Source organism: Jaculus jaculus, chromosome 1 (assembly GCF_020740685.1).
Source record: "Jaculus jaculus isolate mJacJac1 chromosome 1, mJacJac1.mat.Y.cur, whole genome shotgun sequence".
Taxonomy (NCBI): domain Eukaryota; kingdom Metazoa; phylum Chordata; class Mammalia; order Rodentia; family Dipodidae; genus Jaculus; species Jaculus jaculus.
The window spans coordinates 315,790,484-315,862,021 of NC_059102.1; the positions used below are offsets into that span (position 1 = coordinate 315,790,484).

A 71,538-nucleotide genomic window follows, 5' to 3' on the forward strand; every position below is an offset into this window, starting at 1 on the left:
TTAAAAAAGAGAAAGAAAAAGAGAAAGAGAAAGGAGAAAACTAAAACAGTTACATAGTCCCATCCAGTAAATTCTCACACTTTCTACTAAGTGGTAATAACTTGCCTGACTAGATGGCTAGCTCTCCCTTAGTGCCTTGGATATATGAAAAGACTGGTGTGGTAGTTTGAATAGATGGCCCCCAATATATTCAGGGTTTTTTTATTGTTTGTAGTTTGCATCTGCAGCCACCTGGATGGAGGCAGTGTCACTGGGTAGATCTTAAGGTGTGGTGGTGGGTTTCAGGTTTCAATCTAAAGATATGCAAAGTGTGCCTAGCTGGAGTTCCTGAAGTGTGCTGTGTGGCTTTTGGCTTTTTGGCTTATGCTTCTCTCTCTCTCTCTCTCTCTCTCTCTCTCTCTCTCTGCTTGGTCCTGTGAAGGCAGGCCAGCTTCTGCCATTATGGAACTTCCCCTGGATCTGTGAGCTTCAATAAATATCCCTTCCTCCATAACTCTGTCTGGTCTGAAAGTTCATCTCAGTGAACCTGAAGCTGTCTGCTACAACTAGGATAGAATTCATTTATGCCATAAACCACCAGATGATGGAAGAAGAACAGAGCCACTGAGTGCTTGGAAAGTCACAATCTGGAATCACGGGTTTGTGACCTACATTATCATTCAGGGTCTTTCATTTGGTTTAATGCTCTGCTGTTGCCATCCACTTATTTATTCATTTTTATTACTTTACTTATTTATTTATGAGCTGAAGCAGGGTCTTCCAGTGGAGTTCTAGGCTGGTCTGGGACTCCTAGACTCAAGCAATCTTTCTGCCTCAGCCTCTCACTTAATTCCAGACCTAGGTCTGAAATTCTTAATAATGCTTTAAAACAAGGGATCCTATTGTCATCTTACAAATATGTAGCCAGTGTTGAACCCCTTCAAACTGGGGGTGGGAGACAAGGACAATAGTAGTTACCACACTCACATTTGTACAACCCGGTCAAGTTTCAAAATCCTTTCAGATACCTCTCATTTGACCCTTACAATCTGCCTACTAAAGAGATTTAAAAAAAAAAAAAATAGGAATACCCGTGGGTTGTCCAAGGACACAGACTCAGAGAATTTTAGAATAAATTCTATCAACTGTCTGGTGCATCTTTCCTATTCCTCTTTTCACAAATAAAAAAAGCTCATGTCCAGGGAAATTATAAGGCTTGCCCAATGTCACACATGAGGGTAATACGGGGAAGCAGGCTTCTTGTGTCTGCTCTACTATTAGCTGACTATCCCACGCTATCTCTGGGGAAGTGCTGAACCATGCGCTCCCTAAGGCTGGCATCTAATGGTGCAGATTTTAGCAAGATCAGAGTAGGTACTCAATGAATGTCTATGTCTAGTTCCGTTTTTATTCAAATACTTCATATTTCTATATGCATTGTCTTGTTTGAGCTTCCCAACAAGCTGACATAAATAAGTCAAATAGCTTTTTGGCCACGCTCACTTACAAGCGCGCTACACATGCTCACGGAGGAACGTGTCTTGTGGGCCCCACAGGGACTCGAGGCACGCTGTGAGGCCTTCATCCTCTCATGTCAACTCCTCGTTCCTCCTCACCAGGTGGTGTTCCTCCCAAAGCAGGGAGACAGCAGATGTCAAGCCCTCGCTCTGAGCAGCACTGGAAGAGAAACTGGGGCAGTGGGAAAGAAGTCAGAGAGATGCTTAGATTCTGATAGTTACATAGAGAAATGGGAGCAAAGTCACACGTGAATTAGAGGTGAAAGAGACATTGGAGTTTGTGTGGTCCAATGTTTAACAAAACCGAGGTCAGTGGCAAGTGACAAGAAAGAACCCAGGGGCTGGAAAACTACCTCAGTCAGTAAAGAGCTTGCTTCATAAACAAGAACCCAAGTTCGATCCTCAGTACCCATGTAAAAATGCCAGGTGTAGCCGGGTGTGGTGGGGCACCCCTTTAATCCCAGCACTCAGGAGGCAGAGGTAGGAGGATCGCCACAAGTTCGAGGCCACCCTGAGACTACATAGTGAATTCCAGGTCAGCCTGAGCTAGAGTGAGACCCTACCTAGAAAAGCTAAAAAAATAAAATAAAATAAAAAATAAAAGCCACACGCGGTGGCTTGTGCCTGTAATTCTAGCACGGGGAAGTCAGAGACAGGCAGCTCCCCTGGAGCTCTCTGGGAGAGAGTCTAGTTTAATCAGTGCGCTCCAGGCCAATGACAGACCTTGTCTCAAAAAGAAAAGGTGGACAGCACCCCATGCACACACACACACACACACACACACACACACACACACACGCGCGCGCGCGCACACGCACACACACAAATATACACACATCTGCATACAGATAAAAGCCAACACCCAGAAGTTTTTTGCTTCTAGGTCCAGTACTCAACTACTACAGGCATTATTCAGTAGTCTGCTGTCCAAATTCTTTGCTTGGTGCCTTAAATTGCCACCCTGTCTCCTCAAAGTATCAGAAAGCCTGAACATCAACTATTTACAACAACCAAGGAGCATGTGAGTTGTTGGCATGACTTGAGACAAGGCAGCAGGTGGGACACAGGACACAAAGAGGACTTAGGTCATCATGAATGTGATGGTCTGCCCCCAACAACCTCGAGGAAGCTAAGAAGTGCCTTCACTGAGGATGCTTGAGCGTTTGCACAATGCCAAACCTGTAAAATAGCCACAGAGAAACAATAAATGAAGAAGAGAAGAGAAGACAAGAGGAGAGGGGAGGGGTGGGGAGGGGAGGGGAAGGGTGGAATGGGAAGGGGTGAGGAGGGGAGGGCAGGGGAGGGGAGGGGAGGGGAGGAGAGGAGAGGAGAGGAGAGGAGAGGAGAGGAGAGGAGAGGAGAGGAGAGGAGAGGAGAGGAGAGGAGAGGAGAGGAGAGGAGAGGAGAGGAGAGAAGAGAAGAGAAGAGAAGAGAAGAGAAGAGAAGAGAAGAGAAGAGAAGAGAAGAGAAGAGAAGAGAAGAGAAGAGAAGAGAAGAGAAGAGAAGAGGAGGGGAAAAAAACAGGTGCACAAATTTCCTAATTCCATTTTCCTCACATTTTCACAGGGGATATTGATAACCCAAACTGGATTATTGCAAAACCTCTTTAATAATCCATAATTGCAAACTAACACCACAGTGAAATAGCATCATCACACACCCCAAATGACAAGAATGTGGAACTCTGCGACAGCATCAGGAGTAAGAGAGGACATGGAGTAATGGAAACGCGGACTGAGCTGTCCCTGCTCGGTGCACAGTGATTCGGTAGGAAGAGTCGAACCTCTGCTTCCACTCAGTGGAAATCACGCCCTTAAGTTTAGACCCTACATTTGGAAGAATTGCTGCCATGTGAACAAGGGACACTTGAAGAATGTCCACAGAAACGTGCTAATTAACTGAAACCTAGAAACAACTGAAGTGCCTTCAAAAAGGAACAAATTGTGATTTATTCATTCATATAGTGGAATTTAACACAAGACTATAGTCGTATATGTGAGGGTGTATAGACTGTCAATTTTGAATGAAAAAAAAGCAAATAATAAGAATTTATGCAGTGTGCTCCATTTATCTAAAGACAAAACCAAGGGCTGAGAGATAGATCAGTGATTATGACACTTGCCTGCAAAGCCTAAGGATTCTGGTTCAATCCCCCAGTACCCACATAAAACCAGATGCACAAGTTGGCACATGCATCTGGAGTTCTTTTGCAGTGGCCGGAAGCCCTGGCACAACCATTGTTTCTTAATCTCTCTTCCTTCCCCCTCCCTCTCCCTCTCCCTCTCCCTCTCCCCCTCTCTCTCTCTCTCTCTCTCTCTCTGTGTGTGTGTGTGTGTGTGTGCCTCTTTCTCTCTCTCTCATAAATAAAATAATCAAAATGAAGATGTAATCAAACCAAGCTAAGGCATATTCTTTAGGAATGACAGCGCGATTGTTAAAATACAAAGAAAAGACATAACCAGAAAGTCAACACAAGGCAATCTTACACCAAAGAGAACAAGGCCTTTCAAAAAGCCACCTAAACGGTGGAGCTGGTGGTACATGCCTGTAATATCCGCTTCTCAGGAGGCTGAGATAGAAGGATAAGAAGTTTGTAGCCAGTCTTAGCTATATAGTAAAACCCATCAAGAGAGAGAGTAAAATCCATCAAAGTGGGGGAGAGATGGGCTGCGGAGATGGCTCAGCAGTTAAAGGCACTGTCATGCAAACCTTGTCAGAAAAGTTCATTTCCCCAGTATCCATATAAAGCCAGATGCACTAAGTGAAACATGCATCTGGAGTTCACTTACAATGGCAATAGGCCCTGAGGGGTCTCTCTCTCTCTTTCTTCATAAATAAATAAATAAATAAATAAATAAATAAATAAATGAAATTTTAAAAATAAGAAATAGGCCAGGTGTGGTGGCACATGCCTTTAGTCCCAGCACTCAGTAGGCAGAGGTAGGAGGATTGCCATGAGTTCAAGGCCACCCTGAGAATACAGAGTGAATTCCAGGTCAGCCTGGCCTACAGTGAAATCCTACCTCAAAAACCAAAATAAATAAATAAATAAAATAAAAATAAAAGAATCCATTAATGGACAACCAACCAGTCAAATCCCCATTGATTCTCAGACAGAAACTGAACAACTCTAAGTATGCAAGGTCTTTTTTCTTTCTAAACTGCTTAAAATGTGAATGTGTGGTATAAGTGCACATATGTATGCATGTTCATATGTGTCTGAGCCCACGTGTGTGATGTACCCATGTCTGCACATTGGATATCTTCCATAATCACCCTCTACCTTATCTATTGAGACAGGAGACAGGGTCTCCCACTGAACCCAGAGCTCACTGAGATTAGGTTAGTCTAGCTGGCCAGTTTGCCTCAGGGATTTGCCTGTCTCAACCTCAAAAGCCCAGGATTACAGGCTGGTGCCACCATTGCTGGCATTTACATGGGTGCTGGGGATCCAAACTCAAGCCCTTGTATTGTACAGTAAGTAATTTACCAGCTGAGCCACCACCCCAACCACCAAGATCCCTTTTCAGGCCAGCTGCTTCTGCTAGAGTGGATTTCTGCCTCATAAAATTATATAATTTCTGCTGGCAAATAGCTTGTTTTTTCTATTCTTTAAAGAAGAAGAGGTTTTTAGACCTATTACTATAGCACATAGGAAGTGGGAGTTATGTGCAATGGAAACAGGATGGAGTGAAATAACAACGCAGTAGTCCCAACACCCCCCCAAACCACCCCGCCCCACCCCAGTTAGTAAGAGGTGCCAATGGCTAGAAGCTTGTTTATATCTAGGACAAGAAGAAAACTGAAAAACCCCAGCCTCAACAAGCTTAGTCTTAAAAAATGTCACAGTAAAGCCCATTACTTTATACACCAATTAAAAAAAAAAAAAACTCATGCCTTTAACCCCAGCACTTGGGAAGCAGAGGTAGGAGGATCATCTTGAGTTCAAGGCCACCCTGAGACTACATAGTGAATTCCAGGTCAGCCTGGGCCACAGTGAGACACTACCTCAGGGAAAAAATAAAAAGGGAAACATGTAGAAAGAGAGCAAGTTATGTAAACACAACATTTCAGGTGAGAACCTCAAGTTTTTTATTACAGTTTGATATTGTTAGCTGGCTTAAAAGAATACAGCAGACTGCTCAAAACTCAAAGCAAAGTGCCCAGCAGGGTCATTCTTAAAAATCCCCCAAATCCCCTTAGCCTTGATGCCACAGATATTTGTGTACAATACCATTGTTTTGTTAGGTTAACTCTTCATTGATGTGAAAAGTACCCCTGGAAGCCCGACATGGTGGCGCACATCTTTAGTCACAGAACTCAGGAGGCAGAGGTAGGAGGATGGCTGTGAGTTCGAGGCCACCCTGAGACTCCATGTGAATTTCAGGTCAGCCTGGGTTAGAGTGAGACCCTATCCCAAAAAAAACAAAAGAAAGAAAGAAGAAAGAAGGGAGGGAGGGAAGAAGGAAGGAAGGAAGGAAAGAAGGAAGGAAGGAAGGAAGGAAGGAAGGAAGGAAGGAAGGAAGGAAGGAAGGAAGGAAGGAAGGAAGGGAGGGAGGGAAGTACCCTGGGAACTCCTACCATAAGTTATGGCCAAATATGATTCCAGAAACTCAATACTAATTTTAAAAAAATCACAATGAAAATAAATACTAAGGCTAAGCTTATACACTAGTTTCCTCAATGTACATTTTTTTTAATGTAGATAATACCCTCTTCAAAATGCTCATATAGGTATGGGTGACTGTAGTGTCTGCATCAGTCACAAATGATCACTCCTTTATGTGGTTCTGCAAGGAAACAAATACTGTATTTGCAAGTAGGGGGATGGGTAATGCGTGCTCCAGGGCCTCTTGCCACTGCAAATAAACTCCTGGGACTTGTGTCACTTTGTGCATTTGGCTTTAAATGGGGATTGGGGAATTGAATGTGGACTGGCAAGTTTGTCAAGCAAGTGCCTTTAACTACTGAGCCATTTTCCCAGCCCTGAGAAAAAAAAGAAAATCTTGATGGTTTATCTGCTGCTGAGTGAAGGTTATGTCTCAGCCATAGATGCAATCAGTAATATGTGAAAAACTTTATTTTTCTTTTTTTGGTTTTTCAAGGTAGGGTCTCACTCTAGCCCGAACTGACCTGGAATTTACTATGTCATCTCAGAGTGGCCTCGAACATGGCAATCCTTCTACCTCTACCCCCCAAGTACTGGGATTAAATGTGTGAGCCACCACACTCAGCCTTGAAAAACATTTTTTTAACTTTTTAAAAAATATTTTGGGCTAGAGAGATGGCTTAGCAATTAAGGCGTTTGCCTGCAAAGCCAAAGGACCTTGGTTCGATTCCCCAGTTCCCATGTAAGCCAGATGCACAAGATGACACACGCATCTGGAATTCATTTGCAGTGGCTGGAGGCCCTGGTGTACCCATTCTCTCTCTCTCTCTCTCTCGCTCTCGCTCTCGCTCTCGCTCTCGCTCTCGCTCTCGCTCTCGCTCCCGCTCCCACTCCTGCTCTCACTTTCTCTCTGCCTCTCCCTCCCTCCCTCTCTCTGCCTCTTTCTCATGCTTCAATGAATAAATAATTTTTTTTTTTTTTGAGGTAGGGTCTCACTCTGGTCCAGGCTGACCTAGAATTAACTCTGTAGTCTCAGGGTGGCCTTGAACTCACGGCCATCCTCCTACCTCTGCCTCCCAAGTGCTGGGATTAAAGGCGTGCGCCACCACGCCCGGCTAAATAAATATTTTTAAAATATTTTTATTTTTATTTCTTTGACAGACAGAGAGAGAGAGATGAAGAGAATGGACACAACAGGGCCTCCAGCCACAGCAAATGAACTCCAGACGCATGCGCCACCTTGTGCAGCTGGCTTACATGGGTCCTGAGGAATTGAACCTAGGTCCTTTAGCTTTGCAAGCAAGTGCCTTAACCCCTAGGCCATCTCTCCTGCCCCTCTTATATGTTTTTAACAAAGAATTAGAATAAATAGACTAAGGATACGTTATAAACTATTACATTTATTCAGGAAAGGAAGGAGAATCCGCGAACCAAGGGGACCCCTGATACTCAGGCGTGGAGAGATGAACAGCCAAGGAGCCAGGAAAGGGTTGGGAGGGGTGCTCTTTATTAAGTCTATTTATCTGGGGTCAAGGGGCTATCTCCGGAAGAAGTTGACACACCTGGGTACAGTGGGAGAGCCAATTGGCCTGGGCTCAGAGAAGAGGTCCACACATACATTCCTGGGTAAGAGAGAGAGAGAGAGCTGATTGGATGAGAATGGAGTAGACGCTGCATCCCAGCTCTGCTGGGGGATGACTGTGTGATGTAAGATTTCTCTCTTGTAAGCCTTTCCCCAAACTGCCTAACAAGCTACCTGACTCCCTGTCAGTCTCACACATCCCAGGCTGGTCTCAAGCTCACTATATAGCCCAGAATGACCTTGAACTACTGAGTGCTTGGATGACAGGTATATGCCACCACACCTGGTTTATGTGGTGGTGGAACTCAAACCTCGGCTTTCATGCATGTTAGGCAAGCACTCTACCAAGTGAGCTATGTCCCCAGCCCAAGAACATCCTCGTTTGTCTATTAAATGCTAATTCCAGACTGGAATAGTGATGGCGAAGGTAAAATTGAAGTCTCCTACCAGTATTTACTTGAGAGAGAACCAAAGGCTGGGCTTGGAGTAAATGTTATAAAGCAAACCCTAGTGACCATTCTGCTCTCTTCAGTCCACTTCACGTGACCCACAGCTGTCTGCTAGTATTTCGGCGTAGTCATTAGTCTGCAAAGGATGATGGGTCCCAATGATGCTAAAATTTTTTAAAAATCTATTTTATTTATTTGAGAGACAGAGGGAGAGAGAATGGGTGTGTCAGGGCCTCCAGCCACTGCAAACAACTCCAGATGTATGCGCCCCTTGTACATCTGGCTTACGTGAGTCCTGGAGAATTGAAATGGGATCCTTTGGCTTTGCAGGCAAACACCTTAACCACTAAGCCGTCTCTCTAGCCCAATGCTAAGATTTTTAGTCACAATTTTTTTTAAAAAAGTTACCAATATTTCTAGCTCTGTGATGTATTGCCCCTCCTATAGTCCTGGAGCGGTGGTGGGGGAACTTCAGGGCTAAAGAGATGGCTTAGCGGTTAAGGTGCTTGCATTTGAAGCCTAAGGACCCAGGTTCAATTCCTCAGTACCCACTTAAGCCAGATGTACAAGGTGGCACATGGTTTGTAGTGACTGCAGGCCCTGACTTCAATCTCTGTCTCTGTCTCTCTCTCTCCCTCATAAATAAAAATTTAAAAAACTTAAAAAATCTTCACCACTTAGGATAAGAATGGAGGTTTTTTCTTTTTTAATTTTTAAAAATGTTATTATCTATTTATTTGCAAGCAGAGAAAGATAGGGAGATAGAGAGAATATTGTTAGACTATCTCTTCTGCCACCAGGATGTGAACATTGGACCACAGTTACACGATCACTGAGTCTTTTCACTCACTTAGTTCTAACTCCAGGAAATCTCCTGACAACTTCATAAAGTCTAGTGATTTCTGCACTCATTTCTTAGCTGCTTTACTCTCTAAAGGGAAAGGGGAAGCTCTTCCTGGCCAAAGGGCTCTTGAGCCCACTCTTCCAAGGAAGTTTTTCCATGGAGCTCAAGTGGCTATTTTTTTAAAAAGGAAACATTCCCTAACAGCCACACATGGTTTGGGTCTTTATTAAAAAGTCCCAGCCACCTGACAGAAAGCTGGAAAAGCTACACTGCATTGCAGCCCTATGGGAGAAAGACGTCACCAGTGGAAATAAACAGCAGTTAACATTACAAGACCTAAGATTGGCCAGCCAGGCCAAATGTGCCAACTGGTGCAAGAATGGCATGTCTATTCTGGGGGAAGCCAACCACTCTAAAAAGTGGACTGGAGACCCACTCCATGGGAGGGAATACATACCTGGTACTGAAAACCTAGTCAAAAGCCTATGGTGGGGAGTTCATGAGCCCTAGGGGAGTAATGCCTGCTGTTGTCTGGTAAATGCATATATTATGTTCACCAAATTGTCCTGTAAGCACTTCTCTTAATGTTCATAACCATATAATAATGCTACTCTCACTTTTGGTTAGAGAAGCGTCTCTTTTCAGATGATGGTGACCACCGGGAAGACTCTAAAGTCACCACAATGCTGAGAAGTGACAATGAAGTGTTCAGTATTGAGACATTTCTATCACAACCTTTCAAGGTTCAGTGTCCATTGTGGAAGAGGTGGTAGAAAGAATGTAAGAGCCAAAGGAAGGGTCAGGACTGCTTACAGTGTGATCTTCCAGAGACAAAGTGGCCTGCAGATCCATGACCTCACGAGGCCTGGTACGACCTACACAAGACCTGCATAACAGAAGGAAAAGATGATGACATCAAAATCCAAGAGAGACGAATTGAGAGGGGGAGGGGATATGATGGACGGTGGATTTATAAGAGGGAAAGTGAGAGAGGGGAGGGAATTATCATGGTTTATTCTCCATAATTATGAAAGCTGACAATAAAGAAAATTTTTAAAAAGGTCCCAGAGCTCTATATATTCCTTCATAACATTCACCACATGTGAAATTATATGTTTGCTATCACTCACTTAAGAACTAACATCAACCAGGCGTGGTGGCCTTTAATCCCAGCACTTGGGGGAGGCAGAGATGGGAAGATTGCTGAGAGTTCAAAGCCACCCTGAAACGACATAGTGAACTCTGAATTCCAGGTCATCCTGGGCTACAAGACCCTACCTTGAAAAAACAAAAACAACAACAAAAAACACCATATCATCAGTGTCCAGCATAGCCCCTTGCGCATAGAAAATTCTCAACAAGTGTTTATTGAATGACTTGAATGAGAGAAAGGTACTGAGAATGGATAATAAGGCAGCTGCCAGCGACATCTACTGTATAGTCATGATGGTTGTGACGCTGACAGTGATTGCCAGGTGGACTCAAAAAAAGAAAAATAACAGCTGGGCATGGTGGCGCATGCCTTGAATCTCAGCACTCGGGAGGCATAGGTAGGAGGATCACCATGTGTTCAAGGCCACCCTGAGACTCCATAGTGAATTCCAGGAGAGCCTCAGCTAGAGTGAAACCCTACTTTGAAAACCAAAAAAAAAAAAAAAAAAAGAAATTTATAATTATCTACATGTGATATTTTACTTCCATTCCATATGATTACACTAATAATAATTGTAAATACTGGGCTAGAGGGATGACTCAGTGGTTAAGGTGTTTGCCTGCAAAGCCAAAAAACACAGATTTGATTCCCCAGGACCCATGTTAGCCAGATGCACAAGGTGGTGCAAGCATGTGGAGCTCTTGTTTGCAGTGACTGGAGGCCCTGGCATGCCTATTCTCTCTCTGTCTCTCTCTTTCTTCACTCTTTCTCTGTCAAATAAGTAAATAAATAAAACTAAAATATTTTTTAAAAATAATTGTAAATATTGAAGTGTGTTGAGGTATCTTACCTGGAATTTTCTAAACACAGATGTCCTAAATTTCCTCTGTTCTACTGGTTGTTTTGGCAAGAAGTTTCTGGCCAAAGATAATTTGTACAGTCCAATGCAGCTTTGATTTCTGAGGATTTAGTGACAAGGTCTCAGCAGATTTCTTTTTTTATTTTTATTTATTTATTTGAGAGGGAGACAGACACAGAGAAAAAATGGGTGTGCCATGGGCTAGGGAGATGGCTTAGTGGTTAAGGCACTTGCCTGCAAAGCTGAAGGACCCAGGTTCAATTCCCTAGGACCCACGTAAGCCAAATGCACTAGGTGGAACATATGTCTGGAGTATGTGTGCAGTGGATAGAGAACCTGGTGCACCTGTTCTCTCTCTCTCTCTCTCTCTCTGCCTCTTTCTCTCTGTCTCTCACAAATAAATAAATAAAATTTAAAAACAAAATGGGTGTGCCAGGCCTCCAGCCACTGCATACAAACTCCAGACACACAAGCCACCTTGTGCTTATGTGGGTCCTGGGGAATTGAACCTGGGTCCTTTGGCTTCCTAAGCCATCTCTCCAATCCACACCAGCTTTCTTGTTTGCAATGTTTGCCTTGTTGCATTCACTGAACTTTTGCACAAACTTCACACATAAGGCCATCTCACAGCACAAAATTTAAGGGTCTCATGAATCTTACAATCTGATATTGATGTACAATTGTTTAGTATGCACAGCAAACACTTAATCATGTATTACAGTCACAAAGTTAACATCTTTTTTAATATATATATTGACAACTTCTATACTTACAGAAAACAAACCATGTATTTCCCTCCTCTCCCTCACTTTCCCCTTCATAACTCTGCTCTCCATCATATTCCCTCCCTCTCTCCATTAGTCTCTCTTTTAATTAGATGTCATCATCTTTTTATCCTTTTATGAGGGTCTTGTATGGGTGTTGCTAGGCACTGTGAGGTCATGATTATCAAGACTAAATTTTGTCCAAACAGTTGTATGTAAGGAGTGGTACCCTTCCTTTGGCTCTTACATTCTTTCCACTGCCTCTTCCACAATGGACCCTGAGCCTTGGTGGGTGTGAGATGTTTCAGTGCTGGATTCTTTTCTGTCCCTTCTTCTCAGCACTATGTTGCCTTTTGGGTAATCCCAGTGGTCATTGCCATCTGAAAAGAGAAGCTTCTCTAACCAGAAGTGAGATTAGCATTAATATATGAGTATGAACATTAAGTGTAGTGCCTTCAGAGCAATTTGGTTAGAGTAATATATGCATTTATCCAGACAAGAGCAGGCTTTATACCCTTAAGGCTCATGACATCCCCTGACATAGGCTTTTGATTAGATTTTCAGTGCTAAGCACATATTCCCTCCCATAGAGTAGGCCCTCAGTCCAATTAGAGAGCGGTTGGTTTCCCCAGAGCAGACATGCCACTATTGCACTTGTTTAGTCATTTGGCCTGTCTGGCCAAACTTGAGGCTTCCAGTGTCCACTGTTTTCACCACCGATGGCTTCTGTCTCCCATAGGGCTGCATCAGTGCAGCTTTTTCCAGTTATCAGTTGGCTGGGCTACAGGGAGAAGGTTTTTTGCTCAGCACCAGCTTGATTTCTCAGTGACTTTGCTGCTCAGGGATGCGAAGTCTTCAGCAATAGGGTCTTACCATCTCTTTCCTGACAATAGCCTGTAATGTTTTGGAGGTAACAGGGACCTCCCTGGCCAACAACTCACTGGAAGGTATCCCATCCCTGGCACTGTAAATTTTCTAGTAACAATCTATGGCTTTTGGATATGCCATTATTCAACAAAGTAGATTTTCATATGTCTTATTCAGAATATCTTGATTTTTGATGGACCCTCCCCCCACCCTTCTTTTATACAATCTCTTCCCCTGACCTAGCTTAGGCCTTTCCACACCCTGTAATCTGTTCTTCTACTTACATATATACAGTACCATCCCCAAAGTCCTTCTCTCTCCTCCCTCCCTTATAGCCTTTTTCTAGCTTATGGGCCTCTTTTTAAAAATTATTTATATTACTGTGTTTGCCTATGTGTGAGTGCTGATGTACCCTGCCAAGGCACATGTGAGAGTCAGAGGGCACCCCAAATGTTCCTTGACCTTCCACCTTGTTTGAGACTAGGTTTCTTTGCTGTTCACTCTTTGCTGTTCAGGCTAGCTGGCCTACAAACTTTTCAGATCCTCCCATCTCTGCTTCCCACCTCTCCACAGAAGGGCTGGGATTACAGAAATTCACAACTGCACCCACTTTTACGTGGCTGTTGGCACCTGACCTCAGGTTCCCAGGCTTGCACAGCAAACACTGAGAAATCTCCTCAGGCCTGAGCTTCCATTTCTTAATATTTGGACTCATTTGTTTGTTTGTTTTTTGTGTGTGTGGGGGGGGACAGGATCTCCCTTTGGAAACCAAGCTAGTAGCCTCAGATTTACAGTGCTCTTCCTGCCTCCGCCTCCCAAATGCTGGGATTACAAGTATGCACCAACAACCCAGCTGACAATATTTTTTTGTTTTGTTTTGGTTTTGCTTTTTGTTGTTGTTTTGTTTTCCGAGGTAGGGTCTCACTCTAGCTCAGGCTGACCTGGAATTCACTATATAGTCTCAGGGTGGCCTTGAACTCACAGTGATCCTCCTACCTCTGCCTCCTGAGTGCTGGGATTAAAGGTGTGTGCCACCACGCCCAGCTTCCAGCTAACAATTTTGATGTCTTGTATCATCTTACTGAGTAAGATGTGTTTGGACTCCCTTAACTTCATGAGTGTACAAGCTTTCTTGTAGGCTCTTGCTACTCCATGTGATGTCACCTGGTGCTAGGCATTGGTTGTGCTCTCCCCAAAACTCAAATGCTGATGCCCAACATAAATTGATGGCATTTGAAGGGTTAATTGGGGTTAAATGAAGTGAGTAAAGTAGGGCTTACGATAGTAATCGTTGACCTGATGAGAAGGGATATGAGCTCGATCTGTCTCCCCTCTCCCCTCGCCATGTGAAGAAGACACTGAAAACACAGCAGAGTGCAAGCCAGGAGAGAGCCCCCCCCCCCCCAAGCCAAGCATGCCAGCCAGCGCCTTGACCTTGGCTTGTTCGCTACCAGAACTGTGAGAAGCAAATGTCTGCGCTTTAAGCTGTCCATTTTAAGGTGTAGCAATTTGTAAACAGCAGTCCAAGGTAAGACACTCAGACACTGGGGGATAAGAGCCCGGGCCCTACCCCACACCTACATGTTTAAGGGATACTGAAGTAACAAATCTGCGTATTTGTTATAAACACAGGGAAGGTTTGAAAAGCTGTTTGGGGGACCTGCTTCAAAACCACCAGTATATCTTGACTCCCAAAATCAATTCCCTGGTGTCTGATTATTTAACAACCTCCAAACCTGAGGTACTAGATTTCATACCAGTCCTTGAAAAGGAAATCTTCAAGGTCAGCTTTACCGGCTCTCCTTTTGGCTATATGCCATCTTTGCAACTGGGGGTACTGTGCCAAGACGCAGCGCAGTGGCAGAAGCTGGGCAGTCCTTCAACAGGCTTTCCTCGGGACAGCTGACTCTCCCAGTCTATCCTACTCCAAAATCACAGGTTACGACAGCAAAGAAAACTAACAGTAACAGGAACTGGAAAGGTCCAAAAACCACCGCTGAGTTACACCATCTTGTCTCCTGACACTACTTCTGAAACTTTTTGCCATTTGTGGTATTAGACCACCAGACATTTTCAACCTACCCAGTGACGGTTTCAGGGATCCAGGGGAAACCACACATATTTTCATTTTTTTACCCTAAATCATACTACTAGGGTAGCATTTTGTAACCAGATCTAGTTCTAGAGCTGGGTATGGTTCTACTTGGTGGTTGGTTGGTTGGTTGGTTGGTTGGTTGGTTTGTTTGTTTGTTTGTTTGAATAGGCTTCAGTTTTTGAGTCTTGGTTCATGGGGAAATTGAAATTGCCGAGAATTTTCCATCCCTCTGGTCTCCTTACATGCAAAGTCTCTCCCCATTATCAACACCCCATCAGAATGGTACACTTGTCACAGCTGATCAACTGGAAGGGTGCACACTATCCCAGTGCCCATGGTCTATAGTAGGGCTCACTCCTGGGGATAAGCCCTCTGAGAGTCTAGACATATGCATGAACACAAATTCCCACCATCACAGTAATGTGCACGGGACTTTCACTGGCTCAAGCAGCAAGCAGCATGGGCTGCTCTGCCCAAAGTAAGAATGGACAAGACACAACCAAAATCACCTTGTTATTCAATCAGAGATTCTCTTACAGGGCATCAGAGTACAGGCAGCTTTCTGTATAGAGACATCAATATAGTATATCTGGGGTCTGGAGAGATGGTTTAGTGGTTAAGGTGCATGCCTGTGAAGCCTAGGGATCCAGGTTCAATTCTCCAGGTCCCACATAAGCCAGATGCACATGGTGATGCATGCATCTGGAGTTCCTTTGCAGTGGCTAGAGGCCCCGGCACACCCATTCTCCCCCTGCTATCTAATAAACAAATAGGGATGGAGAAATAGCTTAGTGGTTAAGGCACTTGCCTGCAAAGCCAAAGAACCCAGGGTCGATTCTCCAGGTCCCACGTAAGCCAGATACACATGGTGGTGCATTCATCTAGAGTTCGTTGGCAGTGGCTAGAGGCCCTGGCATGCCCATTCTCTCTCTCTCCCTCCCACCTCTCTCTCCCTCTCTCTGTCTCAAATAAATAAATAAAAATAAATCTTTCTAAAATAAATAAATAAATAAAAATGAATCTTCTTGGAAAAAAATAGCATATCTGGGCTGGAGAGGTGGCTTAGTGGTTAACACACTTGCCTGCAAAGCCTAAGGACCCAGGTTCAATTCTCTAGTGCCCACATAAGCCAGATGCACAAGGTAGCAATGCGTCTGGAGTTTGTTTGCAGTGGCTAGAAGCCCTGAAGCAACCATTCCCTCTTATCTGCCTCTCTCTCATAAATAAACAAATATTTTAAAAAATAGTATATTTTAAAAGCCGGGCATGGTAGCACATGCCTCTAATCCCAGCACTCAGGAGGCAGAGGTAGGAGAATTGCTGTGAGTTTGAGGCCAGCCTGGAATTACAGTGTAAGTTCCAGGTCAGCCTGTGCTAAAGTGAGACCCTAGCTTGAAAATACCAAAAAAAAAAAAAAAAAAAAAGTACACCCAGGGCTGGAGAGATGGCTTAGTGGTTAAGCGCTTGCCTGTGAAGCCTAAGGTTAGAGGCTTGATTCCCCAGGACCCACGTTAGCCAGATGCACAAGGGGGCACACGCATCTGGAGTTCGTCTGCAGTGGCTAAACAGCCCTGGCGCGCCCATTCGCCTCTCTCTCTCTGCCTCTTTCTCTGTCTGTCACTCTCAAATAAATAAAAATAAACAACAAAATAAAGGCATGTGCTACAAAAAAAAAAAAAAGTACATCCAGCCAGGTGTGATGGCACATGCCTTTAATCTCAGCACTCAGGAAGCAGGTGTAGATTGCTTTGAGTTCAAGGCCAGCCTGAGGATGGCTTGGACTTTGAGGCCAGACTGGAACTACAAAATGAGTTCTACGTCAGCCTGAGCTAGAGTGAGACCCTGCCTCACAAAATAAAATAAGGAACTAGGCGTGGTGGCACACACCTTTAATCCCAGCACTTGGGAAGCAGAGGCAGGAGAATCACTGTGATTTGAAGGCCATCCTGAGACTACATACTGAATTCCAGGTCAGCCTGGGCTAGAGTGAGACCCTACCTCGAAAAACCAAAAAATTAAAATAAAATAAGGTATGATATATTTGTATCACTCACTTTTTCCCTATTAAATAAAATTAGGGGCTATTTTAAGTAGCTGGCTCTCAGTTCTGTAGAGTCATTCAACCATCCTCAAAAATGAATAAGGAATCATGGGGCTAGAGAGATGGCTTAGCAGTTAACCACTTGCCTGTGAAGTCTAAGGACCCCGGTTTGAGGCTCAATTCCCCAGGACCCATGTTAGCCAGATATACAAGTGGGTGCACGTGTCTGGAGTTCGTTTGTAGTGGCTGGAGGCCCTGGCGCACCCATTCTCTCTCTATCTGCCTCTTTCTCTCTCTCTGTCTGTCGCTCTCAAATAAATAAATAAAATTAAACCACAAAAAAAAAATTTTTAAATGAATAAGGAATCAGTAGTAACTAGCTATAGCATCTTTTCATCACTTCACCCAGAGCCCCAGCCCCGTTATGTTCAGTTGCATGTCGAAGTCAAAGGCTGGAGACCATCAGCTGTGAGCAGCAATGACAAGTCCTAAGCATGATCGTCATGATCCACCCATCTGCGAAATTCCTGCTCAGCTCACACCTCCAAATGCCCTTTGTTACATAACAGAGGATTGAAATCACCACGTCTACTGCCAGCAAACTTTAAAGAGGTCTCATGGCCCAAACCTTGAGCTTGGTCTTAAATCTGTTAGCTCCTGGGGCCAGCTTTAAGGGAAGAGGATGCGAAATAGACTCCTCAAAGAACCACAAAGATGAGCTCAGTGAGGGCAAGCTGGTAACCAGCCCTCACTAGACAGCCAGGGCACTTAGTACCTAGAGGAAACATCATGGTCACTAAACAAAAACTCCTACTAAGAGGTATCTATTTATTATATATTTCTAAAAACACGCTGTGGTAGAAATTTGGTCACAGTAAGTCAAAAGTTGATTGTGAGGTGAACTGAAAACAACAAATGAATATATTTTTCCATGAGCTGAGCTACAAAAAGGATGCTATCTCAGGTGTTTTTGTTTTCACGTGAGAATAGCAAGCCCAACTTTTTTTTATAAATAATTTTGATTTTTTTTAATTGCTTGAGAGAAAAAATAGGTACAATAGAGCCTCCTGCCACTGCAGATAAATCCCAGGCATATGTGCCACTTTATGTGGGTTCTGGGGAATCAAACCCAGGCCAGCAGGATTTTTGTAACCACTTTTCACTACTGAACCATCTCTCTAGCCTGAGTACAATTTTTTTTATTTATTTATTTGAGAGCGACAGACACAGAGAGAAAGACAGATAGAGGGAGAGAGAGAGAATGGGCGCGCCAGGGCTTCCAGCCTCTGCAAACGAACTCCAGACACGTGCGCCCCCTTGTGCATCTGGCTAACGTGGGACCTGGGGAACCGAGCCTCGAACCGGGATCCTTAGGCTTCACAGGCAAGTGCTTAACCGCTAAGCCATCTCTCCAGCCCCTGAGTACAATTTTAAAAGAAATTATATGATACTATATGTGGCCCGATTGTGGTTAATTCAATCCATTATTCATTTTTTAAAAGTAAGAATGAACAAGACACAACCAAAATCAACTTGTTATTCAATCAGAGATTCTCTTACAGGACATCAGAGTACAGGCAGCTTTCTGTGTAGAGACATCAACATAGTGTATCTGGGGGCTGGAGAGGTGGCTTAGTGGTTAAGACACATGCCTGCGAAGCCTAAGGACCCAGGTTCGATTCTCCAGGTCCCACGTATGCCAGATGCACTGGTGGTGCATGCATCTGGAGTTCGTCTGCAGTGACTAGAGGCCCTGGCACACCATTCTCACTCTCTGTCTCTAATAAACAAATAAAATAAATCTTTTTTTAAAAAAACTGTCAAACACCAACTCTTGTGTGAGGAACTGGTGTAGATGCCAGGAATGCTTGGGAGAATGCAGCATGATCAAGACATGTTACTCACTCAGGTATTAAACTCCATCACTATCTTCTTAAAAACGTTTTATTGACAACTTCCATACACAATAGACAACATACCATGACCATAATCTTCTCCCACCACCCTCACTTTTTCCTTTCCCAAATTCCCCCTTCCACTGAATCCCTTCTTCTTTCCAATTAGTGTCTCTCAAGAGGCAGAGGTAGGAAGGATAGCCATGAGTTCGAGGCCACCCTGATACTACATAGTAAATTCCAAGTCAGCCTGGACTAGAGCGAGACCCCTACCTTGAAAAACCACATACATACCAAAAAAAAATTTTTATGTATTTATTTACAAGCAGAGAGAGATAAAAGAGAGACAGAGAAAAATGGGTGTGGCCAAGCTTCCAGTCGCTGCAAAAGAACTCCAGACACCGGCAGCACTTTGTGCATCTAGCTTAATGTGGGTACTGAGGAATCGAACCTGGGTTAGGCTTTGCAGGCAAACACCTTAACCGCTAAGCCATCTCTCTAGCCCTTTCTTCTATTTTGACATCTTCCTTACTCTCTCTCTCTCCCTCCCTCCCTCCCTCTCTCTCTCTTTCTCTCTCTCTGTCTCTCTCAGATCAGCCAGGGATCATGTACACACTGCTGAACACACTACGGAGCCTCTCACCAGATTATCTGATCTGTTATCTCTTATAGGCTGGGTCTGCCTCCAAGACAAAGAAAGACTGGATCTCTCTTTTCATCCACAGAGCCTGGCAAAGTAATGGAGCTGGGGAAAGAATTAGATCCAGGGGCCACTCCACACAGGAAAGCTTGGGTTTGTTTCTCACCTTGGACACCAAGAGCCAAGCACAGGGGAGCCCACCTGGAATCCCAGCACGTAGGAGACAGAGGCAAGAGGGTCACCAACGTGAGGCCACCTGGGCTGTATAGCGAGTTCAAGACTGTGGATTCCAAGCTAATTCGCAACAGGGTCACCTTTGCACAGGCCAAGTCTGAAGACAGAAAACTAGGCACTTTGGATGGAGCTACTAGAAAACCAGGAACTCATAAGCTTCTCCAAAGATTTCCTGATGAAATAATCATGAGCCAAACAACTTGTGACTTGTCATACGATGAAAAAAAACTAACATTTTTTCAATTTATTGACCTTAAATAAAAGCTGTAAGTACAGTCAGGATAGTGTTCTGATCCTCCCCTGATCCTCCTTTAAATCATATTTTGTGTTGCATGCTCATTTTTTTTTGGGGGGGGGGGGTTAGGAAACGTTAGATAGTAGTGATACAAGATCAGCCTAGGTTATTTCTTATTTCTAGGTTATATTGTAAGATCCTTCTGTCTGTTTTGTTTTGTTTGTGTTTTTCAAGGTAGGGTCTCACTCTAGTGCAGGCTAACCTGGAATTCACTCTGTAGTCTGAGGCTGGCCTTGAACTCATGGCAATCCTACCTCTACCTCCCAAGTGCTGGGATGAAAGGTGGGAGCAACACATGGCTTATGAGACCCTTCTTTAAAAAAAAAAAGGTAGGCTGGAGAGATTGCTCAGTGGTTTAAGACACTTGTTTGCAAAACCTAACAGCCTGGGTTCAATTCCCCAGTACCCACATAAAGCTGAATACACAAAGTGGCGCATGTGTCTGAAGTTCATTTGCAGTGGCAGGGGCCCTGGTGTGCCTATATTCACTCTCTCTCCCATAAATAAATATACATATATTTTTAAAAGAAAAAGTCACATAGGGGTTAGAGAGATGGCTCAGCTATTAAGGCGCTTGATTGCCTGCAGAGCCTAACAGCCTGGATTTGATTCCCCAGTACCCATGTAAGCCAGATGCACAACATGGTACATGTATCTGGAGTTCACTTATAGTAGGTAGAGGCCCTAGCATACCCTCTCTCTCTCTCTCTCTTTCTCTCTGTGTGTGTGTGTGTCTGTATTTCCCTGCTTGCAAATAAATAAATAAATTTTTTTAAGGGCTGGAGAGATGGCTTAGCTGTTAAGTCACTTGTCTGCAAAGCCTAAGGACCCATGTTCGACTCATAAGCCAGACACACAAGGTACAAAACATGCAAAGTCACACATGTGCACACGGTGCTGTATGGATCTGGAGTTTGATTGCAATGGTTGGAGGCTCTGGTGCGTCAATTCTCTCTCTGTCTCTCACTCTCTCATTAAAAAGGGGAGAAAAAGAAGAAGACAGCTTTCCTATCCCTCGCCTAGAGGCCAAGAAAACACAAGCTTACTAAGTAAAACATAGGCTGAAAGTAATCTTTCTTTGCTCCTTATCCTGACAACCACCCCAGGGAGCAGATAAGTCGTCAAAGTTCTCTCTCCTCAGAATCGGGGTTCAGGGCAGACAATTTCCTATTTCATTTTCCGCAACCTGGGGCCTACAGAGCAAAGTGGGGGCTCATACTGCCCTCTGCTGCCCACTCACTTGCCGGCAAAGCATGGTGCAGGGCCACTCCCCCACCCTCTGTAGCTCCCACTCCTGGGAAGAAAGAAAAGCAACAGAATGCCCCGCAAAAGTCAAATGTCTTTATTTTATATAAAAAAATTTTGTACAGTTTTAGTTCCTATGTTTACGAAAAAAATCCTAAAGTTGCCATAATGTTTAATCCACTGCAAACTGTAAAAACAAGCTTTTTATATATTAAAAAAATTTACATTTTACAATTTTCTACATGCATGCACAAGGTCTCAGCTCTGTAACCAAAAAAAAAAAAAATAAAGAAGAGGAAGAAGAAAGAAAGAAAGAAGAAAAATAAAAAAGAGAAGGAAAAATGAAAGAAAGAAAAAAGACAAAATCTAGATCAACAGTGGAAAATCTACACTGACAATCTCACTGGGAAGGGGCTCGAAAAGCCCCTTCCTTTTGCGCACAGAACAAATCACAACAAACACACACCAGAGCAAACTCCATCAGCAGATGTTGCCGCTTAGGGAGGGCACAGGGAAGAGAGGACAGACTGGCAGACAGTACAAAGGGATAACGGAGCTCACCTGGGCCCAACAGAGACCAAACCCACAAACCCTGGGAAGTGGACGTTTGGAATGAGAACCTCCCAGGCACCCTGATCACGCACTCGCCAGTTTATCAGGGCTTGCAATGCAAATGCTGAAATGGAGGGAAATGGGCAGAAAAAGGCTGAAGGGACATAAATAAAAATCAACACAGAGAGCACAAACACGAGTTCAGGGGAAAGGGGCAGTGGCAGAGTGGCGAGGTAGGTGAAGGACGGAGGCACCGTGTCCTGGTATGGAGGGAAAGCGGGACAAGCAACCCAGGGTCATGGAAAGGAAGGCTGAGTAGGTGCGGTGGAATTGAGCTAGGATGCCACACAGTCGGAGTGACGAGTGAGCTGGGGCGGTCCCAGCACAGCATCCCCTATGGTGATGGGCCTGGCGTGGGTGTGCAATGGATGAGCACATCCCCGCAGAGGGAAAACAAGAAGCCACTGCGCGGTGGGTCAGGCTTGGTAGGGGGGAAACTGCTCAGAGGGTCTGAGTCAGCTGCCCACCCCTAGCAGTTCACAGCATGAAGACAACTTCCCATACTGGAGAAGCAAAAGAAAGAGACACACACACACACACACACACACACACACACACACAGCCTTACACTTGACAATTCATCCTGATGTTTTAAAAAAGAATAACAACCTAAGTAGACGAAGATACCACAGTTCTGACACAAAGGACCACACACTACCATTCTTCGTCACAGCCCTTAGTGCTTAGACAGAGTCGGGGGAGGGGTGTTTTGTTTTGTTTTAGGAAAAAGGAATGAAAAAAAAAATCACAGTGATTAAAAAACATGGCAGGTTCTTAAAATAAACACTCCTGTGCCCTTCACTTAGGGCAACAACTACTGATCCCAAATCCGCTCCTTCTGCCCACCCCACCCACTCCTTAAAGCACACCTCATCCCATTCTTGCCCACAAAGGCAATGACTCCAATCACCATCCAGGCCCCGCTTTCCAGGATAGTGAGGTATTTATGTGACCCAAAAGAGACTCCTCCAAAACCTGATTTTTTGAAAAGGAAATATTTTGCCATGACCGCTAGGACAGGATGTAGTTCACAGGTTCTCTAGGAACCCTGCCCCAGCCCTAGGCTACCCTTGAGGCCCTAAATCAGCCCTGAAGCCCGTTCCTATGGAGACAAGGTAAACAAAGATAGATGACCCCCTTATTAAGTGGTGAGTGGACAGAAGTACCTTTCCAGAAAGGACAGTAGAAACCCAATCCCTAGGCTCCATCAACCCCAGGACTCCCACATCATTGAGGAAGCTCCGTCTGTGGGTGAGATGGATTAATGGGTATCTTCCCGCACCCAGTGCTTTGCTTTTCCAGGGAGTAAAAGGCCCGTGCAGAGACACTGGGAGTCAGAGAACTGGCCCAGTGTGCCCTACTCCATGCCAGCCACCAGAACCACCCCCGTGGATCCTGGCAGGATGTCTGTGGGTGTTACTTCTAGTTTCTGTAGTAAAAACTACATAAAGGTGTCTGAGTTAAAGGCTCAAATTTGCTCTGAAAATACATATTAAAGGGTCAGTGAATTCTGCTCAAAATGAGCTTTAAATTACTAAGAATTAAGATTTGGTATAAAGGCTCTGGAAGCTAAAATGGGGTGAGGAGCTAAATACCCACAAAAGGCAGTAATGTGATCCCTCACCCCAATATAGAGCCCAGAAAACCAGGCAAGGAGGAGAAGAGGGGACCCTGGAAGGCCAAGAGAAAGAGACACCCCTGAGGCAAAGAACTGGACTTAAGGCAGGGGAAGAGGAGGAGCTGCGGGCCCCTCCCCCTCAAGGAGACGAGGCCACAGGTCTCTGGAGCTGGAAGTCAACAGGCCAAGAAAAAAGCATCTTAAGACTGCCGGGGGTAGTCAGGGCCCGCGTGCTGCGAAGTGTGTACAGGAGTCTACATGCCGTCCTTCACAAGGAAGGGTGGGAATGGGGGGCGGGGCAGGTTCAGAGGGCAGGGGCCAATGACAAGGTTCTCACCAACCTCATGGGTCTATTATGCTGTGCCCATCAAGAGCTGACCAGGAAAAGACACTCTGGGCCTCCCCCACCCCCCAACACCCCCACCCCCCCCCACACACACACACGGTCCTGGTAAGGTGGTGGTCAGAGGGTTTCCATCTCAGCTTGCCTATGGTCACAGGAACATACACGTCAGAAACAGCAGTGGAGACTTCTGGGTAATGGGCAGGTTTTCCCTTGCTCTGTACCTGTGTCCACTGGAAGGGCAGCTTTAGTGGCTGGAAGCAAGTGACGCTGCAGGGAGATCCCTAACTCTGGGGCCGCTGTGGCAGGAGCATCCTCCCCAGGAACTTAGCTTTGTTCCGGGTGGGGAGAGGGGGAAGGGGGTGTTAGCTGCTGTCCTGGAGGAATGTGACACCATGGCTCTCTGGGTCAGATTTGTGTCCCCCTTACCCCACCCCTACCTCCAAGAATCCCTGTCAGGGGCCACCGAGGAGAAATGCTACCAGAAGTTGAGTTTGTGAGCAGGAACTGGGGGGGGGGGGTACAATCAGGAGGCCACGTGCCCTTTCAGAAGGGAGGACCGTCCAAAGCCCGGGGAAGGGGAGGGAGAGGCACTGTTTCCTGCAGGGCCTGTAGTGATATAAAACTGGGGGTAAAGAGAGTCCCCAGACACTGTAGACAGCAGGTCGGTCTCTCCAGGTTCCCATGGGGTAAAAACAGGGAAGAGGGATGGGGACCAGGCAAGGGATAAGTTAATTCAAGTAAAAAAACAAGAGCGAGAGGGGAAGGGTGGCAGGCATGTCTGGGCTGAGGTCCAAGCCCCTCCCACCCTGCGCACGGCCCCACCCCACCGCTGGGCCAGTCACACCGAGGTCTCCGACTGCAGCCTCATGACAAACTTGTGCGACTTGGGATCCACAAATTCCTCAGAGAGTTTGAAGAACGGCACCTTCTTGGTGCTCACCACCAGACTGAAGTCCTGGCGCTTTAAGAGAAAAACGATGCCATCTTTAAGCCCATTGGTCACCGGCTCCTCGCTCACTAGTGTCCACTGTTTGGCCAGCCAACGTTCTTTGTGGTACTGGATGGTAGGCCCCGCTGCCAAGTACCGCTCCAGGAAGGCCTGAGGAGGAAGAAGGCACTACCTAGGAATCTTTCTCACCCATGTACCCAACCGTCCTTCATGCCCTGGGTCACAGCTTGCAAAGACAGCTAATATGTCTGGGAGCTCACTCTCACGCACATGAACCGGAGTCTCTGAATACTGAGCAGACCTGGGCCTGAGATCATCTGCTCCAGATCCTTGCTGTATAGATGAAGAAGATGACACCACGGATGTCACACAGCTCCAGAGGCAGGAACAGAACTCAGCTCTACTCCCAGGCCCGCACTCTGTTCCTCATACCAGGCTGTGACCTGAGCAAGCCAAGCCCTCTTCCATCCCTCCTGCTTCCCATGTAGTCACATGACTAGGGCCATGCAGGTTATGCTAGAAGGGAGAAGTGGCAGGAGAGCTAGTTTGTTTGTTTTTCAAGGTAGGATCTCGCTCTAGACCAGGCTGACCTGGAATTCACTATGTAATCTCAGGGTGGCCTTGAACTCATAGAGATCCTCCTACCTCTGCCTCCCAAATGCTGGGATTAAAGGCGTGCGCCACCCGCCCAGCTTAAAGTAGGACATTTTTATTTTCCTTTTTTAATGGTGCTGGGAATTGAACCCAGAGAGCTGGGCATGCTAACGAAGTATTCTGCCACTGAGCTACATCCCCAGGCCCAAAATAAGGCCTCTTTAGTGACACTTCACCACGGATGCCTCAGAGAAAGCCACTCCAGAAACTGAGAGAAGTGGGCAGTGGTTAAGTGAGCACAGGACAAATATCACCTACTGGGTGTGAAGAGGGTCAAAAAGGGTGAAGGATGAGGAAACTACAGATACCTTATAAAGATGTGAAGTAGGTCTAAGGCTCAGCTATCCCTCAAATAGTTTGGCAGCCTTCCTTTGCCCCATCTATTTATGAACTCCACTCCACACAGACAGACTCAATGAGGTGGGAATGAGAAGAGATCAGAGCCGGGCGTGGTGGCACACGCCTTTAATCTCAGGAGGCAGAGGTAGGAGGATCGCCGTGAGTTCAAGGCTACCCTGAGACTATATAGTGAATTCCAAGTCAGCCTGAGCTACAGTGAGACCCTACCTCGAAAAACCAAAAAAAAAAAAAAAGAAAGAAAGACAAAAAATGAATGAGAAAAGAAATTACAAGGAGAAGATGGAGATGAGAGAAAGAGGAGGGAGAGTGGGGAGCGAATGAAGGAAAGCGAAGAGGGAGAAGAGGAGCTTGTAGCTGGAGACAGGAAGGGCCCAGGGAGCGGCAGACCCACCTTGGGCGTCATGTCATGCGTGATGCAGAACTCTAGGTGCTGCAGGATGCTCTCCATGGTGTGGTAAGGCTGCTGTTTGGTGGTTCGAAGGTACTTCTGCATGGCACGGGCCATGGAGGCGAAGATGGCTTGGGCTGCCTCACGGGGGTCCATCACCTCCCTAGGGTTCTTCTGTTCCTCTTCTTGTAACCGCTTAATGTGAGTGAAGGCCTCCTCCACTGCCACCACGAGCCTGGGGGACAGAAGGAGTTTGGACCCAGGGCTCACCTCCCCCTCCTCCTCCCCGCCCACTGACTGTGACTGTCAGTCCAGGTGAAGTCGGGCCTTGTGACTGAAGCAAGAGAAGCCCGTCTCTAGACAAAGGCTGGGCTTCTGAGGGTAGGGAGGCTGAGGAGCAGGTGTGCTTTCTCCCACAGGAAACAAGGAACAGCTGAAGGTTTCAGTGAATCCAGATCAGAGAGTCAACTAGAAAGAGGCAAGCCACCCGTCAGACCCTAGGGAAAGCCTTCCTCAACACTTCAGCATGTCAAAAGCGCATAGCTCTGAGGACATCCCACTGACATTTCTGGTCAGCCATGACAACACAGGCAACCTTAACTGCCACCTGAAGGGGGCAGGAGGACAGAGGAGGTAACTAAAACTGGCATCCAGGGAGCTAGAGAGAAAGCTCAGTCAGTAAAGCATTTGGTGTGCAAGCACAAAGACCTGAGTTTGGATCTCCAGCAGAATGTAAAAGCTGGGCATGGTGGTATGCACCTGCAATCCCAGTGCTGGAAGATTTCTAGTCTCTCCAGCTAGCTAGTTTAGCCAAACCAATAAGCTCGAGGTTCAGTGAGAGACCCTGCCTCAAAAAAGAAAAAAAGGGGGGGGGCTGGAGAGATGGCTTAGCGGTTAAGCACTTCCCTGTGAAGCCTAAGGACCCCGGTTCGAGGCTAGATTCCCCAGGACCCACATTAGCCAGATGCACAGGGGAGCGCACACATCTGGAGTTTCTTTGCAGTGGCTGGGGGCCCTGGCACGCCCATTCTCTCTCTCTCTATCTACCTACCTACATGCCTTTCTCTGTGTATCTGTCACCCTTAAATAAATAAATAAATAATGAACAAAAAAAAAAAATTTAAAGCCCGGCATGGTAGCGCACACCTTTAATCCCAGCACTTGTGGGAGGCAGAGGTAGGAGGATCACCATGAGTTTGAGGCCACCCTGAGACTACATAGTGAACTCCAAGTCAGCCTGGGCTAGAACAAGACCCTACCTTGAAAAAAATAAATAAATAAATAGTAAGGTAAATGGGCTGGGGAGGTAGCTAAGCATAAAAGGCACTTACTTGCAAAGCCTGCTGGCCTGGGTTCAATTCCCCAGTACCCATGTAAAAAGCTCGATGCACAAAGTGGCACATGTATCTGGAATATGTCTGCAGTGGCTAGAGGCCCTGGGGCACCCATTCTGCCCCACCACCTCTGCTTGCAAATAAATGTTTACAGACTGGAGAGATGGCTCAATACTTAAGGGCACTTGCCTGCAAAGCCTAATGACCTGGGTTCAATTTCCCAGTACCCACGTAAAAGCTAGATGCACAAAGTGGCACAGGCATCTGGAGTTCATATTCAAGAAGCCCTGGCATGCCCTCTCTTTCTCTCTCTCTCTTTCTCTGTCTCTCTCTCACACACACAAACATAACTAAACTGTTTTTAAAAATAACAAAAATAATAACATGAGCAACTGAGGAAGACACTCAACATCAACTTTTGGTTTCCACACAAATAAATGTGCGCACACACACACATGCATGTGCACTCACATACACATGTGGGCCCACACACATACAAACATGCATACACATCACATACATACATACATACACACCAAAAAAAATGATATCTAGAATATGCAAAGAATTCACTACAAAGCAAGGTAAGAACTCTTTATAAAAATGGGCAAAAAGAGCTGGGCGTGGTGGCGCACGCCTTTAATCCCAGCACTTGGGAGGCAGAGGTAGGAGGATTGCCGAGAGTTTGAGTCCACCTGAAACTACATAGTGAGTTCCAGGTCAGTCTGGACTAGAATGAGACCCCCTCAAAAAAAAAAAAAAAAAAAAAAAACTGGCTAAAAGGTTCTCCCAGTTCTCCTGGTCCTGAGGAGATAAACCCCCCCTCCCACTTCAGCCAAGTCATAGCGGAATCCACAGAGGGATGGGGAGACGAGCAAGAGTGCTGCTTCCATGCTGAACCTGATAATCAGCACCACAGTGTGGGAGACAGACCTTGAGGACACTCGACACCCACCAAGGCACAGGTTCAGAGGCTCCTAAGAGCTCATCACTGAAGGAGACTTAAAACTCATCCACCATGGCTCATGGAATTTTGTGGAAGAGGGGGCAGAAGATTGTAAGAGCCACAGGTTGAGACATCATGCCCAGAGGCATTCCCTCCCCCCAAAATAACTGACTATACTGCCCCCACAATGCATAAACTACAACCCCATGGGAAATACCTGCAACCATCCTGAGGAGCGTCCCCAATGGAATAGGGGGAGGAACAAAGGAAAAGAGGGTACCAATACATGATGTAACCACGCAAAACATCTTGTTAACAACAACAAAAATAATAATAAACATTTTTTAAAAGAAAGAAAAAATGGGCAAACTGGCAGGGTGTGTTGCCACACACCTTTAATACCAGCACTTGGGAGGCAGAGGCAGGAGGATCACCCTGAGTTCAAGGCCAGCCTGAAACTAAATAAACCTGAGCTAGATAGAGACCCTGCCTTCAAAAACCGAGAAAAACAATGGGCAAAGGATGAGAGTGAAACCCTACCTCAAAAAAAAAAAAAGCAAAAAGGGGCTGGAGAGATGGCTTAGCAGTTAAGGTGCATGCCTGTGAAGCCTAAGGACCCAGGTTTGATCCTCCAGGTCCCACATAAACCAGATACATATGGTGGCACATGCATCTGGAGTTCATTTGCAATGGCTAGAGGCCCTGGTGTGCCCATTCTCACTCTTTTTCTCTCTCTTCCTCCTTCGCTCTGTCTCTAATAAATAAATAAATAATAAAAATAAATCTTTTGTAAAAATCAAAAGAAAAGAAAGAGAGAGGGAGAGAGAGAGACAGAGAGAGAGAGAGAGAGAGAGAGAGAGGCTGGAGAGAGATGGCTTAGCAGTTAAGGCACTTGTCTAAGAGCCCAGGTCAGATTCTCTAGGACCCACATTAGTCAGATGCACAAGGTGGCGCATACATCTGGAATTCGTTTGCAGTAGTTGGAGGCCCTGGCGTACTTATTCTCTTTCTCAGCCTCTCTCTCTCAAATAAATAACTAAATAATTTTTTAAATGGGCAAAGGAGCTGTGAAAGGTGGTATACCCCTGTAATGTCAGCAGGAAGATCACAATCATGAGGCCAGCCTGATCTACATAACACTTTGTACTAAATAAATAACTAAGTAAATAGGCAAAGCGGGGGATGAAGGGGGAGGTGGTGCTGATTATCAGGTTCAGCAATTCACATGAGATCAGAAAGTTACTCATCAAGTAGAAATATCAGTTGAAATAAAAAAAGAAGGCTGGAGAGATGGCTCATCTGCATAGCCTGACAACCCGGGTTCAGTTCCTCAGGACCCGCATAAAGGCAGATGCCCAAAGAGAAGCATGGTTCGGGAGCTCGTCTGCAGTGGCATGAGGCTCTGGTATGTGCCCACTCTCTCTTTCGTCTCTCTGCTTGCAACTAAGTAATTTTTTGAAAAATGGAAAAAAAAGAAGGCTGGAGAGCTGGCTTAGCACTTAAGGCACAAACCTACAACACAAAAGGACCCAGGTTCAATTCCTCAGGACCCACATAAGCCAGATGCACAAGGTGGCACATGTGTCTGGAGTTCGTTTGCAGTGGCTGGAGACCCTGGAGTGCGCATTCTCTATCTGCTTCTCTCTGCTTCTTTCTCTCTCAAATAAAGAAATTTTTAAAAAATGGGGAGTGGCTAGAGAGATGACTTAGCCGTTAAGGTGCTTGCCTGTGGAGCCTAATGACCCAGGTTCAACTCTCCAGAACCCACGTAAACCAGATGCACAAGGTAGCACATCTGTCCAGAGTTCATTTGCAGTGGATAGAGGCCCTGGCATGCCCATTCTCTGTCTCTCCTTCTCTCTCTCCCTCTTTCTCTCTTAAAAAAATATATATATATTTCTTAAAAATGGAAAAGAAGGCTGGAGAGATGGCTCAGTAGTTAAGGTGCTTGCCTGCAAAGATTAATGATTGGAGTTCACTTCCCCAGGACCCACATAAAGCCAGGTGCACAATGACACTTGCATGTGGAGTTAGTTCACAGCAGCTAGAGACCCTGGCATGCCCACTTCCCCCTCTCTGTCTTTCTTCTATCACTCTCTCCGCTTGCAAATAATTTTTTTTTTAATTTAATGGAAAAAGAACCAGGCATGGTGGCGCACACCTTGAATCCCAGCTTTTAGGAGGCAGAAGTAGGAGGATCATTGAGTTCAAGGCCAGCATGGGACTACAGAGTAAGTTCCAGGCCAGTCTGGGCTAGAGTGAGACCCTACCTTGAAAAAAAAAAAAAAGTGGAAAAAGAAAGATGACCATAACCTAAACACCAGACAATATGCTGGGAAATTCTATGAATACTGCAATAACATGGAACAAACAGGATGTATATAGACAGCATGGGTGAATCTTAAAATTAGTATGAAGGAGGAAGCAGGAAAAAAATAAGTCAATTTACACCAAAAGCACATAGATAGACAAACCAACACCAAATTTGTACAAAGACTGAAGCAGATTTTTAGGAAATCAAACACACTAAAATAGGTGCCTGAAATGTGGGTGGAGTGAGGGCAGGGACTGGGAAGAAAGGAATGTAAAACCATGACAATGTGCTAAAAGCTGCGATGAGTGAGCAAGGGAGTTCTCTGTGCTTGAAGTCCAAAAGCCAAAATAAAACCACCCATCTGGCTTTAGAGAAGGATAAGCTTAGGTAGGACACAGAGTCCAGGCACCCCAGGCACCTGGGGCCTTCACCGAGCTTGGGATGGGGACTCAGACTAAGTATGCATGACACATACATCCACAGTTCCTGTTCATTCTTCTGCTCCCCTTGAATTTGTAAAGTTCTTCCTGAAAAGATCTTTTTGTCTTGAGTGAACCTAAAGAAAGTTTCCTACTGGTTATAAGCAAGGTAATGGGGGAAGATAAAGGACCTGAAATGCCAAGAATGGCGATGGCGGCCTGTGAGATCCAGTCGCTAGGTCAAGGCAAATAAATGGCGAAGACGCAGAGGCCATCACTAGATTCCTTCCAACGAGGATCATTTCCAAGACAACTGCACTCATGCTGGAATGTCCCAGAATTGGGGTTGGTGATCTTTGTTCCCCTCCAAGGGACACCAGCTTTGGTAAAATCAAGGCTGGAAGTGGATGGAGGGCAGAGTAGATGGTCCAGTCCCAAGACTCTCCTCTCTCTTGAAATCCTGGTGCTGACAAGTAGTAGTGAAGACTCGAGGCACTGGGAAGATGGCCCTGCGGGTAAGGGCACTGGCAGCACACGCATGAGGACCCGAGTACAGTCTCAGCGCCACATGGAAAGCTAAGTGAGGCCAGACACGTCGCTAACGCCAAGACCAAAGGGGGCAAAAACAGGAGGATCCCTGGGGCTCACTGGTCAGCCAGTCACATTGGAAAATGGTGTGAACTCCAGGTTCAATGAGGGACCTTGTCTCAAGGAAATAAGCTGGCAGAGTGATAGAAGAGGACACTAATGTCCTCCTCTGACCTCTGTATGTGTGCACACATGTGCACATACCACACATGTACACCAAAACAAAACAAAAAAAAGGTTGGGGAGATGGCTCAGTGGTTAAAGGTACTTGCCTGCAAAGCCTCAGGACCCAGGTTTGATTCCCCAGTACCCATATAAAGCCAGATGCACAAGATGGCACATGTATCTGGAGTTTATCTGCAGTGACTAGAGGCCCTAGAATGCCCATTCTCTCCCTCTCCTTCTCTCCCTCTCCCTCCTCTCTCTCTATATATATACACACACACATACACACACACATATATGTATATAAACATATACATATATCTATCTGTCTCTTTCTCTCTCTAATATTTATTTCAAAGTAGAAAAACAAAACAAAAAAGATTCTTCAGACAGGACTTAAGTTTATGTGATAAAGGGAAGGCTAAGAAGAGCATTTAAGAATTCACCAAAATAGGAACTAGAGAGATTTCTCAGTGGTTAAGGCACTTGCCTACAAAGCCTAACAGCCCAAGTTCAATTCCCCACTACCACATAAAGCCAGATACACAAAATGGTGAATGTATCTTGAGTTGGTCTGCAGTGCAAGAGGCCCTGGTGTACCTATTCATTCTTAGTCTCTCTCTGTGTCTCTATCTATCTATCTCTCTGTCTATTTTCAAATAAATAAATAAAAATACTAGAGACACAAAGTCCTATTCTTTAAGAAAGAATAGGAAAACCATCAAAAGACAGATACCAGAAACTCATTTCTACAGACTAAAAACCAAAAACTCCCCCATCTACTGAGCAAGCCTCCAGAATCTACTGGAAGGAATTCTAGTCTAGCCTGAACCCCAACTGTCACAGATGAGGCTCCGTGAGTCCCTACCCCTCTGCAGTCAGAAGAACTCAAAGATGCCTCCCACCTCTGTCAGACTCCCAGCCCTCATTAGTCAATCACCTTGGTACATTTTCCAAATGCAGCTCAAGAACCAAGTTAGTTAATTTGAAAATAAGGAGATAATTATCCTGTTGAGCCTGAAAACCAGAGTCTTTGACTATAGGTGGCGAAAGTCAGAGAGAGCCTGCTCCTGCTAGAAGCAGCAGCTGTGAGGCTGAAAACTGCCTGGGGATGGTGTGACAATGAAATGATGCTGCCAAAACCAGGGAGCTTCGCTGGAAGAAAAGCCCAGGCTCTGGGGAGAGCTGTCCTGATTTCAGCCTTCGAGGCCCAGGCAGATGGCCTAGCAAGCCTGAACCTGACCCACGGAATGGAGAGATAACAGATGTTTCTATTTGCAGCTGCGGAATCCGGTCATCAGTTACCGCAGCACTGGAAGATGAATGACATCTCTCTACCACTATCGTTCAGGTACAGGAGTCCCTGGGGCTTCCTCTTCCCAGCTCATCCCAGCGGCAGCACCCCCCCCCCCTGCAGGCACCCCTGCACCCACCTGGCCCTGCGCTTGCGCACCCTGCGCTCATGCTCGGCCTCCTCATAGTAGTACTCATTGTGGCTGTTGTCCCGCCGCCGGGCCGCCGCTGCGATCACAGCCCGAGACTGGCCAGTGGAGTTGTTGGTGCTGTTTTCTGCACAGGACCAGGACAGAGGAGATGGTCACCGGAGAGTGAGACCCCTCTTCCCTCTCCAGGAGCTCTGGGGACAGAGCCTGACACATCCAGAGAATGTGTTCCCACCCCCCGCAGCGCCTCCCGGTCCCGGCCCTCCTGGCAACCTCGGGGAGAGACCTCAAGAGTGCAGCCAGGAAGGCACTGGGAAGGTGGAAGTCTTGCACGCACGCCTCCCAGTACAGCTGGTTCTGCAGCTCGGAGGGCCCAGGGGCAGAGACCAGCGCTGGGAGCAGACACCGAGGAACTGGATGGGGACACACCATAAATATAAAGGGACAGCGGGTAAGATCAGCAGCTAAGACCAGCCACCTGAAGTCAGGGGAAATGACAGGACAGAAGGAACCGGGACACGGGCTGGAGAAGAAAAAAGCAAGGGAAGAAGGGTGAGAGAGAGTGAGAGTGGAAGGAGCTTGGAGTCCTGCCTGGGAAGAGGTCAGGAGGGGCGGAGGAGCAGGGCCGCTCACCCTCTCCGAGAGAATACACCTTGAAGCCAGACACTTTCTTGGCCAGGACGGACTTGGGCAGGTTGAGGAGGGCGGGGTTGTAGACAGGGAAGTCATGGTAATACTTCTCCAGGATCCATACTGCCACACGCTGGATGCTGTGGGGGAGACGGCAGGAGGGGGGAAGGAGAAGGGACAGACAAGGGGCGCAGGGGAAGGGACACATCAGGGCAGGTTGGCCGGGCTGGAGAGGACACATGATGGTGACAAGCTACTTCCAGGAAGCCTGGGTCGAACCTGAGGTCTACTTACCAGGCTCCCAACCCTTCTCAGGGCTGGGCCTGCTATGCTGAATCTCAGGGGACAGAAGGCCTCAGCCATGGGCTTTCTTAGCACCCTCGACATTTTCCCAAGATTCTTGATGGGACCCACTGATACTTTGCATGGGGCCTGGGGGAATGAAGGGACACCCCCAGCTTGTGGGGAGCTGACTTCGTATCTTTTCTTCTGGAGGTCCCTTTCTTGGTCAGCCCATCTCAGTGACTCACTCAGGCTCACAAGAAGCTGTGTTGGGCCTCCAACAAAGGGCTAGAAAAACTCGTGGCCCAGGCCTCTCTACCGTTCTTCAATCACTTGGCACTCCCGGCTCGTAGCTCCCAGTGGCATCTTGACCACAACCCCACAACACACGACCTTCCCATCAGACAGCAAACATTACTGAAGACCTACTACATGCAAAGTACTCAATTTCCTCCCAGCCAGCCCCATCCTCCTTCCTGACAAATCTTTTCCCTGTGCCATCCTCCTCCCATACCTGAGATGACCGACATTGTAGAAGCGGCTGGCCCCATCGGTGGAGCGCACGACCTTGAGCGTGAACTGGGGCTGGAGCTGCCGCAACTCCAGCAGGACCACAGCCAGGTAGTGCACGAAGAGCAGGGCGTCCACCAGCGACACGGCGAACTGCACCACGCCCTGGTAGCTGCGCTCACGGGCGTCGAGGATGCGCACACCGTAGAAGAGCCAGTAAGAGACAACGAGCAGGAAGACCAGCACCATGAGCAGCGCGCGCAGCACGAAGACGCGGGGCAGCGAGGCCTTGGGCCGGCGGAAGAACAGAGCCCAGCTGCCCAGCAGCAGAATGAGCAGCTTGAAGGCCACAGAGATGAAGAGGCCCTCGCAGGCCGTCCCACACGGCTCGAGCTCCTCCCGCCACAGCAGTGGGGGCAGCAGCAGGAACGCCAGCGGCGTGAGGAACGACAGCAGTGCCAGCGTGGCCCCCGCGGCCACGCCCAGGTGACGCGAGCAGTCCAGCGGGACACTGTCCTCCATGTCCTTGGCAATGCGCGTGAGGTCATCGTGGGAGATGCTGTGCTCAGAGGTGCCTGTGACTACGGTTGTGGTTTCGCCCCAGTTGTCATCCTGCGGCCAGGCGGCGGATAAAGGGGAAAGAAGAAGAGAAGAGGAAAGGTGACCAAGGGAAGGCAGAGAGAGGAGGAGAATCAACAACCCTGTAATCATCAAAGAACTTCCTGGCCTGTGATGTGTGCGCGAGTCTTGCCTCTGCAAATATAGACAGCTAAGACCCAAACCCCCAGGGAGCTGCACACTGGTCAGAGAGGAAAAGACCATACGTGAGGTGATGACCCTCAGAAAAGGGAGCAGAGGACAGCTGCCAAGGGAGTTGCGCAGGCAGTGACAAGGACCTGAGGTCAGGCTTGCTTCCAGAGAATGATGGGACCCCAGCTAACCCCTGGCAGTGGGTGACATGATAAAGCTCAACTGAATTAGTGGATGCCAGCCCCAGCTGCACACCGTAGAATTACCTAGGGAGCTTGGAAAATAACCAATTATGCAGAGTGAGATCTGCTTGTCAACCTTAAAAATAAAAAATGCTCCCCAGACAATTTTAATGCTCATCCAAAATTGAGAACCTCTAAACTAAATGATCTCTTAGTGCTGCTTCAAAATGTGCTCTGTGGCCCTGCAGTGTAGAAGGCACTTGGGAGCATATTAGAAAGGCAAAATCACAGGCCCGCTGCACATTTTAACAAGATCTCCGTGAACTGGTCAAACATTAAGGATTTGTTGTTATTGTTGCTGCTGTTGTTATATTCATTTATTTGTTTAAGAGAGAGAGAAAATGGGCACACCAGGGCCTCGTCCACTGCAAATAAACTCTAGACGCATGTGCCTCCTGATATATCTGGCTTTGCATGGGTACTAGGGAATCGAACCTGGGTCCTTAGGCTTTGAAGGCAAGCACCTTAGCTGCTGAGCTATCTCTTCAGCCCAAACATTAAGGTTTTAAAAGCACTGTCCTAAGTTTCTTCCAGTTTTGTGGGTTTTTTTTTTTTTTTGTTTGTTTTTTGTTTTTTGCCTCTTTCTGTTTTGCATTCCATGACTTCAGCAGAAGCCAGAGGGCCTCTTCACTGCTGTGGCCTCCAAGCTGCTCACTCTGCTGCTAGATACCCGGCACATTCATGGCATGGAGTTCATAAACCAAGGCATCCAGAAGATGCACAGAGCTGGGCCTCAAGTGTAGGACTGGAGAGCAGCCTGGCCAGGAAGACGAGGGCAAAGGCCACTTGTACAAGCCACACATCAATGCCAGACTAAGCACTAGGCACCTGACACAGCCACGTGTGGCAGTGCATGCCTATAATTCCAGCACTCGGGAGACGAGGCAGGAGAGCCGCAACAACTTCAAGATAAGTCTGGGCTACGTAGCAAGACTCTGTCTCAGAAAGAAAGAAAGAGAGAGAGAGAGAGAAAGGGAAGGAGGAAGAGAGAGAGGAAGGAAGGAAAGAAAGAAAGGCTGAAAACAGGAAGAAAGGGAGGAAGAGAAGGATGGGTAGTGGTACATACTTGTAATCTCAGGACTTGGAAGGTGACACAGGAGATTCAAGGTCATCTCAACTATGTATGAGTTTGAGGGTAACTTGAGCTGCATGAGACCCTGTCTCCAAATAAACTAATTAACTAATAGCATCTACAGCAGGGTGAGCAACTGCAGGTTTATGATTAAGGGAAAAGAGTGACTATCAAGGCACAGCAGGGGGAACCCAGGGAAGACTCAGAGTCACTGTGGGTATCCACAAAGCCAGCTCTGCTGAGAAGCCATCTGAATGCCCACAGGACAAGGGCTGCTGGGGCAGTGAAGAGGCTTCTGTGCTCTTCAGAGTGTGGTCTGCTCAAGTTGGTTCTAAACAGTGGCTCAAGGCCATCCTGAGTCCCCAGACAGCCTGGACATAGGAAGTCCTATCCTAACACCTGGGGATTCAGACTGTAGAACTAAGACATTAGAGGTGGGAATGGAGGAGGCATGCTAGCAAGGCCAGTGACTAAGCAGGCTAAGAACTCTCCTCTCCCTAGGATGGGAGAAGAGTCTGAGCTGAATACAGAAAGTAGATGTGCTGGAGATTGTCAGCTCAAGGACGGGAGCTACCCCTCACCCTATGACTCCCAGACATACTACCTAGTCTTTCAAGGATCAAGGTCTTAAGAATCCCTCCCCAACAACAAGGGATGTGATCCTGTCTCAATATCACGTCAAGAACCCAGGAGACTGGATCCCAGGAATTTCTGAGAAGAATTGGGGCATTGGGGAGGGAACATCTCACTCAGGTACGATCTACTCCCAAAACCCAAGTATTCCTAATGTTAGATACAGGTAACATTTTCCTGAGGAGCAAGGAGCTAGGCATTTCTATTCCCTAAGATACTCCTAAAAAGAAAAAACAGGAAATGAGACACAGGCAACAACCTCAGTGCCATCTCAAATCCTGACCCTGCTACACTCCAGGGCCAGGTTCTGCCCAGTGTCTTCCTAACCAGGGGATGCAATGGGCCAGAGGATACAGTGAAGGAAACCTGCTCAACCTGAACTGGTGAATTGTTCTAGGTTCCCCCCCCCCCCCCCCCCGCCCCACCGCCCCACTTGCTACCCCCTGTCCACTAGCCTCACTTTTCCCATCCCTTTGGCTTCACCAACTCTTCCAGGGCCTCCTTCCCCTAGGACCTAAGTGATGCTGTTCCATAAACCAACAGCAGACGGCACCCTTGTGCACAGACCTGAGGCTCAAGGAAAGCCTGGCAGCCCACACCCTTTGGCCCCACCCACATCCACCACCACTGCCCTCCTTCAGGCAGACTCCTGAGGGGGGCAGGGATGCATTCCTATTACACACTTGGGCCATTACCGCCTCCAGAGGGTTTCCACAGAAATTCCCTGGATTTTACTACAACAAGGTCCCAATACCAAACACAAGGAAGTACACCAGGATACCCACTTCTCCCACTCCCCAACAGGCCTGGGGATAGACACCTGAAATTCGAGCTTGGGGGGGGATAACAGGAGAATCATAAGATGCAGGCCAGCCTGGGCTATTCCGTGAGTTCTGGCCAGCCTGGGCTATATAAGAAAACCCTCTCTTCAAAGAATAAAACAAGCAAAAAGATACTCCCCCTGCTCCTGCGCTGGGCCTGGACCAGGTTGCACAGCCCCGGCCCTCCCCTCCCCGAGGGGACCTCCAGCTCCTCCACGGGCAGTCCCATGATGCCCACTCGGGACCCCTTTGTCTTCCCAACGCTCACCCGCTCATCCCCCCGCGTGGACTCATTGTCCAGGAGGGGCTCTCCTGGAGCCTGAATGGTCACCGACTTGTCTCCACGGCTCCCATCTCGGCTCTTGGACCGGTGTCGGTCTCGGCGGTCCCTGGAGCAGGAAGCCCAGAGGAGCAGATGGAAAAAGAGGAGAGTCAAGGTCTTAGCAGCATCCCTCCCCGGTCCTCCAGCAGGTATGTGCCCACTTCTGCCAGCCCCGCACCACCGCTGCCGCCTGCGTCACGCCCACCTGTGCTTGCGGGAGCTGCGGGAGTGGCCCGACTTGTAGGAATAGCCCGAGTACTGGGACTCGGTGTCCATGGCGTCCGAACGCCGAGCCTTGTAGCGCTCCAGGGCCGCGGGCTGGGGCCTCTTGGGGGGCCCCACAGCCACCTCCTTCAGCACCGGCTTCTTCAGGCCAAGAGGCACCTTTAGGAAATCGACTGTCACCCTGAGGGACTCTATTTTGCTGGACGGGTGGGCTTATCTCAGAGAAATTCAAGCGACGTTCCTGCGGAAAGGAAATAGCACGTTAAGGGGCGCTCAGGCTCCCCTGAAATAGCTACATAGCAGCTGTAACAGCCACAGGAAGTTCAGGTAGGCCTGGCCATCCTGGGCATTCTGTTGGGGAAAATCAAGACATCCTCTCAGCCAGGAAAACGGAGGGACAGGAACTGGAGAGAGCTGGCAGCAGGGTGGGGGTGGAGTAAAGACAAATCAGAACCAAAAAGCACTGCACTTAGTGTCCGTTCTCATGTACTAATCTCCTCTCACCTCTGCCTAGAGAAGCTTCTCTCTTCAGATGGTGATGACCACTGGGATGATCCAAAAGGCAACAGAGTGCTGAGAAGGGACGGAAGAGAGTCCGGCACTGAAGCATCTCACACCCACCAAGGCTCAGGGTCCATTGCAGAAGAAGCGGCGGAAACAATGTAAGAGCCAAAGGAAGGGTACCACTCCTTTACATACAACCCCAAGCACATTTTCTCGAGGTAGGATCTCCCTCTAGCTCAGGCTGACCTTGAACTCATAACCATCCTCCTACCTCTGCCTCCGGAGTGCTGGGACTAAAGGTGTGTGCCACCACACCCGGCTTATTTTTCATTCTTATATTGGGGATTGAACCCAGGAATTTGGACATTCTTAGCAAGTGTTCTACCACTGAGCTAGCTATATCCCCAGCCCAATGAAGATGCTTTAGCCATGACAGGAGCTGGGAAAGAGGGAAAAGTAGAAACAGAAAGATCAGGAAGGAGGTCCTGGGGTAGTGATGGTCATCTACAGCAGAGGAAGAGGTGAGTAATGTCACCTGAAATCAGCCTGATCAGATGAAGGGAGGCTGTGGGGGAGAAGAGCATCGAGAATGACTCACCTGAGCAAGAGTGAAGATGGCCATACCTCACTAAGATAGGGAAGAACCAGGAAGAGCAAGTTGAGGGAGAAGAATGACAAGCCCTGGTCCCCATGCACAAAGCTCGTGGCTAGGAAGCAGTGGGCATGGAGTCCGAGCTGAGGTTATTTATGGACAAAGTGCAGAGCCACGGGGATGAACTTGGGAGAGGACTACGTAACAGACCTGAGAACTCCAGAGCATTCATGTGTCCAGAGGGAAAAAATGCTGAGAAGACAAGACCAGAGGAGGCCAGCAGAGCTGGGTCTCAAGGCAGAAAAGAAGGCAAGTGGGTTTCAAGGGAGGAATGAACACAGCCAGGTCAAATGCTGAGAAGACCATTATGTGAAGAGCTGAAACAGAGTTGCTTTGTTTCGTTACCTGGAAACCAGCAACATTTTGAGAATAAACAGAATGAGTGATACATATTTGTATCCATCTCCTTTCCTGTGGGCACAGTAACGGATACCCTCTTAGTTATTGAATACCTGTGCCTACCTGTCAGAGAAGCTGCCACTGTAGGGAGATAAAATCAATGTGAAAACCATTACCCAACAAAGGCCTCCACAGGCAATCAGTAGAGCACACATGTCCATATCTCCAAGTGAAAGCAAGAATGCTGTAGGGGGCTGGAAAGATGGCTTAGCAGTGAAGGCATTTGCCTAGGCAAAGGACCCAGGTTTGATTCCCCAGGACCCACATAAGCCAGATGCACAAGGCAGTACAGATTTCTGGAGTTTGCAGAGGCTGGAGGCCCTGGCGGGCCCATTCTCTCTATCTGCCTCTTTCCCTCCCTCCCCCACTCAAGTAAATTTAAAAATATATTTTTTTAAAAAAAAAGGAGTTATAGGGACATACTTAAGGGACAGACATCATACCTAAACCCAAACCTGAACCTCTAAAAAGAACCTTTTGCCACAAGCTGGGCCTATGTTCACCCTCCTGCCTACAAATCACGCGTTGGGCACCGGCCCCCAGCTCCTGAGAACCATTCCGCTGGTCTGCTCCTCCATCCGGCTTAGGTGGCTCAGCCACACCACTCTTGATGTGGTTCTCACTTATTCTCTCTACTGCACTTTGCCAGGAGCTCAAAGACAAGTGGATTACAGAGTGAGGAGTGGTGAAGCAAAAGGAAAGAGGAATGCCCATGGATCAGAGTCCAGCCTAGTGCCCTCCCTCCCTTGCCTCCCCCTCCCTCTGAATGCCCACATCTGCCAGCACCAGCAACAACCACAAGCTGGAAGCTGCACTCAAACATCTGGGTGCAAAACTCAACTCTCCCACTGATGGCTGTGACCATGGGCAAGGTACTTCCCCTTTAAACAAGGAAGGTGAGGGTGCCTCCCTCCTCCATGGGGTCCATGTAAGGATCCCAGGATGAAAGGCTTTCCTCAACTGCACAGCTACTAATCAGTTAGGCAGTCTAGCCCAGGATCACTCAAACTCCAAGCCCCAGACACTTCCTGAGACTAGGGAGGGAGGTGGTATATAAAGAAATCCTGCTATTGGTACGACTAAATACAGAACTGTTTCGCGTGGGCACGCGCACACACACACACACCAGCCCCACTACTTCAAACACACTCAGAGGTAAGTTGAAGTCTCTGTGTTTCCCCTCCAGATACACTGGAAGCTTGACAGAGCACCAGCCACCTCCCAGTGCTTTGTTCTGGGCTGCTCAGCCTGGAGCCCCCACCTTCCTCCCCAGCTCAACACCAACTCCGCATCCCTAGCCTGCAACCCACATCAAGGTGTTCAAAACGCACCAAAGCTTGTTCCTCCCTCCACCACCAAACACAGGGACCACGAGGGCCCTTGATTTCTGAGGCCCTTGCCCACTGTCTCTTCCAGGTACCGAAGGGAACAAATCCCAGCATTGGAGAGGTTGGAGAAAGGACTAGGAAGTAAGCAAAGAGAAGGGCAGAAGTTCCCCTTACTTAATCAGTTTCAGGGACTGGGTTTGGAGGGTCTCCCGGGTGGGCAGCGTTCCCAGGGAAGAAAGGGTGGGGGAGGGGACCACGAGATGAGATCAACAAGTGGAAATGTCAGAGCGATGACGAGACAGGAGAGAAGTCCAGACTTGGCACAGGGCAGAAAGCTGCCCTGGGCTGAGGGGCAGAGGGTGGGAGGCTGCAGAAGGGGAATACGCCCCCCTGTTTCTCATCCCAGCTCCTGAGATACAAACACAGGCACTCGGTCCCCTGCTCAAGCCAGCCATGGATCATGTGGGGTTAAAAGGAGGCCAGGGAAGAGAGAGGGAGGGAAAAGAGAGCCCAGCACAAAAAGAAGCCCCTTCTCCCCTCCAAAGGCCTTTCAGAAATAAAATTAATGGAATGTGTCTCCGTATCATCCCAAGGGGACTGAGGGAAGGACTAGGGGGGAGATATGGGGACTTTTGTCCCGGCCGCCCAGCTTCTTCCACATTGATCACCATAGCAACCAAAACCCCCTGTTGCCTAGGTGATGGCAGCTGGGTCCTGGAACCCATACCCAGCATCCAAAGCGGGAGAGGTTATGGCAGTGGGGGGATAGGGACAGAGGGGGAGAGAATGGGGTTTCTCCTCTGGCAGCCCCAGCTTTTGTCTGAGCTCCAGATTGAATTTCTTCAGAAAACAATTGGAGGCCTCTGGAAAAAAAAAAAAAAAAAACAACTCTGAAAACCTGACAGGAGGCAGAGAGAGCAAAGCCCTGGGGTACATGAGTGTAAGAGTACGGGAGTGAGGGCAAAATGCAGACCGGGGCCAAATGGCGTCCTCCTTCCCCACTCACAGAAGCAGCCCAAGTGGACAAATGCTGAGCTCAAGCATGTACCCACGAGTGGCATGAGCTGAGGAGAGACTGCCAGGCATAGGTACCTGTGGTCACCACCTCCTTTTGCCACTGCCCTTGTGACAACCCACCAGCAATGCAGCCCAAGTCCTTTCAGCCTGAGGGTGGGACATGAGGCAGAACCTGATGAGAATGTGGCTGGGAGAATGCCAGCCAGTGAAGAAAAGGTAGGGAAAGAGCATAGCACAGGAATGAACCTGAGGGCTGGAGAGGTGGCTTAGCAGTTAAGGCTCCTGTCTGTGAAGCCTAGAGACCAGGGTTCGAGTCCCCAGGGCACACATAAGCCAGATGCACAAGGTGGTGCATCTAGAGTTCGTGTGCTGGAGGCCCTGGTGCGCCCATTCTCTCTATCTGCCTCTTCCTCCCCCCAAACAAATAAATATGTAACATAAAAAAGAATGAACCTGAACAGGAAGCTACCTCTTTCTCTATGGAGGACAGGGCTGCAAGTACCAGGCCAGCCGAGCAGTGGCACCTGGGTCTGGTTTTAGAAAAGGACTTCAGAAAAGGGTAAAATGACAAGAAGGTAAAGGTTCTCCTCTGACAGGTGCCAGTCTCTGATGCTCCCATTTCCTTTCCTCAGCCAGGGTTTACGAAGGGTGGTCCTGCCAGGGCACAGTGGAAGGTGCCCTCCTGAGAGGCATCTGTGGGTCCTTGCCCCTTCCAGCCTCTGATTCCTACACAATCTGCCCTGCACTCCCTCTCGAGTAGTTGTACAAATGTGGGCACCCCCTGCCCCAAGGCTCCCGATCTTCACCAATCTCAGTGCCCGTGTTCAAGGATATCACTACAAGTTTCACTCAAAAGTACTTTAGGCAAGGGCAAGAATGGAGCCAGATGTCCAAACTCCAACCCAAAAAGCTAGCAGTGTGCCCAGGGGCAGAGCACCTGCCAGGGCATAAGACTAGCTAGCGCGGGGCATGCTGTTTCTTCTTTGACATGACACGTTACTCCTAGAGTTTTAAAGACATGCCCAACCATGTGGCACTGTTAAGCAATGGTGGGGGCCTCAAGGTTTCTGCTTTGAGTGAAAATGCAGACACACAGCGTAGCTTCCATGTAAAAGCAGATGGTGCGGGTACCTGACTTCACCCTTCTCTTTCCCCTCCACGAGACAGTGGACTCCCCCATTCAATTATTAGCAGGCGCCAGCACTAAGCTGAAGGACATCTGAGAGGCACAACCCCAAGTTTAACAGAACAAAACAAAAGTGGGAACTAGAGCATGTAGCTGGCCCATGGTCACTACTTTCAAGGCAGTCCATAGGCCTCCTGACATCGCTGGGAAAATCTGACTGTCGCTGGGGCTTTGAGGTATGCCCGTGTGGGGGGGGCTAGTGTGGACTCTGTTTCTCTGAACAGCAGCACAATCAGAAGACCAGGAAGGGGAAGAACTGCTGATCCCCCGCCCCATGCCCTCTTCTCACCAATGACAAGAACTAGGTGGCAGAAGCCCTTGCAATTGAGACCAAACTGCCCCTGCCTCGAGAAAGGGTGGCTTCTGAATCTAACCATCTACCATTCCTTCCCATCCAGCCTTGGAAATGGGCAGCCATTCAACCCAAGAGGCCCATGCTAGATTCTTCCTACCCCAGAAAGAACAAAGGTGCAGAAAGAATGGGCCAAGACTGACCCTAACCAAAAAATGGGCTCCTGGCCTTGCTCCAATACCCCAGCTAGGGTTCTAGTGACCCTGGGTGACAGTGCTGACTAGCGTCTAGAGGGAGCAGCTCGTTCTCAGTGGGCTCAAAGGGAAGCCGCAGGACCAGGAGCTGGCACCACGTGCCCCACCCCCGCGCTAACCAGGCACTCTCTCCCAGGACAGCAGACGTGAGCTCACCATCCCCACAGCCCCAGGGCGGAGGCAGGGCACTTCTCCGAGCAGGGGAGGGGCACAAAGACTGGCTCCTATCGGGATACCTGAGCCAGGAAGCAGAGCCACGCCCCTTTCCACCTACTTTCTTAATTTCCTTCTGTCTAAGGCAGGGGCTAAGGTGGGTACCCTTCAAACTTAGACACTGAAACACCACCACACATACTCCAGTCCCCCCTGAAACCTGAAATGGCTCCTGCCTGCCCCACCCAGCTCCACCTGCCCTGGCTAGGCAGGTTCTGTAGAGACCTGCTCTGCTCTCTCTGGCACCCCCATCTGGCTCTCAGAAAGTCCCTGCCCCCAACCCAGCACACTCACGCATGCGTGTGTACACACACACACACACACACACACACACACACAGGCCACAGCATCCCATCCCCTAGCTTACCCCGGACCCATTTCTGATCAATCTAGAAGGAAACAAGGGGTACGCCGGGATGAGTAATCCCTCTGGCGTCTGTCCGGGGTGGGGCCAGTGAGGAGACAGGACCCAGAGCTTGTGGGAAGGTAACCAGGGCTTTAAGATGCCAGGATGCTCTATTTAATTTTCACCACCCACAGGGCTTTGAGATGCTTCCTCTGCCTGGGGCAGAGGGGGCCCCTCCCTGCCCACCAGGTGAGCAGAGGAAGGACTAGCAATGACAACCGGCGCCTTGAGTGGGGCAGGTTGGAAGACAGCAGGAAGTGGGTGAGCTGTGTGGCCCACAGGCCCGCTCTCTGAGCGGGGGTCAAACAACACAAAACACTCTCCTGTCCTCATGGCCTGCTGTCCTGAGTAGGTTTCAACTGTCCCTGACCCTAAGAGACCTCGAAGCCAGCTCACCCAACCCTGCCTCAAGGCCTGAAGAGCTATTTAGAAGGGGGAACTTTGCCAACTTAAGGCTGGCATGTGGACTGGGAGAGCTGAGAAGTGAGAAGGGAGCATGGAGGAGGAAGGACATATGGGATACTGCTGGGGAGGGCTGCCTTTTATGGGGAAGCCTTAGAGTGAGGCTTGGGGTGAGAGATGCAATGAGATGGCACTGAGGGGGCCAGGCCTGGGTTCTCCATGAAACCTTCTCCTCCCACCTCAGCCCACGGCCTCAGATCTGACACCTCCTCCACTCTTATCTAGGAATAGCCGGTCAATTGAAATGCCGAAGTACCAATCGGCTTTTCATATACTGAGAGTGTTCCCTTTCCATGGCTCCCCCAAGGTTCGCTTGCCTGAAGATTCTCAAATCCACACCCTGGTCTCTGACACTTCCTTTCCTGGAGTAAAGAGCAGGTGACAAATATGTCGTTCTGCTCACACTCAGTTGTTTTTTAAGTTTCCACATTACATCTCAGGCTAAGCACTTGTTCCTATCCAAACCCCTTTAGCCCGAAAAACCAGAGCCTCCATTCCCAGACCCTGCTGGCCTTCTGGCCAGACAGGTAGTCAGGCACTAGAGACATCAGGACTCTGAAGGACATAGGCTGTAAAAATACCCATAGCAATGAGGGCCAGGCCCCACCCCATCACAGGACTCCATGGGCAGTGGGACTGAAGCCTACAGTATGACAATGAGGGTCAGGCCCCAACCCATCACAGGACTCCATGGACTGTGGGACTGAAGCCTACAGTGTGACAATGAGGGTCAGACCCCACCCATCACAGGACTCCATGGGCTGTGGGACTGAAGCCTACAGGATGACAATGAGGGTCAGACCCCACCCCATCACAGGACTCCATGGGCTGTGGGACTGAAGCCTACAGTGTGACAATGAGGGTCAGGCCCCACCCATCACAGGACTCCATGGGCTGTGGGACTGAAGCCTACAGTGTGACAATGAGGGCCAGACCCTACCCCATCACAGGACTCCATGGGCTGTGGGACTGAAGCATACATTATGACAATAAGGGTCAGGCCCCACCGATCACAAGACTCCATGGGCTGTGGTACTGAAGCCTACAGTATGACAATGAGGATCAGGCCCCACCCATCACAGGACTCCATGGGCTGTGGGACTGAAGCCTACAGTGTGACAATGAGGGCCAGACCCCACCCCATCACAGGACTCCATGGGCTGTGGGACTGAAGCCTACAGTATGACAATGAGGGTCAGGCCCCACCCATCACAGGACTCCATGGGCTGTGGGACTGAAGCCTACAGTATGACAATGAGGGTCAGGCCCCAACCCATCACAGGACTCCATGGACTGTGGGACTGAAGCCTACAGTGTGACAATGAGGGCCAGACCCCTCCCATCACAGGACTCCATGGGCTGTGGGACTGAAGCCTACAGTATGACAATGAGGGTCAGGCCCCACCCATCACAGGACTCCATGGGCTGTGGGACTGAAGCCTACAGTGTGACAATGAGGGTCAGGCCCCACCCATCACAGGACTCCATGGACTGTGGGACTGAAGCCTACAGTGTGACAATGAGGGTCAGGCCCCACCCATCACAGGACTCCATGGACTGTGGGACTGAAGCCTACAGGATGACAATGAGGGTCAGGCCCCACCCATCACAGGACTCCATGGACTGTGGGACTGAAGCCTACAGGATGACAATGAGGGTCAGACCCCATCCCATCACAGGACTCCATGGCCTGTGGACTGAAGCCTAGAGTGTGACAATGAGGGTCAGGCCCCACCCATCACAGGACTCCATGGACTGTGGGACTGAAGCCTACAGGATGACAATGAGGGTCAGGCCCCACCCCATCACAGGACTCCATGGACTGTGGGACTGAAGCCTACAGTATGACAATGAGGGTCAGACCCCACCCATCACAGGACTCCATGGGCTGTGGGACTGAAGCCTACAGGATGACAATGAGGGTCAGGCCCCACCCATCACAGGACTCCATGGGCTGTGGGACTGAAGCCTACAGCATGACAATGAGGGTCAGACCCCATCACATCACAGGACTCCATGGGCGGTGGCTAACCCTACAGTCACTCCCTGCCTGCAGCTCTTATCCCCCATCTGTCCCAGAAGGAGGAAGCGGGCAGCCCCAGCAAAGATTTCTGCTTCCATTGGAGCCCTGCCCATGGCTCAGACCATGAGGCACTCTTCCTAGAAAGAGATAGGGCTCCCACCCTCAGGGGTACACATCTCTATTCCTCAAGCTTTGTGGACTCGTAGATGCTTTTTAGCAGGGCAGGGGAATGACTGACCAATCAGATCCAACTGGAATGAGAGTGATGTAAGGTGATGAAAATACTCTGGGGAAAAAAAATGTAGGAGAAACCTTGTACAGCTTTTTTTTTTTTTTTTTTTTTTTTTTGAGGCAGGGTCTCACTCTAGGCCAAGGTGACCTAGGACTCGCTCTATAGTCCCAGGCTGGCCTTGAATTCAAAAAGATCCTCCTACTGGCTCCTGAGTGCTGGGATTAAAGGCGTGCCCCACCACACCTGGCTCTTTTCTTTGCATTCATTACGCATGTCTGTGTGTATGGGCTCACAGGCCATGGCCCACGTGGGGAAGTCTGAGGACAACTGCAGCATTGCCTCTAGCAGGGTCTCTCTTTCTTGGCTCTTGCTGCTGCTTTGTGTGAACCAGCGAGTAGCTTCTAGTAGCTTTTGAGCTTCCAGATTCTCCGGGCTCTGTAGGTGGGTTGGGGTTACAGACACTTTGTATGGATGGGTAGCTTTGTATGGGTGCTAAAGAGCTGACCTAGAGCCGGTAAGCTTGCAAGCAAACACCATTAAGGGCTGAGCTATCTCCCCAGACCCCCAGTACAACCTTTGCTGAGCAATGTGAGCTTTTAAGACTTATCTGTCTCCTTCGTTTTGCTATCTGCAAAATGGAGATATGAGTTTTCACTGTAATCATGTATAGAGAATATCACAGAACCTGGGAGATAACAGATACTCAATAAAACGTGGGTTTCCCACCTTCTCCTTTAGGGAGTACACAGTCAAACCCCTCCACTTCCTGTTCCCATAGCTTCACTGTGAGTAGACTCCACCCCAAAGAAGGAATCACCTTTGAGTAGAGTTGGCTCCGCCCTAACATGGACCTCATCCAAGTACTGAGAGAGCAGCCAAACCCCTTCTTCCCACACTGTTTCTTTCCCGGGGGCTCCTGGGTCCCCGGCCTCTCTCCTCCCTTAAGTGAGACCAGGCCTGAGTGACAATCAACTCCTGCTTTTCTGCACGCTCTCGGCCTCGCTCCCAGTTATGCATTCTAGGCATACAATGGTAGGGGAAGGGGGCCCCAAGACTCCATCCCCACACAGGCCCCCAGCTTCTCCCCATCTCCTCTCTCACAGCCCCACCCTGATTACCAGGATAGCCTCAGCTCTGCGGATTCCAAGCTTGCTTCTCTCAAGCCTGTTCCCAGCTGTCTTGCCTGTAATTACCAACCTTGCCAGGGGCATCAGACAAAGCCCCGCAACAGCTCATTTCCAAAGGGCCCCACCGCGGAGGCTTCTGCCTCCTACTCCGTAACAAGCAGAGGGGAGCGAGTAGAAGGCAAGGTCCTGCATGACCCGCCACATTCCTGTCCTGACCACAGCACACAATGTGAGAGAGGGCAGTTCCAGGCTGACCAGGACAGACAGACAGGGGAAGGGTTGGGGAGCTGAGCGTGAGTAGGATTCCCAGGTCTTTCCTGCACCTGGTTGCCAAAATCTCGTCATGCATAGGGTTACCCACCTGTAGAGGGTAAGAGGAGAAATTTCAGGTTTCAGGTCAGTTCAGAAAGAGGAACTTGATGAAGGAAAGCAGGAAGATGAGTAGACACCCGGATGAAGGCAGAAGAACACAGGCAGGAGCTGCCAGAGGAGGAGGAAAAAGCAAGTTTTAAAATAAAGGATGCTGGGCTAGAGAGATGGCTTAGTGGTTAAGGCATTTACCTGTGAAGCCTAAGGACCCAGGTTCCATTCCCCAGGACACACATAAGCCAGTTGCCCATGGTGGTTTGCAGTGGCTAGAGGCCCTGGCATGTCCATATTCTCCCTCTCCTCTGCCCACTCTCGTTTCTCTCTGCTTGCAAATAAACAACAACAACAAAAAGATACCAAAGAAAAGGCAATAGTGACCCAGGCCTCTCCTCTCCTCGACACCTCTCTCTACCTCCACCAGCAAGGAAAGAAAGGTGTGGTTAACTTTGTATTACTGCCAGGGAAACTGAGGCCAAATCTCCACTTCCTACTTCAAGAGGCAGCAGTAACCAAACATTCCACATTCCCTCTGGCTCAAGTTCAGCTCTATCAGCAATGTCCCTCCTGGGTTCCCTTCCTGTCTACCCACCCTTTAAAATCAGCTAAGGGACATTCAAGCAATTGGAATATTATTCAGCCATAAAAAGGAGTGAAGTACCAACACATGCCACAACATGTATGCTAAATGAAGGAAGCCAGACATGAAAGGTCAAACATTGTATAACTCCATTTGTATGAAATATCCAGAATAGGTAATTGCACAAAACAGAATACAGGTTGGGGATTGCTAAAGACTGGACCAGAGGACACCGGAAGCAACAGTTGAATGGGGCTGGGATTCTTTGGGGGTTGTTGAAAATATCTTGCAACTAGATAGAGATGTTTGCACAGACTTGTGTATGTACAAAACTCCACTGGCTTTAAAGAAGTTAATTTCATGTTCCTACCTTTTAAAAATCCAACCCGCACACCTTCTCCAGAAACCTTGCCTGACATTCTGCCCCAGAGTCAAGCATGCTTCCTCTATATCTCCAGGGGCCCCTAGAATACACTTCCATACTGAACTCATGGGGTTACGAGCAATTAACATGTTTAAGCATGTCTCCCCTGTGAGCAAGGCTTCTTCAGCCCTCCATCCATGGTGCCTGGCAGATAGCAGACTGGCCTGCCAGCGAAGAACAGAACCAAAGCCTAACTCTCCTGCCTGCTGCCCAGACCTTTTTTCTCCCTTACCCCAGGCACCAGTCAGAACCCAAGCCCTTCTGCCTCCACGTCCTGAGCTTACCTATGTGCCAGGCACGGAGCTTGTCCTAAATGATCGCATTTGATCCTAATAAACCTAAGAGGTGGGGCCTGTTTATAGGGTCCACATCACAGGCTTCCAGAAGTTAGCTACTTCTGTCCCAAGTCACAGAATTAGGAAGTGGCAAGGCCAAAATTTAGGAGCAAACTGAAATCAGAAGGCCACTGGGGAGGACCTGGGATTCCTTGTGGATGCGTCCAGTCTGGGCTTGGAGGACTGTGTAAAGAAGCTAAGGGAAAGGGCTTAATAATGGCGCCCAGGGTCTCACTGCTATGAGTACAAATTCCAACCAACTCTGTCTGACTCCTCCCTTTGGCCTCACACTGTGGGGAGCTGAAGGCAAGCAAAGGGAGACACAAGAGTCCCTAAAACTCAAAGGGAATGAAAGGAGTCTCTGATCTCTTCCAGGGATGAGCAGACGCGAGTTCACCTCTAAGGCCAGGGACAGGAGAACCCTTCCTCAGATCTAGAAGAATGTGATGGAGGTGCCGGAGACAGGGAGGACTGGAGGAATCAGGGGAAACAAAAGTCAGGAGCAAGACAATGGGGAAGGAGGTACTAGTGTGGCCAGTGGCTCCCAATCTGGAAGTACTTTTTGAAGTGGCACTTCCTACTGTCTGACTACAGTTCCTCCTCCTCCTTGGAAGAGAGTCTCCACCAGTACAATGCACCATGGATGTGGGGACATACCACCATACACAGAGGAAACAAAGCACACTTCATCTTAGTCACACGAGCTTTGCTGACCCCACGAATGACCATCAGATGGATGTCTGATTTGAAGAAATCAAAGAAAACATAGTCTTTTCCTATTCTGAACGTATCCCTAGTTCTAACATTTTCTAAACCCCTCTACTCTTCTCAGATTTATAAAGGGTAAGGAGTCCCTAGGACTAAAGAGAGCATTCCAATTGCACATGCCCATTAGAGACTAACATTCCAGCTACAATTACCCAGAGACCCTAATAGTCATGTGCAAGCACAGCCTCAGCTCTTACAACCGATGTCTCCATCTAACCTCTAGCAACAAGAGAAAAAGGCTGAGAACATGCAGTTGAGGTACAAGGCTTGGGTTCTAATGGAGATGGCCAGCCACACTCCTTCCCTTTATTCTAAAGAGAATGAACAAGAATGAAGAGAAAAAAGGCAGTTGTTACATCTCTGGAGGGAGAGACATCTACTTCCCAGACAGTCACTGGCTTCCCACACACTACCCTTTCCCACCACGTGGACATCTCTTTGGCAAGCTCAGCCACCACCCGAACCACCACCACCCCCACCCTCCAAGTCCATCTCAACACTGCTTCTCTCCAAGGACATGAGAAACTGTGTAATAAACCATTTAGACACACTAGCAGAAACTCAGAGAAAACCATGCCTCCTTTTCAATCACAGTGTTCCCTGCTGGCTTTCCTTGCTTCCATCCCTCACCAAAATAGGAACTTCAGAAACCTCAGGATCCAGGTTGCAGGGCACAATTGGAGCTCCAACCTCAAAGGTGGCTTTCCCAAAGAACTTTGGCCTGGAGGGGGGGGGGGGGCTAAACTGAGGAAGGGAAGCCAAGCATGTGGCTTCTCTGAGCCCTGGAACCCAACAGATGACAGGGGGCAAAGGAGCTGTCTTACCTGTTTCCCTGACTCATCCTAAATGCCCCTAAATTCTAGAATCCCCAACCTCTTCACCCCCTTCACCCCCACAACACACACAGCCTCTGCCAGAAAAAATCCATCTCCCCAATAGGCATGTCCTAAAAACAGTTCACGCCCCTGACACACACACACAGACCCTTGCTGGTCTCAGACACTTAAGACACTACCCCGGAGCCCCAGTAGGGCCATTCCTGAAGTCTCCAAATCCTGCAGACGGCCTTCCCGGTGGGCTTTCTGCCAGGAAAATCTGCCTGCAGAGACAGAGGTACCCCAACACACACTCAAAAATACAAGCCCCAGCGAAGGCAGACACACACACACACACACACTGATACCCATCAACACAGGTTACACACAGGAGTACACAGATTCACTCATACCCCTTCCCACCACACAGGTGCCCGCACACGCGCGCGCGCACACACACCTATACACACACACACACACACACACACGCTTATAAACCCACCTTCCCTAGTACCTATCCACCTCTTTCCCATAAGCCCCTTTTTCCCAGCACATACACGCGCAGACACACACCCCTTCCCCTGAGTATACACACAAATACATATCCAAACACACAGCAGATGCACGGCCGGCCCGATCCCCCGGTACACACACAAGCAGAGCAACCAACACCTACACGTCCAAACCTAGGGCCCACCTGCAAGAACACGCAGCACGTCCAGGCGTGCGCACACACAAAAACAAAGAACCAAACACACGGGTCCTCCACCGACCCTTTAAAAATAACGCAGCCCAGGTCCCTCGATGAGTAAATAGGACTAGAGGGACAGATGCCGGTATGGGTTCTCTCGAACCCCATACACATTCCGGGATCTCCCGCCGCCCAGCCCCATCTTTGAGCTACACACACACACACACACACACACACAGACACACACACACCTCTGCTAGCCAGACTTTACACCGTGAATACATACATACCTGCCCCACGTCCCTCCCCACACTCCTGAGGGGTGTGTGTGTGTGTGCATCCCTACACATCCTGGGCTTCCAAGACCTCCAGACCCCGATCCCTCCAGGCCTCTCCCCTCACCTCCAACACACAACACACGCTCCCAATGCCCGGGCTTCCACCAGCTCCCCTGGGATCCTTAAGGCGACCGCACGGGCCCGGGGACCCAGGAAAGTCCCCGGCTCTCCAGGCCTGGGCTCCGCCCCTTCCCCACGCGCCCCTTCCCCTCTCCAAAGTTGGGGGGTACTCGCCGTACAGTGGGAGAACGGGCCGGAAGGGGGCTGCCTCGAGCCCCCCTTCCCCCATAAGCCACCCTGCTAGCTCCCCGGCCGGCCACCCCCTGGCCCCTGGTACGATAGTCCTCGCCTGCTTTTTCTTTCTTTCTTTCCCTTCTTTTCCGCAAACTTTGCCCGCGCCCCCGCGGCCCGGCACTCACCCGCCGCTGCAAACTGCCGGGCAGGCTGCTGCGGACGCCGCGCTCGCTCGGCCCGGCGCCTTTGTATCCGCAGCGCCCGGGGTCGCTCGGAACTCCGCGCTCCGGGACGGGCGGCGCGGGCGGTGGGGGGGTGTCGAGGGGGGCTCCTGAGTGCGCTCACCCCCGGCTCGGTCCCAGACCTCTGGCCTCTTTTCCCCCACGAGGCCCCGGGGTGTGGGAGGGGGGGGTCTGGGGGCCCGCGGGGGGGGGGGAAGAGCGACTGGAGGGCGCTCAGGCTCCCATGGCGGGACTAAGGATCAAGGAATCACAGGGATCTGGAATCAGATCGGGAGCCGCCGGCGGAGGGGGGAGGGGCGGGGAGGGGGAGGGGCGCAGGGGGCGGGGGAGCGCGCGCTCCCGGGTGCCGCCTCCCGGCTGTTCCCGCAACAGCCGCCCCTCCCGCCGCCGCGTCCATTGTCTGCGGCCCGGCTCTTCCCCAAGCCCCGGGTTCTCCCCCCCCCCCGCCCCCCAGCCCTGCGCCTGCCCATCGATGATCCCCCAGCGGCAGTGCCAGATCCTGGGAATCCGAGCGGGGCTCTCGCGACCCCGACCCCGAACTGTGAGCATGAAGCTGCTTGGATTCTTGGCTTGGGACCAGCCTGCAGAGCCCCTCCCCAAATTGAAGACATTGCCCCCCCCCCCTTTGCAGACTCCCCCAGGCCTTCCATCACCATATTCACTTCTTTGGGGTCACAAACCCAGCTGCAGGAAATCCAAGGGGATCTGAGACGTGGGAAGATTGATTTTTTTTTTTTAACCCTCACTAGAGCTGTAAAAATAAAAGGGTCATCTCCTGATTTTAATTAGTGGCAAGAGACGGGCCCCTCTTCCCGTGCATACGGGGATTTCCCTGCCACCATCACCACCATGCCCCCCTTCTTCCAAAAATAATTTAATTACCCTGTGCTCTAGCTGCGAGCGGCGACCGCCCAGTCAGACTGGGACACTCGCTCATTAACACATTTTCCTCCCCTCTGGTTTGAGTGTTGGGATTAATTACAAAGGGAACCCTACCTTAGGGGAATGGAGGAGGGGGAGCCGGCTTCGAGGACGAGGACGCAGGGAGTGTGGGTGGCGGTGGCCTTCTCCCAGGAACCCTCCAAGAGGAAAAATGCCTTGGCCCGTTGGGAGCCTAATCCCCAACGGACAGGGTTTTCCATCCTCGTCCTAGAGCATTCGGGTAGGACACAGAGTGTGGGGTTAGCACAAAATACTTGGCACGTTTAAGGCATTTTCGCTTTAGAAACCAGTTAGAGTTCCTCAAGTGGCCAGAAACCCAGCAAGAGTGACCCCACCATAAACGTCTGGCGGTGGGAAGTCCATGTTCCCCTTGGAGCGAGTGGAAGCAAAAGTATTATTATATTACCACTAGTATTATTGTCCGTGTAACCTGCCACTTACGTAGAATAACACCACTTCAAAGGCGTCTTCACACACTTCTCAACACCCCCACCACCTCCACCTTCCAATTCTGATACCTGCCCTCCCAACCCTGTGATTAAGAAATCCCGGAGGAGGTGACTCCCAGACTCTGTTCCTTGGTTGTTTGGGGGATTTCTTTACTCCTCTTTCATGACAAGTTGTTTTGAGACTCCATTTCATCCCTCCTGGATGTTCCTTCGAACTCATCCCAAAATGAGGACACAGCTGTCATTGCATTGTGACCAGAGACTGCATTGTGATGGAGAATTTTAAACGTTTCCTTTTTCCTTCACCCAAACCCTTGCTTTTCCACATCTGCTCTAACCATATTACTGATTAAGCAAGTGACTTGGCACCAAGACTGTATGAAATGGACAATGATCATTTCAAGTGCCCCAGTCTTTCATGCACATAGGTCCTCCTTTACCTGCGTCTACCATGTGCCAGACACTGGCTTGCACTGGAGATCCGAGGAGTTGACCACTCCGCCTTCCCACGTGTGTAAGAGGCAGGTGGCAGGAGAGCTGGGGAGGGTAAAAGCGGATAAAGAGGACTTGGGCGTCTCCTGCCCTGCCCAGAGCACACCTCTAGTGCTGAGCAGCAAGTGTTGGAACCTCCCTGGCACCCCGCTGACCCTGTCAGGTTCAGTGTGAATTAGATTCGCATTCTGCTAGCCTATTTCACAAACCTCAGGCGGGCCCAGAGACTTGGAAGAGGGTTTCTAATGTCAGAATTACAGATAATTCTGCAGGCTGGCCCCAGCTAAAAGCTTGAAACAAGTCAGGATGTCAACAGATGAGGCTTTGGGATTAACAGGTGTCAGACATCTCATTGAAATACACTCTTTTCTCATCTCTGAGGATGAGATGAGAAGTTTTCAATTACATCTACTATGAATACACTGGGTTGTCCGACATTAAATCTAATTGCTCTAGTGCATCCTAGCTAGCATTTCTCTGGACTACTCTCCACTCTTAGGATAAATTTCACACATCCTCAACTCACAAGGAGGATGCAGAGACCCAAAGAAAAGGCACATGTACCCTGAGATCTGAAAGACCTAGCTTAAAGGAAGAGAACACTCAGGTAGGTGACATTCAACCAAGATTTTCCCAGTAACAGAAGGAGGCCGGGAACCTGAAAGATAATGGAGTAGAACAGACTGGACTTTGTTTTGCTTTTGTTTTGGGAGAGTCTTGCTATGCATCCTAGGCTGCACTTGAACTGATAACCCTGCAGTCTCGGCCTCCAAGTGCTGTGATTATAGGCTCATACAACCACCTCTGGCGCATCACACTTGGACTTTGAATCTACAGGCAAGTTTGATTTCTTCAAGCCTCTTCGTACAGGAAAGGAATTTATGAGGTAACAGAGGGAACCCCCTCCATGTATCCACAGTGCCCCTAGTCAATGCTCAATCAAGATTCACTTCTCTCTCTGTTATAGATTTAGGGAGCCCTGTTTGTTGTTATTGTTGTTTTTAACGGACTCACTTAGTAAAAGAGGCTTCTAGCCAAACCCAGGGCTGTCAGCTAAAGGGCCTCACCAGCTCATGGGCTTAGGTAGCAGGGATGGTGAGGCAGATCTCAGAGACCTCTCAGACACCCTGCAATGTTGAGTCTCCCCTGCAAGGAGCTTAAGAAAATGAAGGTCCACACCAGAGAAAGATTAGCAAAGATGAGGTCTTCTACTTTAATGAAAAGTAGGATTTTTTTTTTTCAGCACTACTCTGAGAAAGGGGAATCTTTAGTAACTCTGCTCAAATGCAGAAATTTTGCAAAGTACTTCAATGTGAGTGAGTTGCAATTTCAGGCACTTCCAGGGTACAATCACCACAGTAATATATACTCACATGCCAGGACACGGCCACCATCTTGCAGCTCTGCCAATGAAACTGGGGACAGAACCATCCCTCAGGGTAATTAGAGCTCTGCATCACTCCACAGTCACCTTTCCTCAAGGGCCACTCTCACTGCCAAGCCAGAATGGTGGCACAGGCCTGTGATCACAGCACTCAGAGGTGGAAACAGAAGGACTGAGAATTTGAGGCCAGCCTGAGATGTACAGCAAGTTCCAGATCAGCCCAAGTTACATAGCAAGACCCTGTCTTGGAAAACCTCAAGACCACTGTCCACCTTGTTTGAGACAGGGTCTCTCACTGGCCTGGAGCTCACCAAGGAGGCTAGACTGTCTGCCCTGTAAGCTCAGGATTCTTCAGTTTCCACCTCCTTAGTGTTGAGATGACAAGCACATCCCTGACATTTTTTTTTTTAATTTTATTTATTTGCCAACAGAGAGAGATAGAGAGAAGAGAGGCAGATAGAGAATGGGCATGCCAGGGCCTCCAACCACTGCAAACGAACTCTAGACACATGTGTCCCTTGTGCATCTGGCTTATGTGGGTCCTGAGGAATCAAACCTGGGTCCTTTGGCTTCACAGGCAAATGCCTTAACCACCAAGCCATCCCTCCAGCCCACCTGACGTTTTTACATGGGTTCTGGGATGGAACCCAGGTTCTCATGCTTGCAAAGCAACCATTTTACCAAATGAGTCATCTCCCTGGCCCTTGGTTTTTGGCTTTTTTTTTTTAATGTATTTGAGAGAGAGAAAAAGAGGTAGATAGAGAAAGAGAGTCTATGACCATACCACCCTGAATGCACCTGATCTCTTCTGATCTCAGAAGCTAAGCAAAGTCGGGCCGGGTTAGTACTTGGATGGGTGAAAGAGAGAGAATGGACGCACCAGGGCCTGTAGCCATTACAAACTCCAGATGCATGCACCAGCTTGTGCATCTGGCTTACGTGAGTCATGGAGAATCGAACCTGAGTCCTTAGGCTTTGCAAGCAAGTGACTTAATCACTAAGCCAGCTCTCCAGCCCTGGCTTCTTGTTTTTGTTTCGTAGTCTCAGGGTGGTCTCAAACTCACGGTGATCCTCCTACCTCTGCCTCCTGAGTTCTTGGTTTTTAGTGAAAGAGAAAAAGAAACAAAAATAAAATAAAAAAGCCCTTAACTGGTCAAGAGCTCCAGTCCCTGTAGCATTGTTGTAAAGTTTTCTCTCTGACACACAAGACCTTGGTCACTTGAAGAACAAGGACTGAGTGTCATTCATTTCTATGCCTTTGGCATACAAAAGTCGTTAGGTTGGTATCCAATCTTTTCTTTCTTACTTTTTAAAATTTTATTTCAGAGAGAGGGGAAGAGAGAATTGGCATGCCAGGGCCTCAGCCATTGCAATCCAAATCCAGGCACTTGCACCACCTAGTGGTCATGTGAGACCTTGCACTTGCCTCACTTTTGTGTGTCTGGCTTACATGGGATCTGGAGAGTTGAACATGGGTCCTTAGGCTTTGCAGGCAAGTGCCTTAACCACAAAGGCCCTCTTTTTCTTTTATCTTTCTGTTTTTCATCTCAAGTATTAATGGCTCTCAATTCATTCAATTTTTCTAAGTGTGAGTTCTTTGAATCCAGTCACACTATCACCAATCTAAAACATTACCTACAAATTAAACCAGTGGTTCTGAGCCTTGACTGCAGATTTTAATCACTTGAGAAGCTTTGAAAACAAAGCAATGCCCAGGACTAAACCTAGACTAACTAAACCAAAAACTTCCACAGTGTGACCCTGCTATAGGCATGCGTTTTGGATTTGGTTTGTATTGGTTTGGTTTTGGTTTTGGTTTTTTGAGATAGGGTCTTGCTCTAGCCCAGGTTGACCTGGAATTCACTATGTAGTCTCAGGCTGGCCTTGAACTCACAACAATCTTACCTATGCCTCCCAAGTGCTGGAATTAAAGGTGTGCACCACAACACCTGGCGTTTTTTTTATTAAGTTACTGCAGTGATGTTCTTAATGTAAAAATCAGTAACATTCTGATTTCTTTCTCCTTTCTGGAAGAAGTGACCATCCTATCACCTTTGTTGAGGACTACTCTCTCCAATTCCTCCAGAGGGACATTCATTCTCCCCAGGTTTTCCTGTATCTTTGACCTCTCCAGTCATCTTCCCGTAGCAAACAGAACATCAAATATCTCCCTCCACTCAGTAGCTCCTTCTCTTGATTTTAATCTTTTAATCTTAATATTTTGAAGAAATAGATTCTTCAGCATCATCCTTCCCTCTGCCTTCTCTGCACAGCTCCCTGGAAGGTATTTCCTTCTCTTGAATGTCTCTCATTTTACTCCAGGTATTGATGATTCCCAACATTCAGCCTTGAGCCCATTACTCTTCACACAGCGTGCTCTCCTGAAACTCTGTCACTTCCTCCCGTCGAATCAGTAAGTGCTCACTTACTGACACTTCAATTCCAGATCTCTCTTCTAAGCATAGATTCATGTTCCTAACTTCTCTTTTAAAAATATTTTTTATGGGGCTGGATAGATGACTTAGCCATTAAAGCATTTGTCTGCAAAGCCAAAGGACCCAGGTTCAATTCTCCAGGACCCACATAAGCCAGATGCACAAGGGGGCTCATGCATCTGGAGTTCATTCACAGTGGATGGAGGCCCTGAGCGCCCATTCTCTATTTACCTCTTTGTCTCTCCTTCTCTCTCAAATAAATAAATAAAAATAAAAATATTTTAAAAATATTTTTCTATTTATTTGTAAGCAGAGAGGGGGAGTGATAGAATGGGCATGCCAAGGCCCCTAGCCACTGCAAACAAACTCCAGCTGCATGTGCCACTTTGTGCATCTAGCTTTATGTGGGCTTTGGGGACTTGAACCTGGTTTAACTAGGTCCTTAGGTTTTGCAGGCAAGTGCCTTAACCACTAAGCCATCTCTCCAGCCCATATTTTTAAAAGAACAAAATATTAAATCCACTCAAGAAAAAAATACATAATCTGAATCTCCCTGTAGCTGTTAAAGAAATTATAGAAAGAAATAGACACTTCCAACAAAGAAGGTATCAGGTTTACATGGCTTCCTGGTGAATTCTACCCAACATCCACAGAGGAAATAATACAACTTCTACACAAACTCTTCCAGAAAACTGAAAAAAGAAGAAATTCTTTTTTTTTCTTTTCCTTTTTTTTTTTTTTTTTTTTTTTTTTTGAGGTAGGGTCTCACTGTAGGCCACGCTGACCTGGAATTCACTATGGAGTCTCAGAGTGGTCTCAAACTCACGGCAATCCTCCTACCTCTGCCTCCCGAGTGCTGAGATTAAAGGCGTGTGCCTCCACACCCAGCTCGAAATTCTTTTTTAAAAAATATTTTATTTTTAATATTTTTTAAATTATTGTTTATTTTTATTTATTTATTTGAGAGCGACAGATAGAAAGAGGCAGAGAGAGAGAGAGAATGGGCATGCCAGGGCCTCCAGCCAGTGCAAACAAACTCCAGACATGTGCGCTCCCTTGTGCATCTGGCTAACTTGGGTCCTGGGGAATCGAGCCTCAAAGCCGGGTCCTTAGGCTTCACAGGCAAGTGCTTACCCGCTAAGCCATCTCTCCAGCCCTAATATATATATATCTATATATTTTTTATTGACAACTTCTACACTTACAGACAACAAATCATGGTATTTCTTCTCTCCCCTCACCCATTTTCCCCTTTATAACTCTGCTCTCCATCATATCCCCTCCCTCTCTCTATTAGTCTCTCTTTTAATTTGATGTCATCATCTTTTTCTCCTAGTATGAGGGTCTTGTGTAGATATTGCTAGGCACTGTGAGGCCTTGTATATCAGGCCAATTTCTGTTCGAACAGTTGTATGTAAGGAGTGGCATCCTTCCTTTGGCTCTTACATTCTTTTCACCACCTCTTCCGCAATGGACCCTGAATCTGGGAGGGTGTGAGATGTTTCAGTGCTGGACACTCCTCCGTCTCTTCTTCTCAGCACTATGTTGCCTTTTGGGTCATCCCAGTGGTCATCGCCATCTGAAAAGAGAAGCTTTTCTAACCAGAGGTGAGAGTAGCATTAATATATGAGTATGAACATTAAGTGTAGTGCTTTCAGGTATTTTATTTTTATATATTTATTTGAGAGAGGAAGAGTGAGGGAGAGAGAGAAAGAGAAAAAATGGGTATACCAGGGCATCCAGCCACTGCAAATGAACTCCAGAAGTATGAGCATCTTGTGCATCTAGCTTATGTAGGTCCTGAGGAATCAAACCTGGGTCCTTTGGCTTTGTAGCCAAGCGCTTTAACCCCTAAGCCATCTCCCCAGCCCTGAAACAAGAAATTCTTTTCAACTTATTTAATGAAGTTCAAGGCAGAAGAAATACCTCCCAGTCCATCTTAAAAAAATTTTTTTTAGACCAGGCATGGTAGCACACACCTTTAATCCCAGCACTCAGGAGGCAGAGGTAAGAGGATCACCATGAGTTTGAGGCCAGTCTGAGAATACATGGTGAATTCCAGGTCAGCCTGGACTAGAGTGAAACCCTACCTCAAAAAAAAAAAAAAAAAAAAAAAATTAAATATATTTGTTATGAGAAAGAGAACTGGTGTATCAAGGCCTTATCCACCACAAACTCCATCCGTGTGTGCCTCCCTGTGCACGTGCATCACCTTGTGTGCCGAAGTCATGTTGTGCATCTGGCTAACATGGGTTCTAGGGAGTTGAAAGTGGGTCCTCAGGTTTTGTAGGCAAGCTCTAACCACTAAGCCATCTCTCCAGCCCCGGTGCTTTTTTTTTTTTTTTTTTTTTCAAGATAAGGTTTCACTCTAGCCCAGGCTGACCTGGAATTCACTCTGTAGTCTCAGGGTAGCCTTGAACTCACGGCGATTCTCCTACCTCTGCCCCTCAAGTGCTGGGATTAAACACGTGTACCACCACTATGCCTGGCTTCAGTTCATTTTTTGAAGACAGACCATTATATAAAAATCAGTTCTTGCTGGGCCTGGTGATACAGGTCTGTAATCTCAGCTTCTCAGGAGCTTGAGGCAAGAAGATCACAAGTATAAGGTCTTCTCAGGCCATAAAGTGAGTTCAAGGCCAGTTTGAGCAATTTAGTGAGGCCCTACCCAAAATAAAGAGTAAACAGAGAAGTGGGGATATGGCTCAGCAGTAGAGGAATTGCATATTAATACAAAGCCCAGGGTCAATGCCTAGTACCTCAAAGAATATCAAATTTCTTCTTTTTCTTTCTGCTTTGTTTTTTGAGGTAGGATATTAATCTAGCCCAGTCTCAGGGTGGCCTTGAACTCACAATGATCCTCCTACCTCTGCCTCCCAAGTGCTGGGGTTTAAAAAGTGTATATCACACCCAGCAATTTCTCTCTCTCTCCTCACTCTCTCTCTGGTTTTTCAAGGTAGGGTCTCACTCTAGCCCAGGCTGATCTGGTATTCACTATGTAATCTCAAGGTGGTCTCCAACTCAAGGCAATCCTCCTACCTTTGCCTCCCAAGTGCTGGAATTAAAGGTGTGTGTAACTATACCTGGCTAAATTTCTGTTATTTATTTAGTTATGAGAGAGAGAGAGAATGGGCACACCAGGGCCTCCAGCAATTGCAAACGAACTCCAGATGCACGTGCCCCCTTGCGCATCTGTCTTACGTGGGTCCTAGAGAGTCAAACTGGGATCCTCTGGCTTTGCAGGCAAATGCCTTAACTGCTAAGATATCTTTCCAGCCCTCTTTTTTAAAAATATATTTATTCATACATTCATTCATTTACAAGGAAAGCAAGAGAGAATGAATGAGCATGGGTGCACCAGGGCCACTTGCAATTGCAAATAAACTCCAGACTTATGTACCTTTGTGTATCTGTCTTTACGTGGGTGCTTTAAAACCAGGCCATCAGGCTTTGAAAGCAAGATTCTTCTAACTGCTGAGCCGTCTCTCCAGCACCGGCTCTCGCTCTAGCACAGGCTGCCTCGATCTCCTAGTGATCCTCCTACCTCTGCCTCCAAAGTTCTGGGATTAAAGGCAGGCACCACCACACATGACTTCTAGTCCCCTCTCCCCCTTTTAAAATATATATTTATTTATTTTCAAGCAGAGAGAGAGAGAGAGAATAAAACTTATTTTTATTTAAGAGAGAGAGAGAGAATGGGTGTGCCAAGGCCTTTAGCTGCTGCAAATAAACTCCAGACATGTGCGCCCCCTTGTGTACATGTGCAACATTGCATGCTTGTGTCACTGTGTGTCTGGCTTATGTGGGACCTGGAGATTCAAACATGAGTTCTTAGGCTTCACAGGCAAGCGCCTTAACTGCTAAGCCATCACTCCAGCCCAAGAGAATAAAATTTCTATGCATACGAGTTGTATTAATTTCCTAGGGCAGTCATGACAAAATATCACAAGCTTGGGTAGCAAAGGTCCTGTTCTTAAGCAAGGTCACATTTACAAATATGAAGGATTAGAATTTCAACATATCCCTTAAAGGGGCTGTAGTGGCTACCTTCTCATTGCTGGACAAACAATCAACCAGAAGCACCTTCTAGAAGCCAAGAGTTTATGTCCACATACAGTTCCAAGGGGAAGTTTCATCATGGTGGGGAATGCATGGCACAAGCAGAAAGCTGGTTCACATCACCAGCTCAGCAGCAGGGTGGTACAGGGAGTGAGCTGAGCCAGCACTGGTGAGTGAGCTGGACGACAGAATCCCAAGGTCATCCCCCACAGGCTCCACCAGCTGGAGATTAAGTATAAGGCTTAATTGCAAACATATGAGGCCATGAGGGACATTTTACACTCAAACCACCACAGGGACACGTTCAACCCTTAACATTAGCAATGAACACACACACACACACACACACACACACACACACACACACACGCACACGCACATCAAAGTACCATTTAGCTGGGTGCAGTGGTGTGAAGTTTTTGCTGCAGCAGGAGGAATTTGGAACACAGTAGCACAAGACCAATCTGGCACCATAGCAAAGCTCCTGTCTCAAAAAGTGTGGGGCTTAGAGATGTAGCTCAGTGGTAGAGCACATGAGACCCTGGATGAGGTTCCAACATCACAAAAAATTGTATTTATAATAGCACGCCAAAAAAATGTTTAGGGATATTTCTGACAAAAAAAAATGTGCAAGTTAAATTCCCTGAAAATTATAAAACACTAATCAGAGTAATCAAAGAAGACCTAAATAAATGGAATTTCAACTTTCATTTGGGTGTGGTGGCAGACATCTAGAATTCAAGGACTCAGAAGGCTGAAGCAGGAGAATAACAGCAAGTCTGAGGCCAGCTTGGGCTACATAGTGAGGATCAGGCCAGCCAAAGGGGAAGAACAAAAGGGAGGCAGGAAGGGAGGGAGGAAGAGAACAAAGGAAAGAGAGGGAAGGAAGAGAGAATTGACCAGCTGATTCTAAACATCATATGGAGATTCAAAACAACCAAAATAACTGAAAAAACAAAGTTGGTTTATATTACATAAATTAAATATGTGTAATATGTGTTTGAAAGGTACAGTAACCAGGCCAATATAATAAAAATAAACAAATAGTTCAGTGGGGACTAAAGAAATGGCTTAGAAGTTAAGGTGCTTGCCTGCAAAGTCCAAGGACCCAGATTTGATTCCTCAGGACCCACATAAGCCAGATGCACAAGGCAACGCATGAGTCTGGAGTTTGTTTGCTATGGCTTAAGGCCCTAGGATGTTCATTCTCATTCTCTCTCTCTCTCTCTCTCTCTCTCTCTCTCTCTCAAATAAATAAAATAAAATAAATAAGAATAGTTCAATGGGACACAACGGGAAGCTCAAAAACATCTGCATGCACATGGCTAATGTCTTTTACAAAGGTGAAAGGGCAATGCAGTAGAAAAAGATTTATTTCAATGAAGAACAATTGAATGTCTACATATGAAAATAATAATTTCAGGCTGGAGAGACAGCTCGGCAGTTAAGGTGCTTGCCTGCAAAGCCAAAGGACCCAGGTTTGATTCGCCAGTACCCACGCAAAGCCAGATGCACTAGGTGGCTCATGCGTCTGGCATTCGTTTGCAGTGGCTTGAGGTCCTCGTGTACCTATGCTCTTTCTTGCTCTCTTTCTTTCTCTCTCTCTCTCTCTCTCAAATAAATAAGTAAATAAAATATTAAAAAGAAAGAAAATAATTTCAAACCACATGTTGGATCATACATAAATATGAACTGGGCACTGGAAAATTTTCAGTGCCAGGGATGGGATACCTTCCAGTGAGTTGTTGGCCAGAGAGGAACCTGATGCCCCCAAAACATTACAGACCATTGATGAGGCTCTTGATTTTCCACCAGGAATAGATGGTAATACCCTATTGCTGAAGATGACACATGCCTAGGCTACAAGGTCACTTGAAAAAAATCAAGCTGAAGCTGAGCTGGAAACCTCCTCCATGTAGACCAGCTGACAGAAAGCTGATACAAGCTATGTCACATGCAGCTCCATGGGAGAGAGGGAAGTCATCAGTGGAAATAAACAGGGGCACTGCAAACCTTAAATTGGGCCAGCCGGTCTAAATGAGTCAATGGATGCAATAGTGGCATGTCTGTTATGGGGGAAACCAACTGTTCTCTAATTTGGCTGGAGGACTGCTCCACAGGCGGGAATACATGCCTGATACTGAAAACCTATGACAGGGGAAGTCATAAGCCCTAGAGGTATAATGTCTGCTGGTGTCTGGCTAAATGCATACATTATGTTCACCAACCTGCCTGGAAAGCACTTTTCTTAATGTTCGTGCCCATATAGTAATGCTACTCTCACTTTTGGTTAGAGAAGCTTCTCCTTTCAGATAACAGTGACCTTTGGATGACTCAAAAGGCACCAAAGTGCTGAGAAGTGAGAGAGGAGTGCTCAGCACTGAAACATCTCTATCACACCTTCCAAGGTTCAGGTTCCATTGCGGAAGAGGTGGCAGGAAGAATGTAAGAGCCAAGGGAAGGAGAGGACTCCTTACAATGCACTCTTCCAAACACAAAATGGCCTGAGAACTGGGCATGGTGGCGCATGCCTTTAATCCCAGCACTTGGGAGGCAGAGGCAGGAGGATTGCCCTGAGTTTGAGGCCACCCCAAGACTACATAGTGAATTCCAGGTCAGCCTGGGGAGGAGTGAGACCCTACCTTGAAAGAAAAAAAAAAAGCCTGAATATTCATGACGTTTCAGTGCCTAGCACTAACTACACAAGACCAATATAACAGGAAGAAAAGATTATGACACCAAAATAAGAGACTGACTAGGGCTGGAGGGATGGCTTAACAGTTAAGGCGTTTGCCTGCAAAGCCAAGCGACCTTAGTTCGATTCCCCAGGACCCACGTTAGCCAGAGAGGAGTGCACACATCTGGAGTAAATTTGCAGAGGCTGTAGGCCCTGGCATGCCCATCTCTCTCCCTCTTTCTCTGTCAAATATATAAATAAACAAAATTTTTATATACATATGTATATATGTATATATATGAGAGACTGATTGAGAGTGGGAGGGGATATGATGGAGAGTGGAGTTGTGAAGGGGAAAGTGTGTGGGGGAGGGTAATTATCATGGTTTATTGTCTATAATTATGGGAGTTGTCAATAATAATAAAATTGGCCACAAAAAAAAAAAAAAAAAAGAACTGGGACTGGGAATGTATCTTAGGGGTAGAGATCTTGCCTAAAGTGCACCTAGATCCTGGTATTGATTCCCTGCCCCATCATGGACAGAAGGGAAGCAGGAGAGAGAAAGGCTATAAAAACAAAAACTATAAAACTCCCAGAAGAAATGTAGGATGGACATATACCCTCTAATCTCAGCATGCAAAAGGTAGAGGGAAGATCACCAAAAATTCAAGGCCAGCCTGGTTGACATAGCAAGAGCTTGTGTTAGCCGGGCAGGGTGGCACACACTTTTAATCCCAGCACTGAAGAGAATGAGATTGGAGGATGCCTTACTGGAACTACAGAGTAAGTACTGGTCAGCCTGGGCTATAGTGAGACCCTACCTTGGAGGAAAGGGGAAAGCAAAACAACAAAACAAAATCTTTGTAACTTTAAAATAGGCAAAGTTTTCTCAGCTGTGATGCCAGTGTGATCAGTGAAAGAAATAAAATGAGGGGGCTGGAAAAATGGGTTAGTGGTTAAGGCACTTTCTGCAAAGACTAAACCCAGGTTCGATTCCCTAGTATCCATATAAGCCAGATGCACAAGGTGGCACATGCGTCTGGAGTTCGTTTGCAGTGGCTAGAGGCCCTGGCACGCCTATTCTTTCTCTCTCTCTCTCTCTCTCTCTTGCTCTTTCTCTCTCCCTCTCAAATAAATAAATAAATAAATACTTTTAAAAATAAATAAAATGATCAGTTAAACTTCACCAAAATTAAGAATTTCCATTTTCTGGTGACTCCAAAATAGAAGAGACTAGTTGGAAAGAAGGGATTCGGTAGAGAGGGGGAGGAAGAAAAAGGAGGGTGTGGGAAGGGATTATGATCATGGCATACTGTCTTTTGTTGTTGTTTTCAAGACAGAGTCTCACTCTAGCCTAGGCTGGCCTTGAGATATCGTGATCCTAGGATCAGCACATGCCTCCTGTCTCCATGTCCAGCTGGAAAAGGAAGTTCTAGAGCAACAAGGGGCCAGTCATGCCCTGTTTTCATCACCATATACCTCAACCACCATCCCATGCCCATAATTGAAAACAAAGATGGATATTCCTGGTTACTGTTTTCATCATCCTCCTTCTCCCCCTCATCCATCCAATCAAAAGAGGTCAATGAGAGGCTGGAGAAATAGCTTGGTGGTTAAAGCACTTGCCTGCGAAGCCTAAGGACCCAGGTTTGATTCCCCAGGACCCACGTAAGCCAGATGTACAAAGTGATGCATGCTTCTGGAGTTCGTTTGCAGTAGCTGGAGCCCCTGGCGCACCCATTCTCTCTATACATCTCTCTCACAAACAAACAAACAAATAAATAACACAAAAGAGGGCAGTGAGAAAAGGAGGGCATGGGTAGGAGAGATGGTTCAGTCAGTAGGAAGCTTGGATAGGGTCTGATATTTCAAAACGGGGAATAAAAGACTTAAGTGAGGTAGGTGTGGGTGTGGGGTCTCCTTGCTCACTTATGAGGTAAGCGTGCCTTCAGGTCTTCTGGGCTTGTCCTCATCTGGATGCCTCTTTCCCATCCATGCTGCATTTGTCAGAGTGGAAAACAGAAACAACTCAGGAGAGACAGAAACACAGAGGAGAGGAGGGAGGCGCAGAGAGGTCCAGAGGAAAGGGAATGGGGGTGAGGACAGGTGCACATGCAGGCAGGACCCAGCAGGCAGAGTGAGGTGTGGGAACCAGCCTCTGGAATTGCCAAGTCTCTTTGCAGTCTTGAGTTGAGCCTGAGAAGTTGGGGCACCAGGGCTGTGAGGCTAAGCTATTAATCTTTCCCAACACCCAATGTTGCCTCCCAGATGTTTCCGGATAGTTCCTGGCCCATGTCCCCCTCTTATCTGAGATGCCCAATAGCTGTTGTCTGGTCCCTCCTGTGGCTGGGGTAGAGATGCCAGCCTGAGGGTTGGTGGTGGGGAAGAAGAAGGTTGCCCCTGGTGCCCAAGGTGGGCTTAGCCTAGGACCCTCTGTCCGGGCCTCTAGGCTGGCCTTGAAATCACAGTGATCCTCCTACCTCAGCCTTCCTAGTGCTGAGACTAAAGGCCTCCATCACCATGCCCAGCTTAATCATGGTATATTGTCTATATGTATGGAAGTTGTCAATAAAAGGTTTTAATTTTTTTTTTCTAAGGTAGGGTTTCACTCTAGCCTAGGTTGACCCAGAATTCAGAGACTGGCCTTGAACTCATGGTGGGATGAAATGTATGTGCTACCACACCTGACACATAAAATTCTTTTCAATTTTTAAAAGACACTTAAAAAAATTTTTTTTTTATTTATTTATTTGAGAGCGACAGACACAGAGAGAAAGACAGATAGAGGGAGAGAGAGAGAATGGGCGCGCCAGGGCTTCCAGCCACTGCAAACGAACTCCAGATGCGTGCGCCCCCTTGTGCATCTGGCTAACGTGGGACCTGGGGAACCAAGCCTCGAACCGGGGTCCTTAGGCTTCACAGGCAAGCGCTTAACCACTAAGCCATCTCTCCAGCCCGAAAAGACACTTTTATAGAGATGAAAAAATGAACCACAGAAAAATGTGTGAAGAACACATATTTGATAAAGATCAGAATATATAAGTAACTTTAAAAACTAAAAAAGAATGGGAAAGAAAATTAAATAATATATAAAAAGATTCCAAAGGGTCAGGCATGGAGGTGCTTGCTTTTAATCCCAGCACTCAGGAGATAGATATAGGGGGATCGCTGTGAGTTCAAAGCCATCCTGAGACTACATAGTGAACTCCAGGTCAGCCTAGGCTAGAGTAAGACAAAAAACAAAACAAAACAAAAATGTTACAAAGGAAGAAATAAAATTTCTTTCTGAAAAGATTGATAGCTTATTAAATGGTATTGGGGAAATAGGGTAACCTTGGGAAAAAGACAAGGCTGGCTGGGGGAGGGATGAGGAGACGCTCAGTAGATAAAGCACTTGCTTCCCAAGTGTGAGCACCTGAGCTCAGATCACGGAGCGCACGTATAGCCAGATGTAGTAGGGAGCATCTATAAGCCCAAACTTAATCCCAAACCCTCCTACCATAACATGGGAGGTGGAAACTAGAGAATTCTGGAAGCTCAGCCTTTCATTCACAGGAGTGAGCAATAAGAAAAGGCTCCCTCGGGGCTGGAGGGATGGCTTAGTGGTTAAGGTGTTTGCCTGCAAAGCCAAAGGACCCAGGTTCGATTCCCCAAGACCCATATTAGCCAGAGGCACACGTGTCTTGAGTTTGTTTGCAGTGGCTGGAGGCCCTGGCGTGCCCATTCATTCTCTCTCTCTCCCTCTTTTTCTGTCAAATAAATAAATATAATATATTTTTTTAAATTTTTATTTATTTATTTGAGAGCGACAGACACAGAGAGAAAGACAGATAGAGGGAGAGAGAAAGAATGAATGGGCACGCCAGGGCTTCCAGCCTCTGCAAACGAACTCCAGACGCGTGCGCCCCCTTGTGCATCTGGCTAACGTGGGGCCTGGGGAACCGAGCCTCGAACCGGGGTCCTTAGGCTTCACAGGCAAGCGCTTAACTGCTAAGCCATCTCTCCAGCCCTAAATATAATATTTTTTAAAAAGAAAGGCTGCCTCAAACAAAGTAGAAGGCAAGCACGGTCGCTGGGGACGGTCCTCTGACCTCCACATGTGTGGCGTGGCACATGCGCACCAGCACTCAAACACAAACCCCCACCCCACCCAACACACGCACGAAAGCTGGGTTACCACCTCAGCTTAGTATCTGAAGAAATACAGATGGTGGACCAGGTGTGGAGCTCAGAGGTCAAGTGCAGGCTTGGCATGCATGAGGTTGAGCAAGAGAGGGTTTTTTCTTTTCTTCTTCTTTTAAAAATATTTTTTATTTATGTATTTGAGAAAGAGACAGAAAGAGTAAGAGTGGGCGAGCCAAGGCCTCCTGCCATTGCAAATGAGCTCCAGACACATGCTCTAATTTGTGCCTCACACGGGTGCTGGGGAATCAAACCCAGGCCATCAGGCTTTGCAAGCAAGTGTCTGTAACCACTGAGAAATCTCCATAGCACATTTTTTTACTTTTATAGGGCAACTTAGAAGTAGCTAGTAAAATTGAATATGTGTATAGTCTATGATCCAGTTCTATTCTTAGGAATGCATTATAAAATAATCCTCTAAAGGGTAACATGGCATACTAAAGGATAACCATTATAGAAGAAATAAAGCCTTACATGATAGGATGCAGAATGTACGTATAGAATATATATAGATATAAAGGAGGAACTAGGTCACCATGCTTTGTGTTTGAAATTCCATGCCATTTATAAAAACAGAATAGAACATTGAAACAAAATGTTTAAGTCTGGGGAGAGAGCTCAACCAGTAAAGTGCTTTCCTCACAAGCATGAAGACCTGAGTTTAAAACTCAGTACCCACATCAAGATGCCCAGCATGGGGCACACAGTCTGTAATCCCAGTGCTGGGGAGACAGAGATAGAGGAATCTCTGGACTCACTGGCCAAGCAGTCTAACATGATGATCGAGCTCCAGGTCATTAAGAGACCCTATCTCAAAAAAAGGGAAGTCTGGAGAGATGGCTTAGCAGTTAAGGCACTTGCCTGCCAAGCCCAAGGACCCAGGTTCAACTCTCCAGAGCCCACACTAACCAGATGCACATGAGTCTGGAGTTCGTTTGCAATCACTAGAGATCTTGGCACACCCATTCTCTCTGTTTCTAACAAATAAATATTTTAAAAAATTTTAGAAAAACAAGGAGGAGGAGGAGAAGGACAGAGTTCCTGAGCTGGAGAGATTTCTTAGTGGTTAAGGCACTTGTCTGCAAAGCCAAAGGACCCAGATTTGATTCCCCAGGACCCATGTAAGCCAGATGCACAAGGTGGTACATGTGTCTGGAGTTAGTTTGCAGAGACTGGAGGCCCTGTTGCATCCATTCTCTCTCTCTCTAGATAAATAGATAGATAGATAGATAGATGATAGATAGATAGATATAGATATCATATATATAGATATCATATGTGTGTGTGTATATATATATATATATGTATATATATATATATATCTCAACTAAATAAATAAA

At 47.7% G+C, this 71,538-nt stretch overlaps 1 protein-coding gene across 6 annotated transcripts; it reads right to left on the reverse strand.

Moving 5' to 3' along the window:
* Positions 1–23,735: 23,735 nt before the first annotated feature.
* On the reverse strand, positions 23,736–53,731 carry Vangl2 (VANGL planar cell polarity protein 2). 6 transcript variants are annotated; one of them, XM_045158388.1, is made up of 9 exons: positions 53,522–53,731; positions 49,147–49,265; positions 38,671–38,931; positions 38,412–38,532; positions 34,630–35,237; positions 33,837–33,973; positions 33,195–33,330; positions 25,999–26,230; positions 23,736–24,743 (listed from the first exon to the last, which is right to left on the reverse strand). In XM_045158388.1, the coding sequence occupies exons 3-9, from the start codon at positions 38,739–38,741 to the stop codon at positions 24,483–24,485; spliced, it is 1,566 nt and encodes a 521-aa protein (XP_045014323.1). In that variant the 5' UTR covers positions 38,742–38,931; positions 49,147–49,265; positions 53,522–53,731; the 3' UTR covers positions 23,736–24,482. The 6 variants fall into 6 exon arrangements, with proteins under 6 accessions (XP_045014323.1, XP_045014326.1, XP_045014307.1 ...); XM_045158391.1 differs by lacking the exon at positions 53,522–53,731 and adding an exon at positions 53,167–53,282; XM_045158372.1 differs by lacking the exon at positions 53,522–53,731 and adding an exon at positions 49,347–49,379.
* Between the last annotated feature and the right edge of the window lie 17,807 nt (positions 53,732–71,538).

What these genes read in the sequence shown, in the direction of transcription:
- Vangl2 (XM_004671120.2), bottom strand. Translation starts at nt 38,741, where the DNA reads ATGGACACCGAGTCCCAGTACTCGGGCTATTCCTACAAGTCGGGCCAC. An exon ending in TACAATGTCGGTCATCTCAG is followed by an intron (nt 33,974 to 34,629) that starts GTATGGGAGGAG and finishes TCTCCCCCACAG; the next exon opens with CATCCAGCGTGTGGCAGTAT. An exon ending in GGTGTATTCTCTCGGAGAGG is followed by an intron (nt 33,331 to 33,836) that starts GTGAGCGGCCCT and finishes GGTCCTGTGCAG; the next exon opens with AAAACAGCACCAACAACTCC.